The 72,089-nt window shown below is 42.4% G+C and overlaps 4 protein-coding genes across 6 annotated transcripts; 3 read left to right on the top strand and 1 right to left on the bottom strand.

The window, feature by feature from the left end:
- Positions 1-8,321: 8,321 nt before the first annotated feature.
- LOC129179568 (zinc finger protein 12-like) lies at positions 8,322-13,810 on the top strand. The gene is made up of 2 exons (XM_054772967.1): positions 8,322-9,611; positions 11,667-13,810. Exons 1-2 carry the CDS (start codon positions 9,440-9,442, stop codon positions 12,416-12,418), a joined length of 924 nt encoding a protein of 307 aa, XP_054628942.1. The 5' UTR covers positions 8,322-9,439; the 3' UTR covers positions 12,419-13,810.
- An 8,338-nt stretch (positions 13,811-22,148) lies between these two features.
- On the top strand, positions 22,149-36,601 carry LOC129179558 (oocyte zinc finger protein XlCOF8.4-like). The gene is made up of 4 exons (XM_054772944.1): positions 22,149-22,408; positions 23,884-24,300; positions 32,392-33,233; positions 33,326-36,601. Exons 1-4 carry the CDS (start codon positions 22,231-22,233, stop codon positions 33,365-33,367), a joined length of 1,479 nt encoding a protein of 492 aa, XP_054628919.1. The 5' UTR covers positions 22,149-22,230; the 3' UTR covers positions 33,368-36,601.
- Positions 36,602-38,100: 1,499 nt separating this feature from the next.
- On the top strand, positions 38,101-47,959 carry LOC129179555 (oocyte zinc finger protein XlCOF6.1-like). 2 transcript variants are annotated; one of them, XM_054772940.1, is made up of 2 exons: positions 38,101-38,292; positions 42,741-47,959. In XM_054772940.1, the coding sequence occupies exons 1-2, from the start codon at positions 38,286-38,288 to the stop codon at positions 44,072-44,074; spliced, it is 1,341 nt and encodes a 446-aa protein (XP_054628915.1). In that variant the 5' UTR covers positions 38,101-38,285; the 3' UTR covers positions 44,075-47,959. The 2 variants fall into 2 exon arrangements, with proteins under 2 accessions (XP_054628915.1, XP_054628913.1); XM_054772938.1 differs by having other exon boundaries at positions 38,101-39,572.
- A 6,108-nt stretch (positions 47,960-54,067) lies between these two features.
- Positions 54,068-64,590, bottom strand: LOC129179563 (gastrula zinc finger protein XlCGF57.1-like). 2 transcript variants are annotated; one of them, XM_054772960.1, is made up of 3 exons: positions 64,286-64,590; positions 56,761-57,222; positions 54,068-55,603 (listed from the first exon to the last, which is right to left on the bottom strand). In XM_054772960.1, exons 1-3 carry the CDS (start codon positions 64,461-64,463, stop codon positions 55,497-55,499), a joined length of 747 nt encoding a protein of 248 aa, XP_054628935.1. In that variant the 5' UTR covers positions 64,464-64,590; the 3' UTR covers positions 54,068-55,496. The 2 variants fall into 2 exon arrangements, with proteins under 2 accessions (XP_054628935.1, XP_054628933.1); XM_054772958.1 differs by having other exon boundaries at positions 54,068-57,222.
- Positions 64,591-72,089: the final 7,499 nt, after the last annotated feature.

Here is a 72,089-nt window from a genome sequence, read left to right as displayed (position 1 = left end):
AAAAAAAATTAAACTGGCTGTACAAAATAGGTCCCAATGTGACATCACGCTGCATCCAAAGACAACCATTGCTGAGTGTTTCTTAATTGACTGGCCTGTGCCTGTTGTGCTCTCTGACCAGAACACCCTGTCAGAAATGTCTCAGCTGCAAGCATATTCCCTGCTGGTGTCCCGGGATGAAAAGGTCAACTCAGCTGTTGATGCCCTCAATCTGGATTTCAGTGACAGCCCCATATCACCGCAGCTGAAGGAGCACATAGAGGCTAGAGTCATGAAAGAGGGACCCACTGCATTTGCGAGACATGATTTGGATGTTGGCAGTATTGCAGGGGTCACCCATCGCATAGAACCGGAAGATCATGTACCGTTCAAAGAACAACAAGGCGTGTCTCACCTGCAGACTTCGATGACTTGAAACGGCATCTTCAGGACCTCTCAGCAACCGGCATCATCGAGGAATCACAGAGCCCCTACGCCTCTCCAGTTGTTCTTGTCAGAAAGAAAAATGGACATCTGCGGATGGTGGTGGGTTTGGAGCCTTGTCTTTAGGATGCACTCATTTTTGTCTCAGGGTATTTACTGGTTTGAAATAGGTAGGAATTTTGTGTTGCCATAAGATCCTCTGGAGTTTTTCGGAGACCCCCGCTACATAAGGGACTACCACTCCTCTCCTTTTTGCTTCTGTGGGCTTTTGGGTTTCTTTCCCTACTCTCTTCTTTTGACATTTGTTAAAAGCACACCGCGGGTACCCACAGGTTGAGAGCGCTCTCTGGACATGTTGTGTCTCCTTTTTCCTTCCCTCAGCACTAGTTGGTATTTGTTCCGCTCTATGTTGGAGGGTCCTAATAACCCCTAGTTTATGTTGTAGTGGATGGTTTGATTCAAAAAGCAGGTATTGGTCAGTGTGTGTGGCCTTTCTAAAGACCTCTGTAAGTAGCTGTCTGTCCTCTCCTATAATTACCTTGCAGGCTAAGAAGGCTAGTTGGTTCTCTTTAGTGTCCTCACGAGTAAATTTGATATTGGTGTCCACCGCATTGATGTGATCTGTGAAAGACTGAATTTCTTGTTTTTTGATTATGACAAAGGTGTCATCCACGTATCTAAACCAGTGCCTTGGTTTTGTCCCTGAGAAGGATGTGAGAGCCTGTTTCTCCATCTCTTCCATGTACAGATTCGCCACTATGGGTGAGACTGGTGAGCCCATAGCACAACCATGGATTTGTCTGTAAAATTTCCCTCTAAACTGAAAATATGTAGTGTTAAGGCAAATTTCCAATAATTGGCAGATGTGGTCAGCACTAAGTTTTGTTCTCCGATGCAGAGTTGAGTCCTCGAGCAGTCTCTTCCTCACCACCGAGACGGCTGCTGAGGTGGGGACAGATGTGAAAAGTGAAGTCACATCATAAGACACCAAAGTTTCCTCTGGCTCCAACCTGAGGTATTTGATGCTCGCCACAAACCCTTTTGTGTTCTCTGTATGATGATCAGTGTTGCCTACCAATGGGGATAAGACTGTTTTTACATATTTCGCTACATTGTACGTGGTAGAGTCAATGCTACAGACAATGGGTCTGAGGGGAAACCCTTCCTTGTGAATTTTTGGAGGGCCATAGATACATGGTGTAGCCTCCCCAGGGTATAACCTATGATACATCTGTCTGTCAATTAGTTCTTCCTTCTCTAACTTTTGGAGACAGTGTATGATTTCTTTCTTATACCTACTGGATGGGTCCCTTTTAAGTTGCTCATATGTGTTGGCATCACTAATTAGACTTGTTATTTTTTCTTCATAGTCCAATGTGTTGAGAACCACTGTGCATCTGCCCTTATCAGCTGGTAAGATGGTGATGCTCTCATCTTTCTGCAGAGCCGCTAACGCGTTCCTCTCACCTAACGTGATATTGGACGGTGGTGGTTTAGCACTACTGAGAAGGGCCGATATTCTCAGACGAAGGTCCCCTGCCTCTGTTCTAGAAAGGTTATTGTTCCTGATGGCCGATTCAGCTGCTGTGATATAGTCTACTGTGGGTATCGTTTTAGGAGTCAGTGAGAAGTTGAGACCCTTGGTTAATACTGCCTTCTCTGTCTCCGACAGGCTTCTGTCTGACAGATTTTTGATCCAATTTTCTTTAGTATTGGTTTGGTTCCCCCCATCCTTAGTGTTTACGACAAGCTGTGGTCGATTTTCCAAAAGAAGTTTCTGGAATTTTCCCTTATGCCTTTCTTTGGTTTTGCTATGGTGCTTCATATAACCTGATTTAGTAAATTCACAAACCTCCTGATAGGTTTCGTGCGTAAGCTTGGTTTGGAATCTCTGATAGAAGGTTTCTACTTCAGACTGTTTATTTTTTATCTCCATGTTAAGTCTCCTAATTCTCAAATTCTGTATTTTTCTGATGTAGTTTAGTTGCATTTTCCTTGCCAAGTGTCCTTGCTCAAGGGACGCTTGCCTCATGCATTTGGGGATTAACCTACTCTGCCTGCATCTAAGATTGAATCTGAGGTGGTTCCTTAAATAAGAGTGGCCTTTTCTAAGCTACGTACCAGCAGAAGGATGTCTCTCCCAAAGTTGGTAGCAATGCGTCTGTGTAGGCTCTCAGTCGTACAGGAGTTGTCCATCGAGGAAAAGGCTTCTTGAGACGTCATCTGTACTTTTGTGAAGAAGGTGTCGGACGTTTCGCTCCTCATCCGAAGAGCTTCGTCAGCGAACTAATAAGTGCTGGTAGCCTAGGCCTTAAATACAGTAAGAGTGGGCGGAATTGGTGTGCCAACACCCTCCTCCTATTGGTTCCTTACACTAAGCCTGGGCGGAGTACTATTACAGAAAATAATGAACTTTATCACAATATGCTAATTTTTTTAGAAGGACCTGTATATAGATGTATTTTTTCTCTTTGTGTGTTATATTTAAATGTTTTGTCCATCCATGTTGTGTTATGATCACTGACTTCTAGTTTGTGAAGCGAAACGAGATGCATTTCAGTCCAGCAAATTATTAAACCTGGATTGATAGTAAACTGCTATCAGGACTCTGTTTTAATTACTCATTGGTTACATTTACATTACATGTCTTAGTTCACTTTCTGTCCCAAATATACCGAGAGGAGTTTTGAAATGACGTGACGGCACATCTTGTTCGTGTTCGTAGCGAGAGGGGGTGCACGCGCTCTTCTCGCATGTAGAAACCGTTCAATGGGGACTCAGATAGTCCATCATAAAGGGGAGAAAGGTGTCTGCCGAACACGACGCTGAAGTTAGCTTCCGATTTGGCTGTTAAGGAGAAATCTAAGGTGGAATTGACGTAATGAGCAGTGCCAGTGTTTGTCCTCATTCTCTGTTTTTTGTGACACTTCTTAAAAGGTAAGATATTACCTTTACCTGATACTCATTGTTGTACCTGTGAAGCTTTTGCTTGATTTGTGAAAATGCAATGAAGGCACATTTAGACATTTTAATTCCATATTAGACCTGGTCCACTTTGAAAACCACTTGGCCTAGACTCTGGACTGGATTAATCTGGACTGGATTAATTTCCAGACCCTAAAGATTCATAAAAACACAGTTTGTCATTTGTACAATAGGTATTCTATTTGTGAAAATGCAACATATATATACATATATACAGTCAAACCTGTCTTAGCGGCCACCTTTATAGAAGGGCCAGCTGCCTATAGCAGCCACTGAAAAATCCCCCGCAGCAAATTTACATGTTATAGACCCTGTGTATAGCAGTCACCTGTCCAACGCGGCCAGCGGCCACCCATTTTGTCTCCCTTGGTCAATATCTGACCGCATATAGCGGCCAAATTACCAACTCAAGCAGAAGCTTCATGCCCGAAAAAGTTTTGTTTTTCAATCAATGAAGCCGTCGTGTGTAGACTTTAATTACTGAGTCCTAGCTCAGTCACAATCATTCACAAGATCCACACAAACTGTCAGTTGTTCCACATAAAAAAGCCGTCTTCTTTTGAGCTTGCTATTTCCTGGTCAAACATGTAACTTTAAGAGCATTTGCACCAAAACATTACCGCAAAGTAGGCTGGGAACAGGACGTGCTCCCAGCGACGCTACAATAAAAAAAAACATACGCTAGCATGCATGCGGCAGCGGGAGCAAAACTGAGTTGGGTTGTACTTAATTGAAGTATTTTAGAATGTACTCACGTTATTTTTCATCAATCCTCATCCACAAATCCATCAAAGTCCTCATCTTCTGTATTCGACACAAAAAAGCCGTCTTTTTTTCAGCTTGTTGCAGACAGTGACACCGTTTATTTCCTGGTGTGCACTGGTCAATACTGTAATGCCGCTTGTTGTGGGGAAGGAGAGACTCACGTCGCCGATGCACTTTAATGGCTTTATTAACAGCAGAGAACACTGCAGGACTTTACATCCACGCCAACATAAACACACTTCCCAACTCTCTCCAAACTCACAGCTAGCACTGAGCCTAGCTCTCCTGCTCGGGACGCCCACCGTCACTTCCCGTCACTTCCTGATGAACTAAAGCTGTAATGACACTCTGCCGTATAAAAAGTAAAATATTAAAAACAAGCGTAAGACATTACTAGCACAGCTTTGTTCTGTGGGTGGTGGATATATTTTATCAGTTATTATTAAGCCTCTAGCTTCCTTTTAGTAAGTAAAAACCTTGGCTATGATTGCACTACATTGTCATGTAGACCTACAAAGTACACTTGGAAGAACAAGAGGTGAATAAATGTATTGCAACTGATGTGAAACTGATGAGGGGTAGGATTAAATAAGCTTTGCTTCTTCCTACTCCATTTTGGACATGCAAAATTGTGAATTGTACTATGTGATGTGCTACTGTTTGACTCATATGCATGTTCAGGATGAATTAAAACCATGAACCATGAACCATAATAATAACAAGCCTAGTAGTGCTGTACAACTTTTATCCACAGTCCGCAGTGCCCTCTACTGGTCAACATTATTATTATTATTATTTTCCCTTTTTTTTTTTTTTTTTCCTCTACTGGTCAACATTCAAACTGGACGCCAACCTGTCTATAGCGGCCACTTTTGCAGACTCCCTCTAGTGGCCGCTATAGACAAGTTTGACTGTATATACTTGTGTGTGTGTGTGTGTGTGTGTGTGTGTGTGTGTGTGTATATATGTATATATATATATATGTATGTATGTATATATATATATATGTATGTATGTATATATATATATATATATATATATATATGTATGTATATATATATATGTATGCATATATATATATATATGTATGTATGTATCTATATGTATGTATGTATGTATATATATGTTTGTATATATATATATATGTATATATATATATGTATGTATGTGTGTATATATATATATGTATATATGTATGTATGTATATATATATATATATATATACATATATACATATACAGTATATACATATATATACTTGTGTGTGTATATATATATATATATATATATATACACATATATATACAGTGGCTTGAAGTATTCATACCCCTTGAACTTTCCCACATTTTGTCACGTTCCGACCACAAACATAAATATATTTTATTGGCATTTTAGATGAAAGATCAACACAAAGCGACACACAATTGCGAAATAGAAGGAAAAGTGTACATGACTTTCAAATTTTAAAAAAAATAAAAAACTGAAAAATGTGGCTTTTTTCTGAGTGCAACCAGTTGCCTTCAGAGGTTGCCTGATCACCTCTATAGGGTGATCATTTTCATTTCTATCAAATGATGTGGCATCATTTTGTTACTAATACATCACCCACTTATTATCAGGAAACATATTCAACATCATTTTCCCCCAGTTTAGATCTGATGTGCTTTCCAAGTGTTCCTTTAATTTTTTGGAGCCGTGTATATAGCTATTATTTATAATGTGGCAGCAAAACTGCATGGTTAGTCCTTCTCACCGCCGCCTTCCTTACCCCGCCCCCTCCACATAAGTCCCCCCTTTTCATAGCTCTCTCAGGCCTGTAACATATAGTTCGGCTTTATTCTTGTAATATTTAGTTTTTTTTTTTTTTACATTTTTCTTGTAAATTCACAACTTTTTTTCTCAAATGTACAACTTTTTTGTCGTAAATTAACAACTTTATTCTCGTAATATTTTTCTCGTACATTTACGACTTTTTTCTCATAAATGTACGACTCCATCCATCCATTTTCTTTACCGCTTCTCCTCTTTAGGGTTGCGGGGTATGCTGGAGCCTATCCCAGCTGACTTCGGGCGACAGGCGGGGTACACCCTGGACTGGTGTCCAGCCAATGGCAGTATTATTATTGTAATATTACGAGTTTTATCTCATCAATTTACGCCTTTTTTCTTATACATTTATGACTTTTTTTTTGGAATATTACAAGTTTTTCGCATTCATTTACGACTTCTTTTCTTGTAAATTTACAACTTTTTTCTTGTAAATTTACGCCTTTATTCTCGTAAATTAATGACTTTTTCTCGCAACTCTACAACTTTTTCTCATAAATTTACAACTTTCTTTCTTGCAAATTGATAACATCATTCTCGTAAATGAATGACTATTTTTCTTGTAAATTTACAACTTTATTCTCATAAATTTACGGCTCTATTCTTGTAATATTACCAGTTTTATCTTGTAAATTGACTCCTTTTTTAAAATAAATGTATGACCTGATTTTCGTACATTTGAGAATAAAATCGTCAACTAACAACTTTTTTTCTTGTAAATTTCCGACTTCATTCTCGTAATATTCCAAGTTTTTCTCGTACATTTACAACTTCTTTTCTTGTAAATTTACAACTTTATTCTCGTAATATTATGATTTTTTGCCCACAAATGTACTTTTTCTTGTAAATTCACGACTTCATCTTGTAAAGGAATAACTTTTTCTCGTAAATTACCAACTTTTTTTCGTGTAAATTCACAACTTTTTTCCTCTTAAATTTACATTTTTTCTTGCAAGTTTATGACATTCTCGTAAATTAATAACTATTTTTCTTGTAAATTTACAAATTTTTTCTTGTAAATTCTTGTAAATTCATTCTTGTAAATTCATTATTTTATTCTCATTCTCATTCTCATTCTCATTCTCATTACTTTTTTCTCATAGATGTAAGACTTTTTTCTCATAAATAAACAACTTTTTTCTTGTAAATTCACGACCTTATTCTTGTCAATGAATTAGTTTTTCTCGTAAATTTAAGACTTTTTTCTCGTAAATGTACAACTTTTTTTCCTGCAAGTTTATGACTTTTTTCTCATAAATGTAAGACTTTTTTTCTCATAAATTAATGACTATTATTCTTGTAAATTTACAACTTTTTCCTGTAAATTCATGACTTTTTTTCATAAATTTAAAACTTTTTTCTTGTAAATTTACAACTTCATTCTTGTAAATTAATGACTATTGTTTTGTAAATTTACAACTTTATTATCGTAGTATTACGAGTTTTTTTCTTGCAAATTTACAACAGATTTACAAATTTAAGTTAACTTTTTTCTCTTAAGTTCATGACTTTTTTCTTTTGAATTCACAACTTTATTCTTGGAAATTCACAACTTTTTTCCTCATAAATTCACGACTTCATTCTCGTAATATTATAAGTTTTTGTTGTACATTTATGCCTTTTTTTCTTGGAAACGTACGACCTTATTCTCATAAATTTACGACTTTATTCTCGTAATATGACTTTCTTCTCATAAATTTACTACTTTTTTTCATAAATTGATGACTTTTTTTTCCCCTAAATTTACGCCTTTTTCTTGTACATTTCCGACTTCATTCTCAAAATCTCAGGGTTTTTTTCCGATGTCGCCCCAATACTCAGTCATACCAGTGAATGTCTGTTGATTCTAAAAACATGCATTCCAAGTTTGACACCACCACAGCCCACTTGTGTCCACTTATTCATATTTGATGGACTGTTTGATATTGGACATACAGTATATGAGCTAAAGCGTGTTTGTGTTCTTAAGACGTCCGGCAAATGAGTGGTCGTCGAGAAGAACGCCCCCCTCGGCCGCAGGGGTGGATCTCCACTTTGAAACAGGAAGATCCCCAGCCCACCCACATTAAAGAGGAAGAACCCTGGATCACTCAGGAAGCTGATCTCTGCACGTTGGCGCCGAGCGTCATCTCTGTGAAAACTGAAGACCATGAAGAGGAGGCGCACACTGACAACCTCTTCGCTCCACTCTCAGATAGCGACGTCACGCTCTCCTGAGGGTGAAGACGGGCATCATGCCCAAGAAGCTTTAATCGTCGATGGAGACTGTGAAGGTGATATGAGGACTCAGACTGACAGCAAACAATCTGAATGCTCTCAAAGGAAGACGGGTAAAGAGCGCTTGACTTGCTCGGTTTGTGCGAAAAGATTTTCTAAAACGGGCGGTCTGACTCGATAGATGCGGACGCACACCAGAGAAAAACCTTTCGGTTGTGCAGTTTGTGGCAATAAATTTGCTCTGAGGTCCACTTTGTTCGTACACGCGCGCACACACACGGGGGAAAACCCCTTTGGATACTCGTTTACGGCAAAAAAATGTACTCGGAATGTGTCGCTGAGCACGCACATGAAAACGCACACGGGAGAAAAGCCTTTCTGTTGTTCGGTCTGCCGCGATCGGTTTGCGAAGAGTTCCACTTTGAGTGCGCACATGAGAACGCACACGGGGGAAAAACCTTTTAGTTGCTCAGTATGTGGCGACACGTTTGTTCAGAGGACCAGTTTGAATGGACACTTTCGGACCCACACTGGTGGAAAAACCTTTTCCTTGCTCTGTTTGTGGCAAACGTTTCTCGTAAGAGTAATAGGAACGTGCACCTGAGAACACACACAGGCGAAAAGCCGTTTAGTTGCACAGTTCGCGGTAAAATGTATTCTCACAAGAAAAATTTGACAGCACACATGTTGACACAGGATGGGGAATAGTGTGTTTTTTAGTATAGCAAATTTATTGAACTAACAAAGGAAGGAAAAACAAAACAACAACCCCAACTCCACCCCAATCCAGCTCCGCAACACCTGAAGCGATGTAAATCCACACAAAAGAATCCAAAAGAGAAGACACACAAATATACCACAGAAAAAAACAAACCCAAGCAATAATAACAATAATAATAATAACAATAATGGTGATAACAATCATAATGATTATAAATAAAGTGTTAAATATAAAAAAGTGTTTATTTTTGTTTTGTTTTCTATATTACTGTAATAAAAACGAACTAAAGACGGGTTTAAATGCGACCCCTTTGAGCTGTTCTTTCTTCCTCAGCTCTCATCTTGAGCAGTCTGCGATTCCGCCGCCAGATGTCAGCATTGTGATGTTACGGATGCTTAGCCGCCATTAATCTCCATCGAAGAAGAAAAATGTGGCCGTTAGCAACGCTGCTGCGAAACGCGAAACGAAGTGGGAAGTTGTAAAAAAAAGACAGCATTGAACATGTTGAGAGAGTTGGTGAAGGAGCGACTAATGGCGGCAGCCGATGAAATATTGGCGCTGTTTGAGAGGACGATAGCGTCGTACGAGGAGGAACTTTCTCGAACGAGAGAGGAGAACGAGCGACATCGACGACAACTGGAAGCTGTCGGCAAAGTTGTGTTACACGCTGAAGGTATGTTTGCCAGTTGTGTTTAATCGTCGCAAATATACCGAAACAACATGAGCTAGTTTTATTTTTTTTAAATCACAGTACTGTAAATATGCAATCCAAGATGGCGGCCAGCGTACAATTGTAGTTGAGCTAGGAGGGTGAACAAGATGGCGGCCCGAGGGTCTGTGGCTTTCCTAGCTCCCGAAATTAGTCTCACATTTGCGGGAACACAAATATAGCAGTGGAGTTTGTCAGGTTATAGATAGTATTCTGTAGTCTAAGATCTGGTTTTAACGTATTGAAATTCTGAGGTATTTTATGGAATCACAGGAGTGCCAAAATTAAAAGGCAATGCGTGTGGAAAAACAATAAGAATCAATAATAAAAAAAAATACAAATGTGGAAATACAAAGAGAATCAATATTTAAAAAAAACTATACAAATGTAGTCTTATTTTTTGACTATTTTGTCTTTGTTTTTTCTGTATTGTCTTTGTTTTTTCCAATTTGCCGTTGTTTTTCCTGTTTTGTATTTGTCTTTTCCACTTGCGTTTTGTCATTGCATTTGGTAATACCATGCAAATGCAGAAGAATGATGACTACTCCACACCTGATTACACGATTCCTGCTTGCAACGCGAGAGCCCGGAAATAATGTCACGGACAGAAAGTAGACGCAAATACATGTTTATCAAAAGTAAACGGGGAAATTTAAATATGGTGGACGTGGACGAATTGAGAAGAGGTGTTCAACGAGAATTATGAGCAATTGCTCGGTTGGTGGAAAATGTCATGGAAAGTTTTGATAGAAAAAGTCTTTAAAGTCTGTATCTGCGTTGATGAATGCAGATATGGATGAAGCTGTGTGGCGCCATCTTTAAGAGGTAAATGCCTTATTTAAATTTCCCCCGTTTACTTTTGAATGACCCATTCATTCTTCCGCATTTGCAACGGCAAAGGAAAAAACAAAGACAAAATAGTAAAAATATGACTACATTAGTATTTTTTTTTATTATTGATTCTCTTTGTATTTCCACACGTATTCCCTTTTAATTTTGGCACTCCCGTGATCCCATAGTATCTCAGCTCTGTGATTCAGGTGAAAAAGCCCATTATTAGTATCAACTTTGGTCTTTGCTCTTTTTTCCCAATTTTTGCTCTGTCCCCACCCACCCCGATTTTTGGTGTTTTTTTATTTTCCAAATATTTCAACTTTCTTCTTAAATTATTGTTGTAATTGTTTCCCCTTGTAATATTATGACTTTATTCCCATAATATTAAAACTGTCCCCCAATCAAATTTTCCCAAATGTACGTTATTTTGTTTTGTTTGCTTCTCATATTATATATTATGGGACATGTAAGTTTGGAATAGAAAGTTTCATTGAAAAACTGCATCTTGTGTTGAGTTGTGTTGTCATTGACTGATTTTTAGATTTGTTTGATGATCTGAAACATTTAAGTGTGACAAACATGCAAGAAAATAAGAAATCAGGAAGGGGGCAAATACTTTCATACCACTGTAGTTGAAATATTAAATAAAAAATACATGAATTGTTTTTAAAGTCATAATATTATGAGAAACAAGCAAAACAATATAAAGTAGTAGATTTTGGGAATAAAGTGAAAATATTACAAGAAGAAAATTTACAGAAATTATTTAAGAAGGAAGTTGAAATATTTGGAAAATGAACACCTCATCCGCACCTCTTGTGTCACAAGATCTCGCGAGATTAAACTGAGATTTCTCGTTTGGGGGAAAAAAATTCTCGTGGGCGCTCGGCCTGGGACGATAATGAATGAATGAATGAATGAATGAATCACACCATCAATGAAAATGAACTGGATCATTTTTACGGCCTCAATATATTGCCATGTGCACGTGCAACGGATGCCAGCCAGCTCGGCCTCTGCCTTAAGAGATGCGCTGAATGTTGGGTCGAGTGTCTTTTTTTTTCCTCGTCTCCCGCCTCCAAACGGGCAGGAAGCGGATTCACTCTGTGCATCGGTTGGTGTTTCGGGACACCCCTAGTATTTATATATAATATACATACACATACATCTGTTTGCGTCCCGCAGATGTCCAGCAGCTGATTGATCGTCGAGAAGAGCATCCCGCTCGGCCGCAGGGTGGGAGCTCCACTTTGGAGCACGGGAATCCCCAGACCCCCCACATTAAAGAGGAAGAGGAGGAACTCTGGGTCACTCAGGAGGAGCCCACTCTCACCGAGTTACCGCCGACTGTGAAGACTGAAGACCATGAAGACAAACCACGATTGGACAGCCCCTTAGCTCCGCTGTCAGATAGTGAGGCAGAAGACATGCACGACACCCGAGAGCCGCTGAGCAGCGATACGGAATGCGAAGGCGATACTAGCGGCCGGCGCTCAAAAAAGGTGACGGGTAAAAAACGTTTTTCCTGCTCAGTCTGTGACAGAAGCTTTTCTTTCAAGAGGGATTTGAATCGACACATGAGAACGCACACGGGAGAGAAACCCTTCAGTTGCTCAGTTTGCGAGGAACGATTCGCCCGAAAGTCGTACATGGTGTCGCACGTGAGAACGCACACGGGGGAGAAACCCTTCAGTTGCTTGGTTTGCGGCGATAAGTTCGTGCAGAGTTCCACTTTGTCGAGGCACATGAGAACGCACACGGGGGAAAAACCTTTTAGTTGCTTGCTTTGCGGCAAAAGCTTTTCCTGCAAGAGCAATATGAACGTGCACATGAGAATACACACAGTGGAAAAACCATTTAGTTGTTCCGTTTGTGGTAAAATGTATTCTCATAAGAAAACTTTGACAGCGCACATGTTGACACACAGTGGAGAATAAAGGATTGCTAATCACAGACGTATAATGTCCCAAACGTGAGAAGTCACCCAGAAAGTAGTTCCATGTTGGCGTACTGCTAAAAACAGCAGCAACACAACTTTAACAGGACTTATCAACTTTCCTTAAATATCTTATATATTGTTTGGAATTACCTTCTGCATTGTTTTGAAAGCCAACGGTAGATTTGCAAAAGTCATTTACATTTCTGGAAGCGGCGCTCTATTGCGACTATCGCTGGTGTACGAGACAGAGGATGTTTACAGTGATTATAGCCAAGATTTGAGCGATGTGTCAATAGTTTTCAAGGAGAAAGAAACATTTGGAGATGAAATAGAGAACTTGCAGAACATGGACTTAAGCCTTGAGACGTGGAGATGAAGATTTGTCGCCTTCAAAACACAGAATGCAAAGCGTAAATGACGCTGGAGTTGCTTATCCTTCAATTATTGTTTTAAATCAGCTTCTTGGTGAGCATAAATGGGTCTTTGGTAGCCGGATTTATTTTAGATATTGTTGCTCTCTCAGTAAATGGATATTATACACATGTATAATGCTTTACAGCCTTGTCGCTATCACGGAATAGCGTTTAGAATACATTATGTAAACAAGACATGACTTCCTCTATTCTGTGCCAACTCCGATGTCATTCTTCTTGTGTACCGGTGGAAGAGCATCCTTTTTTAAAAATGCGTTTATAGCGTACTTTCAAGCTAAATGCTTCTTGTTGCTTTGTAGAAGTCATCAGTGAAATGATCACTCCAGGTGGGCGTCCATCTTGTTCTCTGCACTTGCTTTGGCCATTGTTGCCTTCAAGCTTCCTCTTTTCGAAAAGAAAATAAACTTACGGTATCGCTCGCATACCGCGAACATTCAGCAGCAACTCGACGTTTTGGCACGACGACTATTTGGATGAAAAGTATACTGAACCAAGTCGGCCGTCTACCTCCAGAAGCGTTTGTTTACTCTGTTTTGACGGAGAGGCGTCACCCCGCTGGCGTCACTTCTGAACAGCGAGAGCTAGCTCGTCACGGCAGACGCCATCAACTATGAATGTCATTTTTGCTAATTGGCCGTTGGCTTTCAAAAATGGAACAACGTGGAACAAAATTACAAACAATATATCATGTATTTAAGCAAAGTTAATGAATCATGCCAGGGACCCTTTAAATGAACTCTGAAGCAAATAAGAAGCAACGTTGACTTTGTAACAACCTCTGAGGACAGCCGCCATTAATCTCACCTTCCTTCTTTTGGACTAAAGACGTGTACATCAGCAATCATGAATGTGTCTTTGTGTTGTGGCAATTGTCTTTATGACTTCAATAAAACCGAAATGAGAACCACACACATAATTTGAAATAAGCTCAGCTCTTTTGTCGAGCAGTCTTCAGTACTGCTGTATATTATTTTTTTTATTGAGGTTTTCAGGAGAGAGATGAGAGGCTCTCCCGTCGGGAGATTTACCTCAAGCTCAGAGCTAAACTTGATGTATCTGGAACTGATGGCCATTTTTACAAACTTCCCTTGCCATCCATCCCCAAATGTTCTCTATGGGATTTAAATGAGGGGAACATGCAGGATGGTCCAAAAGAGTGATGTTATTCTCCCTGAAGAAGTCCTTGGTCAAGCGAGCATTGTGAACTGCAGCGTTGTCCTGTTGAAGAACCCAGCTGGTACCACACAGACGATGGCCCTCAGTCATGAGGGATGCCCGCCCCAACATCTGCATCCATTTGACGACCCCGCACCACCTGAAGCTCCGGTGTTCCACTGAATGAAAAAGCACCCCAGATAATGATGGACCCCCCTCCACTGTGCCGGGTAGAAAACATCTCAGGTGGGATCTCCTTGTCATGCCAGTAACGTTGGAAGCCATCTGGACCGTCAAGGTTACATTTTTTCTCATCAGAGAATAAAACTTTGTTCCACCTTTCAATGTCCCATGTTTGATGCTCCCTGGCAAAGTCTAAACGGGCACTTTTGTGGCATTGAAGGAGACGAGGTCTTTCTGATGGTTATTGCGCTGCAGTCGGCACCAGTAAGGACCTTCATGTGGGTGGAAGACCGCCCTGTGTCTTGATGGACAGCCAATCGGATCCTTCAGCTCAGCGCAGCGGTGATTTTTTTTTTTGGTCTACCGCTTGACTTTTTTGTTCCATAATGCTCAGGATCTTTTAAAAAAAAATTAAAATGACTGATTTCCCGCACCCAACCTCAGCAGCCATGGCACGCTGTGAGAGGCCTTGCTTATGCAGCTCCACAATCCCACCACGTTGAAGAAGAGAAAGCTTCTTAGCTTCACCATCAGGAGGGCCTGACAGGGGGAATGATGACACTACATCAACATTTGGAGCACATTTGGGCTTTTATAGCCTGTGGTCTTAAACTTTTGATCAGCTGATAAACAGCCTATTTCAGTTGAATTGTTATTTTCAATAAATGACTTAGTGTTTTTTGTCCCCCTCCCCCTTCTTGTTTTTGCATATTGTAGCTCTACTTAAAACCTCATTAAGATCCAAATGTGCAAAATGCAAATTCTATCAATTTTTCAACTGGTCTTAAGATTTTGATCAGGAGTGTATTTGAAGAAAAAACTGCATCTCAGCTTTGTCGTGTCGGTGAAAAGCGTATTTTTACTTTCACTTTGTCTCTTTGCACTTTTTTCCCTCCGTTTTTGCTGTTTATTTTCATTTTCCAAAAGTTCATTATCTTGCTAAATAATTTTCAAAAATGCTCTTCTTGTCATATTTTGACTGTATTCCCATCATATTATAACTTTATTTTAATATTATAACTTTCCCCCAACCTAATTTTCCAAAATATACCATTTTATTTTGTTTGTTTCTCATAATATTTTTTAAAATAAAAAAAATCATGTATTTTTTTCTTTTGTATTTCACAATACGCTACTAAAATGTCATTATTTTTTCTCATAATATTCCAAGTTTATTCTTAACTCTCATAATCTCAATTCTTCTCTTAATTGTGACTTTTTTCTCTTTAGAATATAACTTTTTTTCCTCTTAAAATTCTGACTTTATTCTCCTAAAATGCCAGCTGTTTTTTTTCTATTTCTGCTCTTGGTTTCATTAACTTTGTTTCTTTATTTATTATAAGTCTTTTAACTTTCGTCTTCTCGTAAACAGGATTTTATTCCCATAATATTATTTTGAAACTTTTTACGCAACCTAATTTTCTAAGTTACGACTTTATTAGTTGATTTGTTTGTTTTTCATATTGTGGCTTTTTAAAAAAGCATCGTTGTATATTTTAACTTTATGCTACTAAAATTATGTTTTTTTTCTCTTTTTTAGATTACTGATTTTCTTTTTTTTAATTTTTAGATTACAACTTTGTTCTTAATATTGTTACTTTATTCTAAAAAAATATATATATTTTAAATTGTTTTTTAAATTTCTAGTTTGCTTATTCAGTTATATTTTTAGAACATGCCATGGGCTGCAAATGGCCCCTTGGCCCCAGTCGTAAAATTAGGACTATTGTTATTACTTTAAAGACTTTATCCTAAAAAAAACCTTTTTAATTGTTGTTTTTTTCTTGTTAAATTGTATTTTGAGAATGTCGTTTGCTGCGCATGGACCCTGCGCCGCACTTTGGGCACCCCTGTATTAAACAGTAGTAATATTACCAGCTAGTTTCAGACAGACAAACTTCTGTCCTTGTAACAACATGGTGAGGTTGAGCTTTGGCAGAGGAACACGGACATCAAGAACAACGAGAGCACCCCCCCGGACCTTTCACACTCAATAAGTGCAGACAATAAAGCCGTGGAGGACTTCTTGGCTGGGGGGGTGATGATATGAGGTGGACTCACCGAAGTTTCACCGTTACGGAAATTTAACGTTAGCTTCCAGCTAACGCGCCGACTACATCGCTAACCTGGGACTCATTGAAGTGCCACCGTTATGGAAACTCAACGTTAGCTCCAGCTAACGTTGGCATCGCTAACCTGGGACTCGCTGAGGTTTCACCGTTACGGAAACTCGGCGTTGGCTTCCAGTTAACGCGCCGACGGCATCACTAACTTTGGACTCATTGAAGTTTCACGGTTACGGAAACTCAACGTTAGCTTCCAGCTAATACGCCGACGGCATCGCTAACCTGGGACTCACTGAAGTTTTACCGTTACGGAAACTCAGCGATTATTTTTCACTTATTTTTTGATTGTTTGAGAAAGAGAGAATGCCGAGTGGTAGAAACAACATGCGGGATAAAGACATGGTAACTACAGACAACTTGGAGGAGATTAAAAGATCACTAAACTTTATGTCACGTGAGCCTTCAAGACTAGCATCACAGCAGGAACGACTAATTGGACTAATGGAGGAAGTAAGATCATTGAAAGACATGCTAACGGAGAAAGATAAAAGGATTATTGTGTTAGAGCAAAGGGTGGACGAATTGGAACAAAAACTCGACACCGATTCTACGCACGAGCAACTGTAAACGGAGTGACAACAGAAGATGCACCAAGGGAGGAACTGCTAACACTGGAACAACAAGTAGTGGGATTTCTGCACAGAGAGAACATAAACATCCAAAGTGAAGATATTTCTGTTTGTCACGTGTTACCAAGAAAGACAGAGAAGGAAAAACCAGTTATCATCTTAAGTTTCATTAGTAGAAAGAAGATGAAGATGCGTGATCTGTTAATGCAAGCAAAGAAATTGAAAGCAACTAATGTATACTTAAATGAACACTTAACCAAAAAAACATGGAGATATTGCACGAGAAGCAAGGATGCTAAGAAAACACAAAAACATCATGGCAACATGGACTGGAAATGGTAAAGTATGGATAAGAGAACAAGAAGAGTCTCAGGCTAGGATGATAGGAGATATTAAAGAACTAGAAAAGTTTACAAGAGGAAAATAAATGGTGATGACTAAGAGTATTAGGTATAGACTTAGGAGAATGGGCTGTAGAGTGGATATAAGAAGTAGATATACTGTATACTGGAAAATGGATGCATACATAAATTTAGATGTTGATTTAGAGAGTAAAATATATGATGTAGATGAGGGTATGAACAAAAAAGAACTAATTCCAAAGAATGAATGTGAGTATTATACTGAGGAAAATGTCATGATAAAGTAATGATGAGTGGAACATCATCATGTCTATCATTCATTTCAACAGTACTAAAGTAGTAAGTATAAAATGTCATTTATCAAAGATGAAAGATGACTTAAAGCAAATTAGAGGGCATTTTAGTAGAATTGCAGTGTCAGAAACATGGATGAAGGATGGAGAAATGGATGAAGTTCAGATAGATGGTTATGAACTGTATTATGGAAACAGAAGGACAAAACAAGGTGGGGGTGTATCTTTGTATGTCAACTGTAGTTTGACTTGGAAGCTTGTTAGTCATATGACACCTGTTATTGACGATGTTATGGAGATGATCACAGGGGAAATCATTAGTGAAAAGACTAGAAATATTATAGTGAGTTGTGTTTATAGACCACCAGGTTCATGTGTTCACACATTCATAGATGCAATAATGGACCTGTTTGACAGGAGTCACAACAAGGTTGTGTTTTTATGTGGAGATGCAAACATTGATCTGGAACATTCACGCTCATCCAACACGTGTGATTTTATAAATCAATGTATCGTTTGAATCTGCTTCCAATGATATCTAAGCCCACAAGAAGAACATCTAAAGTGCAGCTATTATTGATAATATTTTCACAAACGCAGGTGATGGAAGAGTTGTGGGTGGGATCATGATAACTGATGGAAGTGATCATTTACCTGTTTTTACGATCAATACAATACAAAGGACATTACCACAGAAAAATATGTAAGAAACAGATCTAAGGAAGCTTTGGAGGCACTGAAACAAAGCTTAAAAAAACAGAAATGGGATGGAGTGTATGTACACGATGTAAATATAGCTTATGATTCTTTTATGACCATATTGATTGGTTTGTATGAAAAACATTGCGGACTCAGGAGGATTGTGAAGAAGACTGCTATTGATAAGCCATGGATGACTAAAGGACCACCAAATGCCTGCAAGAAAAAAAAATACTTATAAAAGTATTAAAATCAAGGTCGAAAGAAGCAGAAGAAGGTATAAGAAATACAAAAATCAGTTAGTACTGATAATTAGAAGGCACAAAAAGGAATAATATGGTAATTTACTATATGAAAATAGAAATAGTACGAAGACTACTTGGAGAATAATAAATAGTGTAATAAAAAATGATAAATGAGAATCGACTCTTCCAAATTATTTTGTGAAAAAAAATGACATTTTTGAAAAAATTAAAATAGTAAATGAGTGTAATGACTTTTTTGTTAATGTGGGCCCGAGTCTTGCAGCAAACATACCTGCAATAAAAAGCAATGTCAATAAAAACACAATCATGGATCATGTGGACAGTATTTTTCTTTGGAAGGTAGAAAAAGAAGAAATACTGAATATTGTAAAAAGTTGTGCAAGTAAAGGATCGACTGACTTTATGGATATGGATATGATATTGGTAAAGAATATCATGGAATTGGTTATTGAACCATTTACATATTTACATATTTGGAATCTATCCTTTTTGTCAGGAGTTTCTCCTGAGAAAATGACCAAGGTGATTCCAATGTATAAAAATGGAGATAAACATGCTTTCTCCAACTATAGACCAGTATCCTTGCTTCAACAATTTTCCAAAATATTAGAGAAATTCTTTGTAACTAGGTTAGACAAATTTATAGATAGAAGCAATATTTAAAGTAACAGTCAGGATGGATTTAGAACTAACCACTCCACATCTATGGCTCTTATGGAATTAACGGAAGAAATATCTACCGCAATAGAAAAGAAACAGTTTTTAGTGAGTATTTTTGTTGACCTCAAAAAGGCTTTTGATACCATTGATCATACCATACTTCTTAAAAAACTGAGCAAATATGGTATCAGAGGAGTTGCACTTGGATGGGTTTCAAGTTATTTAGAAAATAGAAAACAGTTTGTGCAGATAGATGAGGTAGAATCTAAATTGGATCATATTCGGTGTGGAGTACCTCAAGGGTCGGTCCTCGGACCAAAATTGTTTATTTTGTATGTGAATGATTTTGTTTGTGCATCAAAACTGCTCAAATTCATATTGTTTGCGGAGGATACTACTTTATTTTATTGTGGGGAACACCCTGGGAAGGTGTTGAATGTGGTTAAACAAGAATTAAAAAAAATAAAAGTGTGGTTTGATGTAAATAAATTATCGGTAAATATGGAAAAAAACAAACTTGATGATATTCAGTAACAGAGGGATGGACTCTGGTGCTTCAGTTAACATAGATGGTATTGAAATGAATAGAGCAAGAGAAATCAAGTTTTTGGGTGTAATTCTGGATGAGAAGTTGTGTTGGAAATCACATATACAGTACACAAAGGTAAAACTATCCAAAATAATAGCATTGTTACATCAAGTAAAGGATTGACTGGATAACAAAGCAATTTATATGTTGTACAACACCATGATTGTTCCACATCTGACCTATTGTATTGAAGTATGGGGAAATGCTTGCAAAACATACACTCAGTCAATTTTTATATTGCAAAAAAGAGCAATAAAAATAATCAGTAGAAAACAATACAGAGACCCAACAAATCCACTATTTCTCAATTTAAAACTATTGAAATTTTATGAATAAGTAGAATATAATATATTGCTAAAAAAAATTAGAGGAACACTTGTAAAACACATCAGATGTAAACTGGGGGAAAATGATGTTGAATATGTTTCCTGATAATAAGTGGGTGATGTATTAGTAACAAAATGATGCCACATCATTTGATAGAAATGAAAATGATCACCCTATAGAGGGGGGAAATCAAAGACACCCCAAAAATGAAAGTGAACAAATGATGCAGCAGACTGGTCCATTTAGCTAAAATGTCATTGTAGCAACTCAAAATGATTCTCAGTAGTTTGTGTGGCCCCCACGTGCTTGTACGCATGCCTGACAACGTGGGGGCATGCTCCTAATGAGACTACGGATGGTGTCCTGGGGGATCTCCTCCCAGATCTGGACCAGGGCATCCATGAGCTCCTGGACAGTCTGAGGAGCAACCTGGCGGCGCCGGATGGACCTAAACATAATGTCCCAGAGGTGTTCTATTGGCTTTAGGTCAGGTGAACGTGGGGGCCAGTCAATGGTATCAATTCCTTCATCCTCCAGGAACTACCGTAAGAGTCCTCCTGAGTGTTCGTAGAATTTGTTCTTAGATCTAAGAACTGTGGGCCTCATTCACGAAACGTTCTTACGCACAAATGTGTTCTTAAAGCCTTCTTACGAAGATTTTCGGCATTCACGAAACGTGTTCTTAACACACAGTTCTTAGATCTAAGAACAAATTCTACGAACGCTCAGGAGGACTCTTACGCACAAGCAAAGCTTGCACTTTCAATGCACAATCACCCTCATGATGGATTTTGCAACCTGATCCCAAAAAATGTAGTGCAAATAAAATATCCCAACAATTATTTATCATCAAAACAACTAAAATATACTTAATCGATAAATATATATTCAAATCCCAATTCATCAAAAAAAATGCTGGCTGGACGTGCGCTGCGCAGAGAGAGAATGTAAAGGGACCATTAGATTTATTTGCTGAAAGCCACCAATATTTGATGTCCCGCTTCAGGCTTCAGGCTTCCCTCTCTGTTCTTGCAGGTGTGCAGGATCATCAGAATAACATCGCAATGAAACGTGGTGTGTCTATTGCGCACGAGCACCCCCAGATAACGACATGCGCCCCCAGCCACGTCTTGAGCCAGAGCACGGGGCTGCTGTATTAATTAGGCAGCGTCTAATCAAATGTAACCACAGAAAAAATACATTGTCACACACAAACTATGTATTTTGACTTTATTTGTCCATCATGATTGTGGAAATATTTTCTAGAGTTTCCGAAATGGTTTGGTTTCTGATTGATGGCCCACCTCCCGTTTCCTCCAGATCCCTCCGGTGCAGTCCAATCTTTTTTTTAGTCTATTTTAAGTCAAAACACTTCTTTTTAACCTCTGCGGTGGCGCGTTTCTCCGTGGAAACGGCATTTATGTTTCCTGCAATGGTGCTCCATGCCGACTCTTTTTGGATGGCCTGATGACCGGTGGATACACGTGAAAATAAGGTGGTCTTGTGTTCGCTCACTCCTTGTAAAAGCACCTCTATTTCAGTAGAATTGAACTTTTTCTTTCGTTTGTTGTCCAGCTGCTCCTCAGTCTTGCCCTTGCGCGTTGCCATCTCCGCCTCCAGCTGCCTGTTGCGCACCGCACATTTTTTACCTTTTATAGGAAATCATAGGTGGTGACCTATGCAAATTAGGGCTCACATGCACGGGCATCGCAGTTGGCATTCATCAACCTAAGAACACCGGTGCCAACGATTATCCCTACTTAAGAACGTGTCGTGAATGTGGCGTTTCCAACCCGCGCCTTCTTAAGTACACGTCTTAAGAAGACTTTTAAAAAGATGTTCGTGAATGAGGCCCTGTGAGTTGAGAACACGTTTCGTGAATGCCAAAAATCTTCGTAAGAAGGCTTTAAGAACACATTTGTGCGTAAGAACGTTTCGTGAATGAGGCCCAATGAGTCAAGACACATAAGAACACACTATCTTCCTCAGCTCTCATCTTGAGCAGTGGTCAACACCGCCGTAAGATGGCAGCAGTGTGACGTCATTGACGCTGAGCTCCGTCGAAGAAGATAAAGGTGGGGAAGTTAGCGAGGCGGCTACAACAGCACGAACCAAAGGGGAAAGTAATCTCAAAGACAACATTAAAAATGTTGAGAGAATTGTTGAAGGAGCGACTATTGGCGGCGGCCGATGAAATATTGGCGCTGTTTGAAAGAACGGTAGCGTCGTACGAGGACGAACTTTCTCGAACAAGAGAAGAGAACGAGCGATTACGTCAACAACTTGAAGCTCTTAGCAAGACTCAAATTGTGCTACACGTTGAAGGTATGTTTACATGTCGCCTTGAATCATTGAAAACGCCTAGTTGTTACGAAAGTAAAGCAACTACATGCACGAGTTTAGTTTTTTAACCACATTAAATACTGTGTACTGGAAAGTAAACAATGCAATCCAATATGGCGGACAACACACTCGCGTACACTTTTTAGTTGAGTCAGTCAGCGTTGCCACCCTTTTCACGATCATTTCACCCTCTCTAGGATGCCGTTCTGTACGTGGCTGTTAGCGTACTGGGCATCCTGGCGGGCCGGGTAGGGCTGTCAATCGATTAAAATATTTATTCGCGATTAATCTCATTGTGTCCATAGTCAACTTATATCTACACACAAAAAAAATAACCAAATAATTGGTAAATAAATACATCAATTTTTCTGTAAGGAATATCAGTTTGAGAAATGTGGGCCAATATTTTATTCAAAAAAATAACATACATTTACAAATCCCACGTTTTGCCTGTTTAAAGTGAGCTGCGACTTGTCCCAATTTGTTCAAAGGTCCTTCAACGCACCATCTAACTTTGTCCCATGCTGCTCAGATAGACGACTATACTGTATTTTTAGCCTTTTTTCACCTCACATTTGCTCCCAAATGCTGATACTATGTGGGAATGCGTAAAGGTAAGATTTGATGACTTAATTGAGTCCAAATGTGCACATTTTTTCTCTGAAACAAAGTCCAGGCTGGTACTGGTGGATGTTGGCTCTATATTCATTTTGTGCTTTTAATTTGAAGTTGTTCCTGTCATAGTTTTACACAGTTATACATAATAACACATAGTAATACATAATAAGATAATACATAACCAATTAGATGGTTGTAATCTTGTAATGTTTTGCTGATGTGGTGAAAATCTTTCCCAGTGAGTAGCTCACACTGCTAATGCTATTTACATCCATTTTCATCTTCAGTCATGGTCACATTGACACAAGCTCCGAAATAGCTGTCCTCAGCTATGCCTGCCGGTAACGAGGAGCTCGTAACCCAAATATTAGCTCGCAGTTCAAAGCAAAAAAATCAGCCAAGGGACGGCTCGCATCTCAACAAAACACTCGTATGTTAAGGTCCCACTGTATAAATGGCAACAAATAAAATGGCAGCAGTGGTCCAGTCTTCTCACTTCTCTGTGGCAGGCAACAGGACTCCGTGACAACTCAATTCACAGTGATAGTAGACTCTAATAATTTTAGTCTCGTGGAGAGTGCCATCTTCAAACCAGTGGTCCTTCCTATCCAGAAATTGGACATCATTGTCCTCAGTGCAGATGAGCAGCTGACTCATCAACATTGCTTCCCGTGATTTTGTCCTCGGGATGATGATGATGAGGGTGTTAGTGGTCTTGTGACCACCCCCAGGGGACACGCCCACCAGGGACATCGATCAGGAAATTCCACACCCAAAGTTTCGTACTGAAGAAGCCTTTTGGCGTCTTAAAGTGTGTTCGTGTTTTTTGTGTCCTGCAGGCGTCCAGCAGCTGATTGGTCGTCAAGAGGAACGTCCCCATCAACCCCAGGGGGGGAGTCCCACTTTGAAACAGGAGGATCCCCAGCTCCCCCACGTTAAAGAGGAAGAGGAGCAACTCTGGGTCACTCAGGAGTGTCTTCTTGGGCTGGGGGAGGTTGTGAAGGCTGAAGACCATGAAGACAAACCACTTGAGTCCTCACAACTTCATCACAGTCCAAGTGAGGAGAACAAAGGGGCGGAGCCTCCAAGCAGCAGCTCACCACAGCACACGACAACAGAAGCTGAAGGAGACCACTGTGGAGGATCACAAGCAGGCAACCTCTTAGCTCCGAGTGACCACACAACGTCCAACTCTCCTGAGGATGAAGACAGGGACCACACCCAAAAAGCTTTGAGCAGTGATGCAGACTGTGAAGGTGATATGAGGACTCACACTGACAACAAACACTCCCAATTCTCCAAAAAGACGACCGGTAAAAAATGCTTTAACTGCTCGGTTTGTGCAAAATGGTTTTCTTCTAAGAGAGATTTGACTCAACACTTGAGAAGACACACAGGAAAAAGAACTTTCTCCTGCTCTATTTGTGCTTATAAATGTCCAAAGAGTTCCAATTTGAACAGACACATGAGGACGCATACAGGAGAAAAACCTTTCAGCTGCTCAGTTTGTGGCAACACATTTGCTCAGAGGGCCAGTTTGGATAAACACACGAGGACGCACACAGGGGAAAAGCCATTTAGTTGCTCACTTTGTGGCTCACGCTTTTCCTGCAGGGGTAACATGAGTGCGCACATGAGGACGCACACAGGAGAAAAACCTTTTCCTTGTTCAGTGTGCGATGATCGATTCTCTCGAAAGTCACACGTTGTGTCACACATGCGAGCGCACACGGGAGAAAAACCTTTCAGTTGTTCAGTGTGTGACGAACGATTCTCTCGAAAGTCACTCATGGTGTCACATGTGAGAACACACACATGGGAAAAGCGTTATAGTTGCTCCGTTTGTCACGAGCGATTCTCCCGGTGGTCCAGCATGGTGTCGCACAGGAGAACGCACACGGACGAAAAACCTTTTACCTGCTCAATTTGTGGTCATAAATTTGCGAAGGCATCCACTTTGAAAACACACACAAGAACGCACACGGGAGAAAAACCTTTTAGCTGCTCAATTTGTGGCGAACGTTACACTCGAAAATCGAGCATGGTATCGCACATGAAAGCGCACACGGGTGAAAACCGTTACAGTTGCTCCATTTGTAGCAAGCGATTCTCTCGGTGGTCCAGCATGGCGTCGCACAGGAGAACGCATGCAGACGACAAACCTTTTGGATGTTCAATTTGCGGTCATAAATTTGCAAAGAGATGCACTTTGAAGACACACGTGCGGACGCACACGGGAGAAAAACCTTTTAGTTCCTCGATTTGCGGCGAACGATACTCGCAAAAGTCATGTGTGGCTTTGCACATGCGAACACACACCGGTGAAAAACCTTTCAGTTGCTCCAATTGTGGTTACGATTCTGCGGACAGTTCCACTTTGAACAGACACGTGAGAGTGCATACAAGAGGAAGACGTTCCTCTTGCTCTGTTTGTAGTAATAACAGTAATATGAGTGTCTGTAAAGAGTGCCACCTGGCGCAGCTATGCGCAAGCACGACGGCAAATCCCACTCCCTGATGCCGTAAGAGTCACGCTGGACATTAAGTTGATGTCGGGCTTTTTGCTTTAGTCGTTTCAGGCCCGGGAGTGCACGGAGCGGGCGGACCAGACGAGTAGCACATAGTGGTGTGAAGAAGTGTTCACATCCTGATGTCTTATTTTTTTGCAGTTTTTAAATGAAACTTTTTATTATGAAGGGGGAAAAAAATCCAAAGCTCCACGACCCCGTGTGAAAAAGTGATTGCCCCCCTCGTACATAAACTATGATTTATGACACCTGAGTTCAATTTCTCCAGCCACACCCAGGCCTGATTACTGCCACACATGTTCTCAATCAAGAAATCACGTAAACAGGATCTGCCTGACAAAGTGAAGTAGACCAAAAGATCCTCAAAACATCATGCCGAAATCTAAAGAAATTCTGGAGCAAGCGAGAAAGAAAGTAATTGAGATCTGTCAGTTTGGAAAAGGTTATAAAGCCATTTCTAAAGATTTGGAACTCCAGCAAACCACAGTGAGAGCCGTTATCCACAAATGGGCAAAACATGGAACAGCGGTGACACTTCCCAGGAGTGGGCGGCCGACCAAAACCACCGCTGAACAAAAAGAACATAAAGTCTCCTCTCAATTTTGCCAGGAAACATCTTGATGATCCCCAAGGCCTTTGGAGAAACACTCTGTGGTCTGACGAGACACAAGTTCAACGTTTTCCTGTCCGATTTGTGCTAAAAGATTGTGAAATGATTGAAGTGTAATGTCACCTGCCAGTGAAAAGCCACCTAGAAATACCTGATTCCCCACACAACTTGAAATCAACTCGGGAGCAAATGAGAAATGTTCACTTTCTGACAACCTCACGAAAAGGCGTTTGTGTCATGGCAGTTTTTTTATATTACTGCAAAAGAACATCCACACATTGTTTGAAATAAAGACGATTACAAACAGGACGTCTTTGCAGCGTGTCCTGAGTCAATATGGCCACAAGGTGGCAGCAGAGTGACGTCATGGACGCCGAGCAGCCGCAAAAAGGCCCCATCGAAGAAAATAAAAGCGGAAGTTGGCAACGCCGCTACAAAAAAAAAAAAAAAACACTGTACAAAGGAGAACGCCCCCTAAAAGACAGCATTTAAAGATTCCAGAATGTTGAAAGAGTTGGTGAAGGAGCGACTCATGGCGGCAGCTGATGAAATATTCGCGCTGTTTGAAAGAGAGGTAGCGTCTTACGAGGAGGAACTTTCTCGAACGAGAGCGGAGAACGAGCGACATCGACGACAACTGGAAGCTGTTAGCAAGACTCCATTTGTGGCACACGTGGAAGGTATGTTTACATGTTGTACTTCATAATTGAACACTTTCTGTCGCAAATGTACGGAGTTTTTTTGTATCACACTACTGTAAGTGTACAATCAAAGATGGCGGCCGACGTGTTTACCGTACGTACACGAGTTTAGCTACTATTGTGAACAAGGTGGCTCCTAAACGAAGCAAAGAAGCTACAAAGAGCCAAAGTATGGATGTGCTAATCATGAAGAAAACGTTCAAAACTCGCGATTTTTCCCCCCATTACTGACTTGCTCACGTGACTTCACATCCGGTTGTTGTCACGGGCAAATAATCTTGATCACTCTTCAAGATTCAAGACTTTTATTGTCATATGCACAGTAAAACTTGTGGTTCTGCTATGCAATGAAATTCTTGTTCTGTTTATTCTCCCAAAAAAGAAAGAAAACACAAGAAAATTAATAAGAACAGAAGAAACATTAATACCAATAAATTAAGCAACAACACAACAACAACACCCCTTTTTTTACCCCTGTCCTGTCCAGCCTTTAAAGCAGATAGAATTGTAGATCTAAATGCTGTCAAGTGCTCAACAGATGCCAGGGAGAAGTGTGATATACAATTCCCCTGTTATACAGAATTTCTTTGACTTTGATGCATGTTATTAAGCAAATTTGGAGCGACCGAACCGGAGCAGGAGGGGACAGAAGAAGAGAAAAGAAGGGGGGGGGGGGGGGGGGGGTGCGGGGATGAGAGGGGGACAAAAAAAAAGACAGGACAAGAGACAAGGACAACAGCAGCAACAACAACAATTGTGACAACAAGAACAGAACAACAGAAACATACAGAACTACATCAGCAAATAAATGTTTGTGACAACTATAAAGACAAACAAGGACATAAGGACAAAGGACAAAACAATATCAACAACCACAATGACAAAGCTGTCAATGACAATCACACATAATAGTAGTAATGAAATGATGAACTATGATAGTGATCACAATGACAATACTGCATTGAAACAGTCACACATAATAGTAGTAATGAAATGATGAACTATGATGGTGATCACAATGATAATACTGCATTGAAACAGTCACACATAATAGTAGTAATGAAATGATGACCTATGATAGTGATCACAATGATAATACTGCATTGAAACAATCACACATAATAGTAGTAATGAAATGATGAACTATGATAGTGATCACAATGATAATTACTGTAATGCACATCATTGTAAAAAAAACTATAATCATACTGCTGAAATCACCGTCGCTGTAATAAAACCAACAACATAATAACACCCTGGTTAACTCAGTGAGTAATGTGGGGAAGTACGTATGTACTGTGAGTGTGCATATGTACAGGTATCTCTGTATGTGGGGAAGACTTCATATATATAAAGGTGCAAGAATGTGTGGGCGTGTAATTGTCACTGAGAATGGGGTCGCAGTCCAACTCCCAGAGAGCCCCGCCCCAAATAGCCAGGCCGAGCCCCTGCCGCCAGAAGGCCACCAGGCCCACAGGGGCAGGCAGCACAAAGATCAGTGCCCCAAGAGCCAGCCCAGAGAGCCACCCCCCCCGGGAAGACCAGCAAGGGGCCGAAGAGAGGTAATCCCAGCCAAACATAGGGCGCCGGCGGGCCGGAGGACAGCCAACCCCTGAGACCAGCGAGAGATCACACCCCACAAAGGCAGATGAGTACCGGGGGCCACAAACCGGCAGGCCCAGAGACGCCCCCACAACCGGAAAGAAGCCCGCCCACGTCAGAAGCGCCAATCCCCCCCACCGCCACCCCCACCCCCAGGGAGCGGAGCCCGGCCCGCCCTGGGCCAACCCCCACCCGACCCCCGACACAGGGCCCCCCCGCCCAGGGATGCAGGAGGCACACCCTCCATCCACCCGGCGGAGGCACGGGCGGCAGAGATGTATCACCTGCCCCAAGAGCGCAGAGGCGCCCGCGGCACGTGTCAGTCCAGGGGAAGCACCGCAAGCCGCCCCCCGGCGCAAGCCCCGGCGTCAACAGGCCCCAGAGGGCCACCCCAGGGAAAGGCAGGCGAACCAGACAAAGGCATCCCACAAGCCAGGCCACCGCGACGGCCAGGCCCCCGGCCACAGCCCCGACCCTGGCGGGCAGGCGCCGCAGAACAGGCACGAGGCACTCCAATCCAGCCCGCCCCACCCGTGTATGTGATAAGGTGTGATTGTGTCTATTATGCAATTAAAAAATAATAAATAAATAAAATAAAATAAAAGAGGACAGCTATGAAGAGCTGGTCTCTGTGTCCCTGAGGGGTGTATCTGTGTGCATGTATATGATAGGGTTGTATATGGATGATAGCTAATGATGCAATTAAAATCGGGGGACAGCTGCCGCTCGGAGGGCCCCTCACCTGACCAGTCCCCCCAAACCCTAAGTGTCTACTCTGCGATTAAAGGCACAGCAGGGGCAAAGGAGCCGCAAGGCAGCTCCCCTCCCCAACCACGCCCGACCGTAGGCCACCCCCCAAAGTCCTATATGTATATGAGGTGGTGCAGTGGAACAGGAAGGACGGGCGCCCCATACCCTAACGCCGCCCAAACCGAGCAGGGGGGGACCAAGGACACATGACTGACCGGCCACCCACCACAGGCCAGGCTCGGGCGAGCCGCAGGCCGCAGGACACACCACAGGCCGTACCCGGCCCGCCAGGATGCCCAGTCTGGCCCACCCAACCCCCCAGAGGCGATACTCCCAGCGCGCCCCAACACCGGAGCCCCACCGGAGGTAGCGTCCACAGCGCCACCCCCAAACCGCCAAACACCACGAACCAGCCACACGCCCCAAGGCAGATCTGACCGCCACCAGGACAGCGGGAACCGCGCCCACGCCACCCCCGCATACCACCACGGCCGGCAAGAGAGCAACACTACGACGACCACAAGAGCACCGGACCCCACATAGAGTGGAGCACGGCCAGGGAGGGAGGGAGGGAGAGAACCGCTGGCCAGGAAGCAGAGACCAGCCAGACACCAGCAGGTAGCAGGGACCGCCCGCCAGCCCCCCGCCAGCCCCACCCCCAAGCCCCCGGCCAAAGCCAACCCCGACCGCCCCACCCCAGAGCAAGCACCCCCCCGTCGATCCCAGCCAGCGCCACGCAGAAGAACACCACGCCGCCCGCCCCCTCACGCACCCACACGCCCGGAATTCGGGTATTTGTATCAGGTCAGGTATTTGTTCCTTAGATTCAGCAGACATTCTCTCCATAGCTATATGATCTAACAAAAGATTTTTGTAAAGAGCTATGTTCACTTTCTTCCTTGATTTCCAATTGATGAGAATGGTTTTCTTGGCGTTGCTTAATGCGGTGATGAGAAGCTGTGTTTGATTTGTTTCTACATCAATTGTGGAGAGATCGCCCAGCAGGCATAGTAAAGGGGAGGTAGGAATGGAGAACCCAAGTGCCAAAGATAGGTCCTCACACACTCCGTGCCAAAAATTGTTAATGGGAGCACAGGTCCACATGGAGTGTAAGTAGTCATCTATTCTATGGTCTGAGCAGTGTGTACAGATGTTAGTCAGTTAAGCCCATTCTAAACATTCTATGTCCTGTGTAGTGTACTCTATGAAGGATTTTAAACTGAATCAGCTGTAGGTTGGGATTATTGATTAACCGGGAAGCATTGAGACATATTTGCTTCCAGAATTCAGGGTCACAGCTTGTAGATAAATCTGAGTTCCATTTGGAGTTTGGTACTCCGATTGTGTTGTCATTTTTTGAAAGTAGAATATATAATTTAGATTATGTTTTAGGGGCAGATATTCTTAAAAATTGGTCAATAGTGTTATTGCTTTCCCATGATATAGTCCTGAAACTTGCTTTAATTATGGATTTAATTTGTATGTATTCAAGAAATTTGTTACGATTTATTCCATACTGTGTAACAAGGTCGTTAAATGAGATAAAGTTGTTTCCTATAATTATATTTTTCATACAACTTATTCCTTTTTCGTGCCATGTTGGGAAATTTAATGGTTTCTTTTTAAGCAAGATGTCAGGATTATTCCAGACGGGAGTGTATTGGCAAGGAGTGAGCGAGAATTTAGTTATTTTTAAAAATTCCCACCAAGCTGTCAGAGTGGTGCTTATATTTATACTTTTAAAACAATTATTTTTCTGGAGGATTTGGCTAATGAAGGGCAGGTTACAAATTGGGATTTCGTGGCTAAGTGATTGTTCGATGTCTAGCCATAAATAATCCAATGGGTTAGGTTTGATCCATTTTAAGATATACTGTAACCTGTTTGCAAGGAAGTAGTTGGAGAAGTTTGGGAGTTCTAAGCCCCCATATTCTTTAGATTTTTGTAATGTTTTGAGACTTATTCGTGCTGGCTTATTTTTCCAAAGAAATTTATTTATATATGAATCTAATGACTTGAACCAAATTATAGATGGTTTGGTGGGGATCATGGAAAATAGATAATTAACCTTTGGTAAAATCATCATTTTCACGGTGGATACTCTGCCTGTAAGTGAGATGGGCAAGGTTCTCCAACGTGCAAGATCATCCTCTATTGACTTCAGTAGTGGAGTATAATTCAAGCAGATCAGGTCTGACAGGTTGGAGGAAATGTTAATACCCAAATACTTAATGTTCCCTGAACACAGTGGTATAGAGGGGGTGCTCTGGAAACCAAAGTTGATGGGCAGTACTGTGGATTTAGACCAGTTAATGGAGTAATCTGAGAAGGTGCTGTAATTGTTAATGAGTGAGATAGATTGGTGAAGTGAAGAATGTGAATTATCTAGGAAGAATAATACATCATCAGCATAAAGGCTTATCTTATGATGAACATTTGTGGTGTGGATCCCTTTAATATTTATATGTTGTCGAATTGCAGCTGCAAGAGGTTCGATAAAGACAGCAAATAGTGAGGGAGAGAGTGGACACCCTTGCCTAGTACCTCTTTGTAAAGTAAATTCTGGAGAGATGTGATTGTTGGTCCGAACAGAGGCCTTCGGGGTGTTGTATAGTATTTATATAGTATCTATCACGGTTTTTCAAAAATATATTAATAAATCATGCTGTTTGGTGGTTGAATACAGCCCATTATTAGTTTAAAAAAAAAAAAAAAAAAAAGCATATTCAAGCGCTGTTTGTATTTTCTGTCTAAATGAAGCATTTTCACACATGGAAAATGGCTAAATGAGCTGAAATATAAAAATAAGGCATTCAGAAGACGCATTCAAAGACACTAGCAGGATAAGTAGTCACTGGGTGTCAGTAATGTTACTGTAATGCCGGGTGAGACACACGACAGGCTTTTATGGCAGCTTTGAATGATCTCGCAACAGGCACCCGAAGCCCTAATAAAACCACGGGCTCAACACTGAACCCGCAACGTCACTTCCTGTCCCATGCAGATTACCAGGACTTGGTTGAGTGAGAATCTACACAGATTTATCCAGATATCCATTTTCTATTCTCAGAATAGAACAGAAAGTGTAGAAGATGTTCTATATAATATTTGGTGTGTCTGAGTTTGAAGTATTTGTGGTTTGCTTGTGTGCTGCAGACGTCCAGCAACGGCTTGGTCGTCAAAAAGAACGTCCCCATCAGCCGCAAGGGGGGAGCTCCTCTTCGAAGCGGGAGTATCCCCAGCCCCTCCACATTAAAGAGGAAGACGATCCCCAGCCCCCCCGTGTCAAAGAGGAAGCGGAGGAACTGTGGGTCACTCAGGAGTGTCTTCCAGGGCCGGAGGAGGCCGATCTCACCAAGTTGCCACTGACTGTCGTGTCTGTGAAGACTGAAGACCATGAAGACAAACCACCCGAGTCCTCACCAATTCATCACAGTCCGAGCGAGGAGCCTCCGAGCAGCAGCAGCCCACCGCCACAGCACACGACAACAGAAGCCGATGGAGTTAACCGCTTTGCTCCGCTACCGGATTGTGAGGCTGAAGACACCCGAGAAGCTTCGAGCAGCGATACAGACTTTGAAGGCGATACAAGGACTCGCACTGCCAACAAACACTCTGAATGCTCTCAAAAGAAGGCGGGTAAAAAACGTTTGACTTGCTCCGTTTGTGCAAAAAGCTTTTGTGATAAGTGTGACTTGAGGCGACACATGAGGACACACACGGGAGAAAAACCTTTCGCTTGCTCGGTTTGCGGCAAAAGATTCTCTGACAAGTCAAACATGGTCAAACACACGAGGACGCACACAGGAGAGAAACCGTTCACTTGCTCAGTGTGCGGCGATAAATTTGTGCAGAGTTCCACTTTGAACACCCACATGAGGACGCACACGGGAGAAAAACCTTTCTGTTGCTCGTTTTGCGGTAAAAGCTTCTCGTGCAAGAGTAACATGAACGTTCACATGAGAACACACAGAGTGGAGAAGCCTTTTAGTTGCTCGGTTTGTGGTCAGACGAATTCTCATGAGACAACTTTGACAGCGCACATGTCGACACACAGCGGAGATTAAATCACCATTCTTTATTTAACCAGATGTACCTCACTGAGATCAAAAATCTCTTTCACGACGAGTGAGCCGGCCAAGACGGCAGCATATCATAAAGTTTCTGACGAGACATTCCCAACATACGACCGTCAGTGCATTTTTTTGGAGAGAGCAGTATGTACAGTACGTGGGGAGGCAAGGTAGGAGCCCAAGAATATATTCAGGGCGTGGGCCAATAAAATGTTACCGCTTTTTCATCATGCACATGTTTTCGAAATGAGGACTTGTTCAAAAATTATATCCCCACATTCAAAAATTGAAAAATTGTATCCCCACAAAAAGGTATCCCCATGTGGGGATACCTGAAGGAGAGAGTGTACTGCAACAACCCACAGACCATTGAGGCCCTGAAGACCAACATCCGTCAGGAATTTTGGAGAATCCCTCTTGAGGTGTGTGGCAATGTCTTCACAAACTTCAATGTGCGTGTTGCAGCTGTAATCCACAGAAGAAGAGCGTGGATTGTCATCAGTGATGTCATCAATTATTGAACTGAGTAGAAAACAAGAGACAGAGTGGGAAACCTTTGGTATCAAATGTTAATTTAATGTTTCTGTAAATACCATTTTTGAATAAGTGGTCACATTTCATTGGTCCACCCTGTATAAATGAAAGTCAACCAATGAGTCCTCCTGTGGACGTACAGGGATAGGAACTTTGCTGCAGCGTCCAATGCATGATGGTCAACGCCACTTCCGCAGCCCGTCATCAAGCGTGAAGCAGAGTGGTAAACAGTGTCGAGCTTCTTTTTTTTTTTTTTTAAAGATGCATTCATTAAAAGGCAAAGGTGAGAAAGCAGCAGTTTAAGTAGGATTTATTTCTGAAAAAGTTGTAGCTTCAGTTTGCGTACAAGATGCTTGATATGTTGCTTTGAAGGACAAATTTCCATCGCTAACAAAGCCTAAGTACTTGTACGATGAGTACGTCACACCCTTTTTTATTCTAGGGAGCTGGACATTCTTCAAGGTGGCTGCATTTCACGTTTTCCAGTTCCAACTTTTAGCTTTGAGTTCAGCAGGGTTGGATTTACCACAAGACAAACACGGGCAATTGCAAAATCTCGGGGCCCCCAAGCCTCCTCTAAAAAGTTATTCTTTTTTTTACACTGCAAAAACAGCCATACTTGAAAGAAGCCCAAATGATCCTAAAATGAGACAGTAACTTTTATTATTTCAAGCAAGACATTCTGCCAGTTTGCTTGGCTAGACTTCTTACAACTAGAATATTTTTCTTGTGACTTTTAAGAACATAATGAGTCCTAGCAAGTTGTTCTTCATCACATAGCTAGACTGAAGTCAAATGTTCTCATCACAAACTAAGAAGTAAGCCAAATGCTCTTGTGAGATTCTTAAATTGAGATAAAATGTGCTTTTATGAGGCAAGATTTAAGCTAAATGTTTTGACATGTTCTCGATGAAGGAGTATTCTTCTATTTTCTTCCAATTTCTAGAGTCCAGTTAACCAAGGTTGCCTGATTGTGGCGCTAACACACTAACCACTCGGCCGCCATGCAGCTAACATCTTTGCTTGTCGGCATGTTAGTTATGTTGCTTACTTCTTTTCAACAAGCAAATGATATGGATGGAACTTTTATTTTTAAAAGAGTGTGATTGTATCTAAGATTCACTTTATTTAGGAAAACCTGCTGTCATAAACACTATCAGAATTCTTTTTAGGCATGATTTGCATGTCAGTTGACTCGTTTTTACGTTTATAAACTAGATAAAAAGAGAGTCATATTTTCTTGAATCAAGTGTTAAGAATTTGACACATTTACACAGACTTTGTAACTAGATTTAATGTCATAAATCTTGGTACGCTCTATGAAATTTGCTGCGCAGCCTTCACATTGGTCCCAAATCAGCAAATCTTTACATCTATTTTCCGTGTGTCAGTCTATTCTTAAATTTTGAAAGTTTAGAAACCAGTTTTATTCTTAATTTAAAACAAATTCTTAATCTGTTGCTGAAGAATAATCAAACCCTGCAAAAAATGTTAAAAAATGTCTATAGAAAGATTTTGATCAGAATAACTTGTTCTATAGCATTTAAATTAAGTTTTAGCTTGTTATAAGAAAAAAAACTAATTTGTGGCAAAAAAATATCTTCATAAGAATTAGCTAGCTACACATTCTTAATATAAGATTATTTTTCAATAATCTTATATAATGCAATTATAAGTGAAAATTGCTAGGCAAGATATTTTTTCTTTTTAGGGAAAAAATAAGAAATGGTTGCATAAAATGGGAATTTTTTACTTTTTGAAATTGAGTTTTTGCAGTGTAAACTTTGATTTAAGGTACGTATTACTGTTTCAGTCTTCACTCACGTACTTAAAACGATTGATTCAGGAATACGGGAGCAAAACCAACTTGTTGGCGGCGCAGTTTGGGGGGGAAAAAAGGAAGCAGAGTTAGCCCAGTGAAGAGGACAAGGCGAGAGGAAAACAAAACTACCTTTTTCACGGTCACAACAAACGTTGACACGTGACGGCGGTGCTGTCTTTGTCGGCCGCGGAGAATGCGGTAGTTCTAGAGATGAAGGTGAGACTGACGCTTTTCACCACAAAGATGTGCGTATTAAAGCGCTAAACAACATTAAATGTTGCTTAATGTTCTTATCAATTCCAGTAAAACTCCCCAGCTAGCAGTGCAAGGATGTGGAGGGCCCCAGTGACATCAAAATGTGGCCTATTCGATGTTACTGCGCATGTGCAGATTGATTCAGGAAGGCGGTAGAAAACAAGCTTGTTGCCGCACTTTGGGGAAAAGAATGAAGTGGAGTCACCGCAGTGGAGCTGAGTGTCTTGCTTGCAATTTTTGAAAATTGAAAATGAAAAAAGGCGCTCGACACATTTTGCCAAAGATTGTTCACACAAGAGGAAAATAGCAACAGACCTAGAACAGAACCTTGGGGTACTCCTTTAGTTACGAAAAGGAAAGAGGAAGACGGACTGTAAGCACTGAGTTTAGATCATTAGAAAAGCAGTGTTGAAGGCTTGAGACGATCATGTTTTCCTGTCCAGTTCGTGTTAAGAGATTGTCAAACCATCGAAGTGCAATGTCACACGTGCAAAGTCACCTGGAGAGTGATGATCTGCCGTGCGCGTGGTACCAGATTCCCTCATGACTTAAGAGCAGACAGACAACTTCAAATAACCTCTGAGGTAAATAAGAAATGTTGACTTTCTAACAACCTCAGAAAGGTTGAGGACAACATGGATGGAACGCTTCTTGTGGACTGCAGAAGTGTTCATCAGTGATTTTGTGGAATTTTTTTGTATGACTGTAATAAAACTGAATTAAGAACTGTGCACATTATTTTAAATCACGACGGATCCTCTTTGCAGCTCTTCTAAGGAATCACAGGAGTCCCAAAGTTAAAGGGGAATACGTGTGGAAATACAAAGAGAATCAATAATACAAAAATATACAAACGTAGTCATATTCTTTTACCATTTTGTCATTGTTTTTTTCTGTATTGTCTTTGTTTTTTCCAATTTGCCCTTGTCTTTCCTGTTTTGTATTTGTCTTTTCCACTTGTGTTTTGTCATTGCTTTTAGTCATGACAAAGACAAAAGAATGATTTCTGTATTGTCTTTGTTTTTTCCATTTTGGCGTCGCTTTTCCTGTTCTGTCTTTGTCTTTTCCATTTGTGTTTTTTAATTTAGTAATGTGAAATGCAATACCATGCAAATGAGAAACAGTGACCCGCCCACAGCAAAGGGTCATTCTGCCAGGATGATGACTGCTCCATACGTGATTACACGATGTCTGCTTGCAGTGGTTATGTAGTTAAGGAAACTCGGGAGCCCGGAAATAATGTCACGGACAGAAAGTAGACGCAAATACATGTTTATCATAAGTAAACGGGGAAATTTAAATAAGATGAGGCATTTACCTCCTCAAGATTGCGCCACACAGCTTCATCCATATCTGCATTCATCAACGCAGATACAGCCTTAAAAGACTTTAAAGACTTTTTAATAAAAACTTTCCATGACATTTTCCACCAACCGAGCAATTGCTCATAATTCTCGTTGAACACCTCTTCTCAATTCGTCCACGTCCATCCATCCATCTTCTATACCGCTTCTCCTCATTAGGGTCGTGGGGGCATGTTGGAGCCTATCCCAGCTGACTTCGGGCGACAGGCGGGGTACACCCTGGACTGGTCGCCAGCCAATGGCAGGGCACATATAGACACGCTCACAGTCATACCTATGGACAATTTAAAGTCACCAATTAACCTCACCTGCAACCCACGCGCACACGGGGAGAACATGCAAACTCCACACAGAAATGCCCAAGGGAGAACCCAGGTCTTCCCGATCGCCAGGCTGTTACTGTGTTGGCCAACGTGCTAACCACTAGACCACCGTGCGGCCCTTGTCCACGTCCACCATATTTAAATTTGCTGTGGGCGGGTCATTGTTTCATATTTGCATGGTATTGTATTTGCCATTCCTAAATGACGAAACGCAAATGGAAAAGGCAAAGACAAAAGAGGAAAAGCGACACCAAAATAGGAAAAACAAAGACAATACAGAAAAAAATGACAAAATGGTAAAAGAATATGACTACCTTTGCATATCTTTGTTTTATTGATTCTGTTTGTATTTCTACACGTATTCCCTTTTAGTTTTGGCACTCCTGTGAGTCCATACTCTTCTTCCTCGGCTCTCATTTTGCACAGTCTTCAATATCGCCGCAAGATGGCAGTAGTCTTTGATACGTGGCCGCCGTAAAATCTCCAGGGAAGAAGAAGAAGGCGGAAGTTAGCAACGCTGCTGCAAAAAACAGGAGACACACGGCGAACATAACAGAGTTAAAACATTGAAAATGTTGAAAGAGCGGCTGATGAAATATTGGCGCTATTCGAAAGAACGATAGCGTCGTACGAGGAGGAACTTTCTCGGACGAGAGAGGAGAACAAGCGACATCAACAAATGGAAGGTATGCGCGAAACTCATACTGTGCGACATGTTGAATCTATGTTTACACGTTTTACTTTCCGGTGTACGTTTACGGAGACGAAATCACGAATTAAAATGTTAAAATCGCGTTACTGTACTTAGATTGCAATATTCGCGACTTGTGTGGGGGGGGGGCGCGCTTTAAGGCGTGGTGCCTGGGAAGTGACATGTGCGACGTCACGAGCAAGACTCGGAACAGTGTTTTAGCTCTGTGCTAGCTGGGGAGTTGTGTGTGTGTGTGTGTGTGTGTGTGAGTGTGTGAGTGTTTGGGGGGGACTGGTGTGGGTTGTGGCCACGTTCCTTGCATTGTGTTTTCGACTGTTAAATAAAGCGATTGAAGTGACGCGACGCGAATCTCTCATTCACCACAACGTTCTAACATAGCCCAAGATGGCGGCAACGGCCACGTCAACACTTTTGGTTGAACGAGGACGGCGAACAAGATGGCGGACTGAGCGGCTGTGGCGGCTTTTTGGAAGTCTCAAATTTTATTTATGCATTATAATTAGGGCTGACATAATTAACGCGTTAACAGCGGGAAGTGGTTTATTTTATTAATTATGGTAGCGTTTTTGTGTAATTAACGGCAAGCCACACCACTCTGTTCTGTCTCGAAATCACTGATTTCGTTTCCGATTCGATACAGAGTAAAATTCAGACTGCTTTAGGCAAATTCACCTAATGAGTCGGGTAAATTTTACAAAGTAGTGTATTGCATATCAGTACGAAAATACTGGACAATTAATTGATTGAATGAATGCATTTAAATCAATTAATAAAATGGCATCTTAAATAATAAAAGGGAAAATAAGTCAAATAACACCATTACAATAAATCTACAACTTTTTGCTAATCATTTTGTGGTTAAAAATCATTTCTCCCAAGAGTGATATCAGAGCCGGGGAAGAATGTGTATTCACGTAAAAAAAAGGTTTCAACGCCGTCGCCAGGTGGCAGCAGTGCAACGTCATGGATGCTTAGCAGCCGTAAATCTTCGAAGAAGAAAAAGGCAGGCGCTAGCAAAGGGAGCTGCAAAAAACACGAGACAAAGGTGGGAAATAATGGGGATTAGAACATTTAAAATGCTGAAAGAGCTGATCAGGGAGCGACTGATGGAGGCGGCCGATGAAATATTGGTGCGGTTTGAAAGAACGGTGGCGTCGTACGAAGAGGAACTTTCTCGCACGAGAGTGGAGAACGAGCGACTACGTCAACAGCTGGAAGCTGTTAGCAAGACTCAGACTGTGCAACACGTCGAAGGTATGTTTATTTGTTGTACGGTTTAACACACGCCATCTGTCGACGTGAAAGCGTTTCATGTTGAAATCACAGTATCTTAAACGGGCAATCCAAGATGGCGGCCAACGTACAGTGTTAGGAATACAGTACAGTACTGTAGTTTAGTTCAGGGGTGTCCAAAGTGCCGCCCGAGGGCCATTTACGACCCGAAGCTGTTTTTTTGTTATTCACATTGTAAAATATAGCTGAACAACACGAAATATTAGGAGAATAAAGTCATAATATTAAGAGGGAAAAATAGCATTAGGTTGGAAAATGAAAGGGAAAAAATCGCAATATAAGAAACAAAAGAAATAATAAAGTTGCAGTTTTTGGCAAATTTGGTTGGTAGAAAAGTTACATCAACAACAGCTGCGTGGTGTGTGCATATGGGGTGTAACAATTCAATCCCACTTTTTTTGCTATATTTACCTCACTTTTCTCACATTTAACTCATTTTCTTAACATTTTTCTTAACAGGTAGCAATTAAGTTATGTTTTTTTCAAGATAAAAATGTAACTAAATGATAAATCTAAAACTAAATGCTCCATCTACATTTTTAATTTAAATTAAATGCTCAATCTTAAATATCTCTTCTTAGCCTTTGGGCTTTTCCCTTCAGGGGTCGCCACAGCCAATCAATAGCCTCCATCTAAGCCTGTCTTCTGCATCCTCTTCTCTCACACCAACTACCTTCATGTCCTCTTTCACTACATCCATAAACCTCCTCTTTGGTCTTCCTGGAGGCCTCCTGCCTGGCACTTCCAAACTCAGCATCCTTCTACCTATATATTCCCTATCTCTCCTCTGGACATGTCCAAACCATCTCAGTCTGGCCTCTCTGACTTCATCTCCAAAACCTCTAACATGTGCTGTCCCTCTGATGTACTCATTCCTGATCCTATCCTTCCTGGTCACTCCCAGAGAGAACCTCAGCATCTTCATCTCTGCTACCTCCAGCTCTGTCTCCTGTCTTTTCCTCATGGACACTGTCTCTAGACCAAACACCACCACAGTTTTGTACACCTTTCCTTTCATTTTAGCTGAAACTCTTCTATCACACATCACACCTGACACTTTTCTCCACCTGTACCATCCTGCCTGTACACACTTCTTCACCTCTTTTCCACACTCTCCATTGCTCTGGACTGTTGACCCTAAGTAGTTCAAATCCTCCACCTTCTTGATCTCTTCTCCCTGTAAGCTCACTCTTCCACTTGGGTCCCTCTCATTCACACACATGTACTCTGTCTTACTGTGGCTAACCTTCATTCCTCTCCTTTCCAGAGCAAACCTCCACCTCTCTAGCTTCTCCTCCACCTGTTCCCTGCTCTCACTGCAGATCACAATGTCATCTGCAAACATCATAGTCCATGGAGATTCCTGTCTAACCTCGTCTGTCAGTCTGTCCATCACCATAGCGAACAAGAAGGGGCTCAGAGCTGATCCCTGATGCAGTCCCACCTCCACCTTGAACTCCTGTCACACCTACAGCACACCTCACCACTGTCTTCCAGTCCTCATACATGTCCTGCACCGCTCTAACATACTTCTCTGCCACTCCAGACTTCCTCATACAATAGCACACTTCCTCTCTGGGCACCCTGTCATAAGCTTTCTCCACATCTACAAAAACACAATGCAGCTCCGTCTGGCCTTCTCTGTACTTCTCTATCGACATCCTCAAAGCAAATACTGCCTCTGTAGTACTCTTTTTTTGGCATGAAACCATACTGCTGCTCACAAATGCTCACTTCTGCCCTTAGTCTAGCTTCAACTACTCTTTCCCATAACTTCATTGTATGGCTCATCAGCTTTATTCCTCTGTAGTTGCCACAGCTCTGCACATCTCCCTTGTTCTTAAAAATGGGCACCAGCACACTTCTCCTCCATTCCTCAGGCATCTTTTCATGATCTAAGATCCTGTTGAACAACCCAGTCAGGAACTCTACTCCCCCACTTTAGTGAGTTCACTGCCTCTCAAATGGGTGCGCTCGTACCTTCTGGGGCACATGAGTAAAAAATAATGCTCAATCTTAAATATAAATGTTAAAAATGCATCTAAATATCACATCAAAATTGAAATATTTTAAATGTAAATGTTGCAATTTTTGGAAAATTAGGTTGGTAAAAAGCATCGTAATCGTCAGTAGCCTTCTACTTTGGCCACCAGGTGTCAGTAATTGAGACAAGCACCAGACGTGATCGCCAGAACAGGCGTTTATTGCAGGTGTGAATGAGCTCACAACACGCACTGTAATAATAACATCGTAATCATAATAATAACGCGGGCTACTGTCGGGGCCATAACCCACGACAAGGTGAAATTCAACTCTGAACCTCCGACGTCACTTCCTGTCCTCCCGCTAGGGAACACATTTACTGTGACACACACGAGCAGGAGTTTTGTTTACGTCTTAAATGGCTTATTTAGTCTTTTTATGTCTACTGTATTGGGTAATACGAGTGTAAAGCCGTTTAAAGCCGCCATTACAATACATTGATGAGACAATGGCCATCGCAGGAAGTACGCTGTCCAGACGAAAAACAACAACAAGCCGCTATTACTATATTGGGTGGTAGGAGTGTAAAGGTGACCATAGGGGTGCTATTTCATGTCTAGAGGGCTCTAATAAAGTTAAAACCCCATATTTAGAAGATAGTAGCCAGGTTTTCTATGCCATAATTACAAAAGTATTCCATGCAGTAATATTAAATCCCACTTTGCAGTCGGGTCTGGAATCAGTGAACCACGATAAACGAAGGACGACTGCAAATCAGAGAGTGTGCTTCTTAAAATTGGAAAATTCATCAATGCATAGCCCAGGGATTTAGTGCATTGGACACTCAATTGTTCTACCATCCGTCTAGTTTGTGTAGTGCTTGTCGTCATTAGAGTCATCATGTTTGAGTTGGGACCCATCCCGGCTGACTTCAGGTGAGAGGCAGGGAACACCCTGGACTGGTCGGTGGCCAATTGTATGCCCGAAATCGTGTATGAAGGAAATAAAGTCCCACCAAGTTTGCACATTTGGGTGTATTATAACGGGCGGAACAGAGAAACAGGCGTTCACAGTGTTTCCGAGCAAGTGTGTGTGCGCGTGCGTGTGTGAGAATGCACCGAGATAAAGTTTGTTTGTGTCCGTCAGACGACCGGCAGCCGATTGGCCATGAGGAAGATTGCCCCCCTCCTCGGCCGCAGGGGGGGGACTACGCTTTGAAGCAGGGGGATCCCCAGCTTCCCCCCCACGTTAAAGAGGAAGAGAATCCCCAGCCCCTCCACATAAAAGAGGAAGAGGAGGAACTCTGGATCAAGTTGCCACTGACTGTTGTCTCTGTGAAGACCGAAGACCATGATGACGACCCACCTGAGTCCTCACAGCAGACCAGAGGGGCGGTGCCTCCAAGCAGCAGCAGCTCACCGCGACACATGATCACAGAAGCTGATGGAGACCACTGGGATGAACCACAAGCACACAGCCTCTTAGCTCCGCTATCAGATAGTGACGACATAACGTCACACTCTGCTGAGGATGAAGACAGGGACAACAACCAAGAAGCTTCAAGCAGCGATACAGACTGTGAAGGTGATATCAGGACTTACGGTGACAACAAACACTCTGAACGTAATACAGGAACAAAGGATTTGGTCTGCTCGGTTTGTGATAAAAGCTTTTCAAAAAGGCGCAATTTGACTCGACACGCGAGGACGCACACAGAAAAAAAACCTTTCTGTTGCTCAATTTGCGGCGACGCATTTGCTCAGCGGGCCTATCTGAATAGTCACATGAGGACACACACGGGAGAAAAACCTTTTAGCTGCTCAGTTTGTGGCGATAAGTTTGTGCAGCGGTACTCTTTGAATAGACACATGAGAACGCACACAGGAGAGAAACCTTTTTGTTGCTCAATCTGTGGCGATAAGTTTGTGCAGAGCTCCTCTTTGAACAGACACATGAGGACACACACCGGAGAAAAAAATTTCATTTGCTCAGTTTGTGGTGATACATTTGTGCAGCGGTACACTTTGAATAGACACATGAGAACGCACACGGGAGAGAAACCTTTTTGTTGTTCAATCTGTGGCGATAAATTTTTGCGGGGCTCCTCTCTGAATAGACACATGAGGACGCACACGGGAGAAAAACCTTTCAGTTGCTCAGTTTGCGCAGACAAATTTGCTCATCGGGTCAGTTTGAACGCACACATGAGGACGCACACGGGAGAAAAACCCTTTAGTTGTTCATTTTGTGGCAAAAGCTTTTCTTGCAAGGGTAATATGAACGTGCACATGACAATGCACACAGGGGAAAAACCCTTTTGTTGCTCATTTTGTGGTAAAAGCTTTACTTGTAAGATTCACATGCATGTGCACATGAGAACGCACACACTGGAAAAGCCTTTTAGTTGTTCAGTTTGTGGTAAAAGGTATTCTCATAAGAAAGATGTGACAGCACACATGTTGACACACAACAGAGAATAAACGTTCTTCTGTCCACTCTGTGCTAAAGGATTGTCAAATCATTCGGGTGTCATGTGCTGTGTGAGAAGTCACCTAGAAGGTGATGATGTGTTGTGTGTATGATACCAGATTCCCTCGCGTGTGCTGCTAAGAAGAGAAGCTACACGACTTTTGACAACTCTGCAGCAAATAAATGTTGACTTTCTAATAACCTCAGACAGCCTGACTGATTGAGGGCAACGTGCATGATGGAGTTTTCTTCACCTGACTTTTTGTGGACAACAAAAATGTACATCATTGACCATAAAAATGAGTTTGTTGTGAACATTTCATATGTTCATTAAATAAAACAGAAGTAAGAACTACACACATTCCTTTGCGATAAAGACGACGTTAAACGCAACCTCTTTGTATCTCTTTCCGTCTGCCTCGGCGCACATCTTGTGCAGTCTTCACTACAGCCGCGAGGTGGCAGCAGCGTGGCGTCATGGATGCTAAGCAGCCGTAAAGTCTCCATGGAAGAGAAAAAGGCGGAAGTTGGTGTGGGTGCTGCAAAAACCACTGAACTCTATACAGCAGTACCTCACATAACATAAACCTCCTTTTACATAAATTCCACTGAACATAAGGAATTTATGTCAAGTTTTGGCTTCGTATTACAGAAGAAAGTCCATATAACAAAGCGTCAAGTCAGTGCAAGTCTTTTTTCTTCAGTCAGTGCAAGTCTTTTTTCTTCAATCAACTCTATTAATGCCTCAAGTCGTGCAAGATCAGACTAACACTTGGTGACGCCTTCGGACGCATCACGCTCTCATTGGCTGATTTTCGGGGCACCGCCTCCGCTCTCATCTCTTTGGCTGATTATCGGCTGAGTTATGCAGCACGTACGTGAGTTTGTGAGAGACAGGCTTGTCCCTTCAAACTCCTTCCTCTTCGTAGTCCCCCTGAAACTAACTTAAACAAGTTAAGTTACAAATTAAAATTTTGCACACAGCATTATCGTGGAGTGCGTGTGCGTTTGTCTGTGAGACCAGCTGACTCTTAGACTCTTTAAGGCTCGTCCTCCTCCTCCTTCCTGCCTCCACTTGCGCTCCTGATCAAGACATCTCGTGAACGGTAAGATTGTTTTTGTTTTTCAGTTTTATTCATTTACAGTAATCTTATTTATCTCTTTATTAATCTTATTTTATATTGGAATGTTACTCTACTATGTTTATGCTAACGTTTTCTTATATTTTTCCACCATATTTGGTGGACTTTGAATATTTTGAAGGGCCAAAGGGGTGAGTTTGGGAAGATCTTGGAACAGATTAGGCTATTTACATGTATTTTACGCTTCGTATAACATAAAAACCCTATAACATAAAGGTTCTCGGAACAGATTATTTACGTTGTAGGGGCGTCCCTGCTGACCGCATGAAGCCATTGGTCGGCCATCTTGCTTCACCCAAAAAAGCACACACACGCATACACATACATGTAAATTCATTCACTACATTTATTATGGTTCGGTATAAAAATTAACACGAATGAACAAAAATTCCATTGAAACAGAGTAAATTTACTAGACCCAAATCTCAAAATTTCCCTCCAGTTTAAGGTTTTTCTACCTCTATGGTGTAAAATTACAATGCATAACAAGTCAATTTCAGTGTTCACAAGTTATTTGTTATGATAAGGATCTACGTAGTATCAAAGTTAAATGCTAGCATACCTTTAGAAGGTGATCAGGAAAGTCAAATATTGTTGGAACTGCCGGTCCTGTCCAAGTTCTCCTCGGTGAAATGACTTGAACAGAGTTGCGATCTGGCTGCAGGAATCCACCTGTCTCTCCGCATATTTACTACCCATTGCTTTAGAAGTTGAGCATTGCAGTGTGGAAATCTAAAGGAGAATAAGGGCTCATTTACAACTACAGTCAAACCTGTCTTAGCGGCCACCTTTATAGAAGGGCCACCTGCCTATAGCAGCCACTGAAAAATCCCCCACAGCAAATTTACATGTTATAGACCCTGTGTATAGCAGTCACCTGTCCAACGCAGCCAGCAGCCACCCATTTTGTCTCCCTTGGTCAATATCTGACCTGCATATAGCAGCCAAATTACCAACTCAAGTAGAAGTTTCATGCACGAAAAAGTTTTGTTTTTAAATCCATGAAGCCGTCGTGTGTAGACTTTAATTACTGAGTCCTAGCTCAGTCACAATCATTCACAAGATCCACACAAACTGTCAGTTGTTCCACATAAAAAAGCCGTCTTCTTTTGAGCTTGCTATTTCCTGGTCAAACATGTAACTTTAAGAGCATTTGCACCAAAACATTACCGCAAAGTAGGCTGGGAACAGGACGTGCTCCCAGCGACGCTACAATAAAAAAAAAAACATATGCTAGCATGCATGCGGGAGCAAAACTGAGTTTGGTTGTACTTAACTGAAGTATTTTATCAGTTATCAGTTATTATTAAGCCTGTAGCTTCCTTTTAGTAAGTAAAAACCTTGGCTATGATTGCACTACATTGTCATGTAGACCTACAAAGTACACTTGAAAGAACAAGAGGTGAATAAATGTATTGCAACTGATGTGAAACTGATGAGGGGTAGGATTAAATAAGCTTTGCTTCTTCCTACTCCTTTTTGGACATGTAAAATTGTGAATTGTACTATGTGATGTGCTACTGTTTGACTCATGCATGTTCAGGATTAAAACCATGAACCATGATAATAACAAGCCTACTAGTGCGGTACAACTTTTATCAGCAGTCCGCTGTGCCCTCTACTGGTCAACATTATTATTATTTTTTTCCCCTTTTTTCCTCTACTGGTCAACGTTCAAACTGGGCGCCAACCTGTCTATAGAGGCCACCTGTCTATAGCGGCCACTTTTGCAGACTCCCTCTAGTGGCCACTATAGACAAGTTTGACTGTACTTAGATGAAAAGATGCTTACAGATTTAAAGTATCTATTTTTATTATTTATAAGCATTTACCTACCTGTGAAATGTAAGTCCCTTCTCGTGATTTTCACGAGTATCACGATTTGTGCAATTAATAGCAGCACAAGACGGCATCTCCAACTCCTCTTAGTTGTTCGGCTTTCTTGTTTTGGGTGAAACAACATGGCGACTTCTATACTTCCGGTGGCTTCAAGCCTCCAACGCGCAGCAAGCGATCGGGGCCATTCCAGTTATAGAGTTCAGTGGCAAAAACACGAGACAAATTGGGGGAAATAATCGAGTTTAAACCATTTAAATGTTGAAAGAGTTGATCAGGGAGCGACTGATGGCGGCAGTTTGAAAGAACGACGGCGTCGTGCTACAAGAACATTTCTCGAACAAGGGAGGAGGAGGAGCGCCATCGATAACAACTGAAAACGGTTTGCAAGACTGAAATTGTGCTCCCCATCGAAGGTATGGTTACATGCTCTACTTTTAACACACTTTCTCTCGCAAATATACGGAAAAGTATCGTCAATACAAAATCCACAATGGCGGCCACTGTACAGGTACATTTACGAGTTAAAAATTAGAATCGCGTTCCGTGTTTTCATGTGAAATAGTGATGTGCCGGTCGTGAATCGGCTGAAACAGCCGGCTAGCTTCGTTGGGAGCCGATTTGTTTTTTCCTCGTCTTTTTTCTGTTAAAAGGCTAATGTGATTGGTCAAAATTTTTGGCGGCGTCTCTGTGTCCAAACTGAGCAGGGGGAGGGGCGTCGTTAAACACACACTGTGGTGCTCTTAGAGCCGATTCATTTGTGAAAAATTTGAGATTTGACCTATTTTGACTTAATTTGTCTGTTGAGATCGGTCTTTGTTTTGGTATTTTATTTATAACATTGTAATATATTTTTGTGGCTGCTCATTCAGGTTTAAATAAGTCAATTTACATAATTCACATTTAAGACAACAAAAAAAGGAGCCAATTGGTAGCCAAGAGAGCCGGCTCTTTTTAGTGAGCCGAGCCAAAAGAACTAGCTCTCTAAAAAGAGCCGGAATTTCCCTCACTACTTATGCATAGCTTTTTGGGAGTCCCTTTTCACAAAATGTTCTGACATTAGTGATGGAAGTTCCGGCTCTCTAAAAAGAGTCAGTTCTTTTGGCTCGGCTCACTTAAAAGAGCCGCCCTTTTCTGCTCCCAAGAGGCTCCTAAGTTTTTTTTGTCTTAATTTGTTACCAAATGAATTACTAATGTAAAATATACACGATGTCAAATGTTTAATATTTCAATGGATTTATTTTAATCCTCAATCGACAGCTACAAAAATAGATGATAAAAACATGTTATAAAATATAAAAACACGGACAAGGTCAAATTTCATGCAAAATTTCTAACTAACAAATTTCTATTTACGATCAAACAACACAACATCAACAACAAAAATCCAACAAAACAACAACTGCTCCTTCAGCAGCAGACTGTTACACCCACGGTGTAAGAAGGAGAGGTTCCGCAGGTCCTTCATACCGACCGCTGTCAGGCTCTACAACACCTGCACCACCTGAACCATGTTGTAGTCACGATGTATTCTTTACTTGCGTATCTTGCTTGCTGCTGTAACAAGTCAATTTCCCTGCTGTGGGATAAATAAAGTACAATACTACATACTAATACTACTGCTGCTACTAAAACAAAAATTAAAACGTGGAAAACTGAAAGAAAAAGCAAAACAGTTGTGTCTTTACTGATGATTGGCATCAAAAACCTCAGCTTTGAGGGGCTGACCCTGTTTCTCCTTTCTGTTATGAAGTCAAGTTAGTAAAACGTAACCCAAATTTTTGAACTACAAATGAGCTTGGTTCTTGGTTTGTTCATTTAAAATAGACAATCACCTCATCAAAATAAAATCATATTAATATTTGACCCTGGCTAGTGCCTCTCAAAGTCTCAAGACCGCGGCATAATTCCATCCTCTACCTTTTATCTTGCAGTTAGGACCTGTGTTTTCAACATAGCTGTTGGTGACACCGAGCTAAGAACTACATTTTAGTGTTCATATGTTTTCATACAAACTTACATAAACCATGATTTAGTCATCTGAACAACTTTTAACAACATATACATATATATATACTGTATATATATACTGTATATACACACACACACACACATATACAGTATATATATATATATATATATATATATATATATATATATATATATATATATATATATATATATATATATATATACAGACCCTTTCCAAAAAATTAGAATGTCATGGAAAAGTTGTTTAATTTCCATAATTCCATTCAAAAAGTTAAACTTTCATAGATTATAGATTCAGAGCCCACAATTTAAACGATTTCAAGTATATATTTGTTCATTTTTACATAATTTGGGCTTCCAGCTCATTAAACCCACGAAAACAGGAATTCAATAAATTCAACACCTCTGGGACATTATGTTTAGGTCCATCCGGGGCCGCCAGGTTGCTCCTCAGACTGTCCAGGAGCTCATTGATGCCCTGGTCCAGATCTGGGAGGAGATCCCCCAGGACACCATCCGTAGTCTCATTAGGAGCATGCCCCCACGTTGTCAGGCATGCGTACAAGCACGTGGGGGCCACACAAACTACTGACAATCATTTTGAGTTGCTACAATGACATTTTAGCTAAATGGACCAGTGTGCTGCATCATTTTTTCACTTTCATTTTTGGGGTGTCTTTGATTTCCCCCCTCTATAGGGTGATCATTTTCATTTCTATCAAATGATGTGGCATCATTTTGTTACTAATACATCACCCACTTATTATCAGGAAACATATTCAACATCATTTTTCCCCCAGTTTAGATCTGATGTGTTTTCCAAGTGTTCCTCTCATTTTTTTGAGCAGTGTATATATACAGTATATTTATAAGGAATGTCCGATATTGGCTTTTTGGCTGATATCCAATATTGCCCAACCTTCAATTTCTGATTCCGATATCAAGCGATACCGATATGTGTAACATCTCATATCTCCTTTGGTGGAGATATGGAGATACACATATCATGTTGTGAAACTAATGGATACAGCATCAGCAGTGAGCTTCTCGACGTGGCTTTAAACAACATCTCTCGTAAGCAAACTACCGCGTCTGCCTGACGCTTTTTCCGTGTTTTTTTTACATTCGCACTCCATCATAAACATATGATTAATGAACTGTGTGCAGGAATACACACAACGTCGGCAAGTTGTGCTCTCAAAACGATGTCACAATGGCCAAATCATGCAGTCTGAGGCAAATACTATCAAAAGTATTTGTTAAGTCTTACCTGTGAACAGCGGCGGAGCAAGACATTTTTTATTGGGGTGGCCAAAGTGAGACCATGACTCACATAAGGGTGGCAATAATTTGATACCTGAATTCAAGATTCAAGATTCAAGAGAGTTTTATTGTCATATGCACAGTAAAACAGCAGTTATACCATGCAATGAAAATCTTATTCTGTTCATTCTCCCAAGAAAAGAAAGAAAACACAAGAAAGAATAAGAACATAAGAAACATAAACATAAATACCAATAAATTAAGCAGCAACAAAAAGAAGAGACATTCATACAAATAAAATAAATAAGTAATAAATAAATAAAGTGCTATGAGTGTGTGTTGCGTGCGGCGTGTGTGCTTCGTTGAGAAGCCTGATGGCCTGTGGGTAAAAGCTGTTTGCCAGCCTGCCTGAATTGTCGACATGGCCAGTGGGGTGGCCGGAGAGTGACCACTGGCCACCCTGTAGCTCCGCCACTGCCTGTGAAATGTTATTCCATAGATTTTGGTTTGCAGCACATGAATGAGGCATCCTCTCCTCTCAGACTCTTGCCACATCCAATATGGCGGTGACGTTGACGTAAGGCTCCTCGCTCGATGCAGCGTCTACGTATATATCCCTATGAGCCACCCTGCTCACCATTCGCGGTGTTTTGACAACCCACCACATCCTGCCACCCCGAACACGGTTAAGCAGAGCATCGGCTCGAGTATTTGCTGCGTGGCTTGTGGCGCTTAAAAGGTCATATCGGCTTCCATTATAGGGGAAAAAAAATGATACAGATATTGAACGATGTTACAGTTTTATGCCAATTTCGGGCCAATGATATTGGTGGGTTGATATTATTGGACATCCCTAATATATATTTATTTACACCCATCAATCCATCCATCCAGCCATCCATTTTCCTCCGCTAACGGGGTCTGGGTCGCGCTGGCAGCAGTCTCAGTAGGGAAGCCCAGACTTCCAGGTCCCCGGCCACCTCCTCCAGCTCCACCGGGAGGACACCAAGGCGTTCCCAGGCCAGCTGTGTGCCCCGGGGCCTCCTCCCCGCTGGGCATGCCCGGAACACCTCACCAGGGAGGCATCCGGACTAGATGCCTCAGTCACCTCAATTGGCTCCTCTCCATGTGAAGGAGCAGCGGCTCTACTCTGAAACCCTCCTGGATGAGTCCAGCCACCCTGTGGAGGAAAGTCATTTTAGCCACTCAATCTCGTTCTTTCGGCCACAACCCAAAGCTTATGACCATAGGTGAGCTCTCTCTTCACCACGACGGACCGGTAGGGCGACCGCATTACTGCAGACGCTGCGCCGATCCGCCTGTCGACCTCACGCTCCAACCTTCCATCACTCGTGAACAAGACCCTGAGATACTTGAACTCCTCCACCTGGGGCAGGACCTCATTCCTAAACCGGAGGGAGCAATCCACCCTCTTCCGATTAAAAACCACGCCCTTGAATTTGGCGGTGCTGAGTCTCATCCCAGAAGCTTCACACTCAGATGCAAACCGTCCCAGTAAACGCTGAAGGTCACAGCCCCATGAGGCCTGCAAAGACGACATCCTAAGGCCCTCGAACTGGACTCCCTCAACACCTTGGCTGCACCTAGAAATTCTGTCCATGAAAACAGAAACTTACTGCTGGCAATGCCAACCAGCCTCCTGCTCCGGCTGTACAAGGATTGAATGACACGTAGTAGCGTGCCACCAATCCTGTACTCCCGGGGGAACCCCCTACAGGACACCGCTAGTGACACGGTCGAATGCCTTTTCCAAGTCCACAAAGCACATGTACACCGGTTGGACAAACTCCCAAGTACCCTCCAGTACCCTTGCAAGGGTGTAGAGCTGGTCCAGTGTTCCGCGACCAGGACGGAAACCCCATTGCACCTCCTGTAGTCGAGGTTTGACTGGTCGTACCCTTCTCTGCAGCACCCTGGAATAGACTTTCCCAGGGAGGCTGAGGAGTTTGATGCCCCTATAGTTGGAACACACCCTCTGGTCACCCTTCTTGAAGAGGGGGCCCACCACCCCAGTCTGCCAATCCAGAGGTACTGTTCCCGACTTCCACGCAATGTTGAAGAGACGTGTCAGCCAAGACAGTCCCTCAACATCCAGACCCTTGAGGAATTCAGGGTGAAACTCTTGAGCTTTGCCACTGGGGAGCATTTTGACCACCCCAGATACCTGTCCGTGTTTGTGTCCTCTGACTCTGCTTCCTCTATGGAAGGTATATCAATGGGATTGAGAAGGAATGAATAAGTTAATAAATAAGTCATAAAAAGAGAAAAACTGCAGATGCAGCAGCGGCGGTCTGCCCTCCATGCAGCCCACCACCACAGCTTAAAAAAACCCTAGTGTAAATCTGTTCAGCTTCTCAGAGTAGCTCCATTTCCTGCTAGAAAACTCATTTTGTATTTCTGTCTTGTTTTGGCACCGTAGGCGTTTCCTTACTTCCCGTTTTGTCACGTCACGTACAAGAGTACAGTACAGTGCTCAGACGCTCTTATGAGGCCACCGTCTTTATTGTTTAGACATGCGAGTACACGTGACACTGCCAACACTTATGCGCAGGCTACAGGAGCTCTGCGGCGACAAAAGAGACAAAATTTCCAAAGTAGTGTGTCACACATCTGCACTAAGTGCTGCAAATCCCCGATCTAACGAGTAAGAATCCCAAAAACCTGCCTGTTCTGGCTGTCGTTACCTCCCACCAGCAGGAAGCGCTGTTGTGTTCTGTGTTGCATTGCATGCTTAACAGCGAATAGAAGAAGTCGAGACCAGACGCTCAGCCATGTTGAATAGCAAATGTTTTTATTGTGCTTGAATCTGCATCCATCCGTCAAAATGGTAGCATCATATATGATAGGATGTTTTTTCTGTTACTTTTGGAAAATAAATATAAATAAATGAATGATACTGATGTACTGTAGCTTCATGTTTACACTGGATACACTTCAGCAAAACTGCATACTTTTTCCAGACTCAGTAAAGAGATGTGTATCATCAGAGCTGCAACGTATCGATTATCCAAATCATTGACAACTGAACATCCACATTGCGGTTTGAATTTTCAGGCTTCCCTTGATCACATTTTTTCAAAAATACATTAATTATTCAATCATGCTGTTTTGTGATTGAATAAGGTCCATTAGTAAAAAATTTTAAAAAAGAACTAAAATTCAAATATAAGACTTTAAGAAGACACGCATTCAAAGTGTGATATGTAGTATTCTACACTGGTCACTAGGTAATAATAATAATAATAACATAATAACCATCATAACGATAACACGTAACACAGCTAAAACTCAACTCTGAACCCCCGACGTCACTTCCTGTCCACACGTCCTGAACACATTTATTGCAACACACACAAGCACAAGTTTTATTTAGGTCTTAAATGGCTTCTTTTCTCTGATTCTATCTACTATGTTGGGTAATTGGAGCGTAAAGGTGATTATAGGGGTGTTACGAGGCCTCTAATAATGTTAAAAGCTGTATTTAGAAGGTCGTGAACTGGTTTGCTATACACTAACTATGAAAATATTCAATTTATAAATAAGCAATCCCATTTCACGGAAATTCACAAATCAATTATTCCAGATAAACGTGGGATTACTCTCTTGTGGCATTCGATTTAATGTTTAAAAAAAATAAATTACAACAAATCCATGATTAATGTATTTTGTACTTTATTAATCAGGGAAGCAGGGAAATTCACTTGTTACAGCAGCAAGCAAGATACGCAAGTAAAGAATACATAGTGACTACAACATGGTTCAGGTGGTGCAGGTTTTGTAGAGCCTGACAGCGGTCGGTATGAAGGACCTGCGGAACCTCTCCTTCTTACACCGTGGGTGTAACAGTCTGCTGCTGAAGGAGCTGCTAAGGGAACCCACAGTGTCATGTAGCGGGTGAGAGGTGTTGTCCATGATGGATGTCAGCTTAGCCAACATCCTTCTCTCCCCCACTTCCTCCACGGAGTCCAGAGGACCGTCCAGGACAGAGCTCGCTCTCCTGATCAGCCTATTGATCCTGCTCCTGTCCCTGTCCGTGCTGCCCCCTCTCCAGCAGCCCACAGCATAGAAGATGGCTGAGGCCACCACAGAGTCATAGAAGGTCCGTAAAAGAGTCCTGCACACACCAAAGGACCTCAGTCTCCTCAGCAGGTGGAGGCGACTCTGGTCCTTCTTGTAGAGGGCGTGGGTGTTGACGGACCAGTCCAGTTTGTTGGTAAGGTGAACACCCAGGAATTTGTAGCTGTCTACCAACTCTATGTCCGCTCCCTGGATGTTCACCGGTGTGAAGTGAGATGTTTTCCTCTGGAAGTTAATGATCATCTCCTTTGTCTTGCTGGTGTTGAGTTGCAGCTGGTTAAGCTCACTCCAGCTGACAAAGTCCCTGATGACCGTCCTGTATTCCAGATCATTCCCCTCTGAAACACAACCAACAATGGCTGTGTCGTCGGAGAACTTCTGGATGTGACACTGTGTGGAGTTGTGTGTGAAGTCCAATTAATCTATTATGCAATTACTCGACAACTATTATGGTATTTGATTGATCTTTTTTTTATTTAAAAATGTAAATATCCCCCGATTTCAGTCTCTCAAATGTGAATATTTTCAAACGTCCTGTCATCCATACCATCCATGAGTGCACCTCCACCAGCAAGAATACCATAATAATACCACCACCAGGTAGGCTACTTTATCACATCAAAAACCCAACACACAGCAGCTCATTGTTCTCTGGGTGACTTCCCCTGTGTGACAATAACATGACACGTCCACGACTTGACAATCGTTTTGCGCAAACTGGACAGGAAAATGCTTACGTGCGTCAGCATGTGCGACACCATGTATGACTTAGGAGAGAATCCCTTACCGTACACTGAGCAACTAAAAGGTTTTTCTCCTGTGTGCGCCCGCACGTTCCACCAAAGTGTCGTGACGCGTGAATGTTTTAGCACAGCGTGAACAGAAATATGGTTTCTCTCCTGTGTGTTTTCTCATGTGTTTGACCATATTTGACTTTAGAGAGAATCTTTCACCACAAACCGAACAACTAAAGGGTTTTTCTCCAGTATGCGTTCTCACGTGTGGTATCGTGCTGGACTTTTTGGAGAATCTTTTGCCACAAATTGAGCAACAAAAATCGATTATTTCGCCAGGTCTGTCTCGTAATTCTGCAGCACACTTGCTAACTTCCGCCTTTTTCTTCTTCGATGGAAATTGATGGGTGCTTCGCATCCATGACGTCATACTGCTGCCATCTTGCGGCGGTATTGAAGGCTGCAAAGATGTGCGCTGAGGCAGACAGAAAGGTGCAAAGAGGTTACGCTTAGGCCGTCTTTATCGCAAAGAGTGTGTGCAGCTTTTATGTCAGTTTTATTACATTAATATGTTAAATTATCACAACACAAACACATTTTCATGGTCACTGGTGTACATTTCTGTTGTCTAAAAGAAAAGTTAGGTGAAGACAACGGCATCATCCAAGTTGCCCTCAATCAGTCAGGCTGTCTGAGGTTGTTGGAAAGTCAACATTTCTCATTTCCTTCAGAGTTGTTGTTGTCAAAGTTGTGTTGCTGCTCTTCTTAGCAGCACACGCGAGGGAATCCGGTATCATACACACAGCACATCATCACCTTCTAGGTTACTTCTCACACAGGACATGACACCTGTATGATTTGACAATCTTTTACCACAAAGTGGACAGAAAAACGTTTATTCTCCATTGTGTGTCAACATGTGTGCTGTCAAATTTTTCTTATAAGAATACACTTTACCACAAACTGTACAACTAAAAGGTTTTTCCACCGTATGCGTTCTCATATGCACGTTCATATTAATCTTACAAGTAAAGCCTTTGCCACAAAATGAGCAACAAAAAGGTTTTTCCCCTGTGTGCGTTCTCGTGTGCACGTTCATATTACTCTTACAAGAAAAACTTTTGCCACAAAATGAGCAACTAAAAGGTTTTTCTCCCGTGTGCGTCCTCATGTGTGCGTTCAAACTGACCCGATGAGCAAATGTGTCGCCGCAAACCGAGCAACTGAAAGGTTTTTCTCCGGTGTGTGTCCTCATGTGTCTGTTCAAAGAGGAGCCTTGCACAAACTTATCTCCACAAATTGTGCAACAAAAAGGTTTCTCTCCTGTGTGCGTTCTCATGTGTCTATTCAAAGTGTACCGCTGCACAAATTTATCGCCACAAACTGAGCAGCTGAAAGGTTTTTCTCCCGTGTGTGTCCTCATGTGACTATTCAGATAGGCCCGCTGAGCAAATGCGTCGCCGCAAATTGAGCAGCAAAAAGGTTTTTTTTCTGTGTGCGTCCTCAAGTGTCGAGTCAAATAGCGCCTTTTTGAAAAGCTTTTATCACAAACCGAGCAGACCAAATCTTTTTTTCCTGTCTTAATTTGAGAACGTTCAGAGTGTTTGTTGTCAGTGTGAGTCCTCATATCACCTTCACAGTCTGTATCGCTGCTCGAGGCTTCTTGGTTGTCGTCCCTGTCTTCATCCTCAGGAGAGTGTGACGTTGTGTGGTCACTATCTGAAGGAGCTAAGAGGTTGTCTGCTTGTGATCCTCCACAGTGGTCTCCATCAGCTTCTGTTGTCATGTGTTGTGGTGAGCTGCTGCTTGGAGGCTCCGCCCCTTTGTTCTGCTCACTCGGACTGTGATGAAGCTGTGAGGACTCAGGTGGTTTGTCTTCATGGTCTTCAGTCTTCACAAAGACAACATTCACTGGAAACGTGGTGATGTCAGGCTCCTCTGGCCCAAGAAGAAACTCTCCCTCCCGAGTGGTCCAGACTTCCTCCTCTTCCTCTTTAACGTGGGGGGGCTGGGGATCCTCCTGCTTCAAAGTGTAGCACCCCCCCTGTGTCCGAGGGGGGCATTCTTCCTCATGACCTATCGGCTGCTGGTCGTCTGCAGGACACAAACGCAGTTTAGCTCAGCGCATTCACACACACACACACACACACACAACCTCATGCTTGCATACACACTTGACGCTCACTCCGTCGCTCATTTTCCCCGCCGTCCCATTCACACGCCTGTTTCGCCCTCTGTTATAACACACCCAAGGGTGAATTCACACTTGGAGGGACTTTATTTCCTTCATAAACAATTCTGGCCATGTGATTGGCCGCCGACCAGTCCAGCGTGTACCCCGCCTCTCACCCGAAGTCAGCTGGGATAGGCTCCGACTCACCCAAGTCACACATGATGATTCTAATGATGACCAGCGGTACACAAAAACGATGGATAGTAGAACAATTGAGTGTACAACGCACTAAATCCTTTAGGCTATTGATGAACTTTCCAATTTTAAAAAACACACCGATGAATTAACATCGTACCGGTCTCTATTTGGGCCTCTTTTAGAAGACTGGTATCTGATGGAAACCTATTTTTATACTTATATTTCATTTTTTTTTATTTTTAATACCTCTGAGCCAGACAAAAGCATTACTGGTACAAAAAAAGCTGTGAAGCATTTCTCTGTGATTTACAGTCGTCCCTCGTTTATCGCGGTTCATTGGTTCCAGATGCGACCGCGAAGTAGGATTCAATATTAATATATGGAATATTTTTGTATTTATTGCAGAGAAAACCTGTTTACGATCTTCTAAACCTGGGTTTCAACATTATTAGAGCCCTCTAGACATGAAATAGCACCCCTATAGTCACCTTTACACTACAATCACCCAACATGGCAGATATAAACAGTGAAAAAAAAAGACATACAGTATTATACATGAACAAGATAATCGACTCACACGTTCAAGCAGTTCCTTGTTTTCTTCTGAACAGCGTACTTCCTGTGGTGGGTATAACGGCTTTGCACTCATATTACCCAAAAGAGTAGACATAATAAAACTAAATAAGCAATTTAAGACATAAATAAAACTCTTGATCGTGCGTGTCACAGTAAATGTGTTCCCCAGTGGACCTTCGTGGGCAGGAGGACAGGAAGTGACGTTGGAGGTTCAGAGTTGAGTTTCAGCTTGTCGTGGGTTATGCCCCCGAGAGTAGCCCATGTTATTATTCTCATTATTATTAGGGCTGGGCGATATGGACCAAAACTCATATCCCGATATATTTATGTTAAATATCGATATACGATAGAAGGGCCGATATTTTTTCAACAAAGTGAGTTTAGACAAAGTCAAAGCCAAATATGCGTGTGAAGTTGTTTTATTCAAATGTAAAAAAAAAAAAAAAAAAATCTTATAGAAAAATAGCCACTGAAATAAAATACCACATTCTCTTTTTGAAAAAAAATGTAGAAAAAGTAAAATATAACCTTCAATCTTAATCAGGCTGCACTCACGGGAGTCCCTCTGCAGCTATGTTAGCGCCGCTAGCTCTTCCATCTTGTTGGGGAGAGATCTCACCAACAAGACGGTCACGGTCCCCATAATGACAGACGGTAAACACGATTTATCTTTTCCGCTGTCTGCGCTTCAGCCCGCTATGCAGCCTCTCAATGGAGTCGTGAATGAACGCTTCTCCCGCAACAAGCAAGGGGCGCAAGCTACAAACATGACAAGGTGAACATCCATAGCTGTACACTTGCTTAAAGGGGTCGGCAAGGCACAAAAAACAATAAGAAAGTACGAATAAAGCACTATTAAACAGTAAAAACCCCACGGAAAATTCGGCGCTTCTCTAACTAGATGCCACTTGGGCGGCACCGTCTTGAAACATGAGGCCTCCACTTCAAATCCTGTCTATAGCGATATGAACGATATGCTTGTGTTTGATGTCGTGCTTAAGAGAAATATCGATATATCGCTCAGCCCTAATTATGATGCCACTGTGCCTGTTGTGAGATCATTTAAAGCTGCAATAAACGCCTGTTCTGGCGATCACGTCTGGTGCTTGTCTCACTAGTGGCCAATGTGGAATGCTAGAGTCACAATTAGAACGCCTCTTTTGCTGTCTATTTGTATTTTAGTTCTTTTATTTAGTCCATTTAACCGTTTTAATGCTTGAAAATGCTTCATTTGGGCCAAGAACAAGTATAATTTGCTTAAATTGGCTTAAAAAAAATTTTTTTTTTTACTAATAATAGCCTGTATCCAACCACAAGACAGTGATAATTTATTCATTACTTACTTTTTGAAAAACGTGATAGTGTGAGGACGCGATGTTTGAACCACGATGAAGCGATGGACGACAGCATGTCCAAATAGATGCAGTCAGGGGAATACCAGAATATTGACCTGAACCCAAAGATTGACAGTGAGTCTCCCTACGTTTACATGCAGTCAATATTCGGGTTAAGGTCAATATTGCGGTTTCTGAAACATTCAGAATAACCCATTTACGTGTGTGACGTGAAAAACCCCCCCACACAGATAACATCTCGATGCAAGGAAAACGTCGTTGCCGCTGCTTCTTCTTATATCCAAAAACAACAACAGCAACACCGGCACGGCGGATAATGAACGCCTTTGTTTGCGTTTTGGTGCTGGCACTGAGCCATCACCAGTACTTGACACTATTCTGTCTCACTTTCTTCATTGATGGAAGGCAAGAACGTGAAGAAATAGGAAATGGAGCCGCAGCTGTGCCATCCATACCCATGCTACGTCTACCAGAGCCCCCCCGGACACTTTTGAAGATGCGTTCGTACAAACCCTGCTTCGCGTGACTGCTTGCTTGATTTCGCTTTTGCGTTACTTTCTACCGTCAATAAAAGACAGAATGTTCCTGTCTTTCACCACACTAACCAGGTGGCTTGTTTCCCCTCGCTCCAAAAGTGTGGGCTTTTGTGTGTCGCCATGTTTACAAGTACTTCCTGCCAAACACACAAGATTCCTTTCAAATAGAACATGCGCAGAACACAAATGAATGTTCCTTGTGATCGTGATATCACGATAGGCGTATGCATGGGTTAATAAACCGGAATATGCTCATATTCCCGTTTTTCAAAAGTGTTATTGGTGTTGACATGGCCGTGCGCAACCGGGTTATTGCATAATATTCCGGTTATTTGACTGCATGTAAACGTACTCAGTGTCAGTTTGTCCGGGCACACCGTATTAAAAGCTGAACTGAAGTCCACAAACAGCATCCTCGCATCGGTAGATCGGTGGATACTAGGTGTTAGGAAGCTGCAGGTGGGTCAGGGCTGTGTGAAGTGCCATAGAGACTGCATCCTCTGTTGATCTGGTCCCCCTACAGGCGATCCAGACCGAGGACGAGAGCCGCATACTGAAACATCAAAAGATGCGGAGGTCACGTTTTCCTTTTTTTTTTTTTTTTTTTTTTTTTTTTTTCCCCCCTGTCCTGTCCAGCCTTTAAAGCAGATAGAATTGTATACCTAAATGCCGTCAAGTGCTCAACAGATTTACTCTGCCAGAGAGAAGTGTGATATACACTTCCCCTGTCATACAAAATTTATTCGACCTTGATGCTTGTTATAAAGCAAATTTGGAGCGCCCGGACCGGAGCAGGAGGGGACAGAGAAGAAGAGAAAAGGAAACGGGGGGGGGGGGGGGGGGGGGGGGGGCGAGAGGGGACAAAAACAAAAAAAAGAGAGACAAGAGACAAGGACAACAGCAGCAACAACAACAATTGTGACAGAACAACAGAAACATACCGAACGACATCAGCAAATAAATGTCCGTGACAACTATAAAGACGAACAAGGATAAAGGACAAATCAATATCAACAACCACAATGACAAAGCTGTCAATGACAATCAGACATAATAGCAGTCATGAAATGATGACCTATGACAGTGATCACAATGACAATACTGCATTGAAACAGTCGCACACAATAGCAGTCATGAAATGATGAATTATGATAGTGATCACCATGATAATACCGCATTGAAACAGTCACACATAACTGTAGTAATGAAATGATTATCCATGATAGTGAATAGAATCAAAGTTACTGTAATGCACATCATTGTAAAAAAAAAAAAAAATACATATACACACATATATACATACATACACATACATAAATACATATATACATATATATATATATATATATATATATATACACATATATACCGCACATACACACATATATATATATAGTCATACTGCTGAAATCACCGTCGCTGTAATAAAACCAACAACATAATAACACCCTGGATAACTCAGTGAGTAATGTGGGGAAGTACGTATGTACTGTGAGTGTGCATATGTACAGGTATCTCTGTATGTAAGGAAGACTTCATATATATATAAAGGTGCAGGAATGTGTGGGCGTGTGATTGTCACTGAGAGTGCATGAAAGGAAAGGGGCCGCCTTCCACCTCCCAGAGAGCCCCGCCCCAAATAGCAAGGCCGGGCCCCGGCCGCCAGAAGGCCACCAGGCCCATAGGGGCAGGCAGCACAAAGAACAGTGCCCCAAGAGCCAGCCCAGAGAGCCCCCCCCCCCCCGGGAAGACCAGTAAGGGGCCGAAGAGAGGTAATCCCAGCCAAGGACAGGGCGCCAGCGGGCCGGAGGACTGCCAACCCCCGAGACCAGCGAGAGATCACACCCCACAAAGGCAGACGGGTACCGGGGGCCACAAACCGGCAGGCCCAGAGACGCCTCCACAGCCGGAAAGAAGCCCGCCCGCGCCGGAAGCGCCAACTCTCCCCCACCGCCACCCCCACCCCCAGGGAGCGGAGCCCGGCCCGCCCCGGGCCAACCCCCGCCCGACCCCCGACACAGGGCCGCCCCGCCAAGGGATGCAGGAGGCACACCCTCCACCCACCCGGCGGAGGCACGGGCGGCAGAGATGTATCGCCCAGCACCTGACCCCACGGAGCAAACCCCTGTATGCCCCCCCCCAAATAAATAACTAAAATAAATAAATAAATAAAAATACACACACGCACGCACATACACACTCCTACGCACCCACACACACGCACATAAACGCTCCTACGCACAAACACACCCCTATGCGCACGCTCATACACACTCTTACTTACTCAAGCGCGCACACACACACACACACACACACACACACACACACACACACACACAGTGGTCGACTGCCCGACACCCGGAAGCCCCACCCTATCCCCCGTTGGTAACCCAAGGAGCAGCGGAGCCGGGGACCCCGGGGTCCCAGACATACGATTCAGAACCCAGGGGCGGAGAGCGCAGACTGCCGGGGAGCAGGAAGACACCCGGCCACACCCCCCCAGCGGTAGGACGCCGCCAGCGAGGCAGACAGGGGAGTCAGCGAGGAGGAGAGCGGGAAACCGAGCAGGCAGGCGGGAAAACGGGCGAGCAGCCAGGCGAACCACCACACAGCGCCAACCGAGACCCGCGGGCCAGCAAACCCCGAAGAGAGAGCGGGAGCACCACACCCCAAGCCGCAGGGAGGCCAAGCACCAGCGCCGAGAAGGCGAGACCAGCAGCCGACCAGCCGACGGCCCCCACATACCACCAGAAGCCAGACCAGCCACATGCCACCAGAGCCGACAGCGCACCACCCGCGCACCGGAGCCCCACCCCCGACAAGCCCACAGACAGACCGGGGGAGGCGAGGACACAGACAGTGGCCCGGCAGCGCACAAAGCGCAACGGCGACAGACGCCCAAGCGCCCGGCAGAGCACGACCCCCCCCAGCGAGCCCGGCCCCAGGGCACCCGCCCCCCCACCCCCACCCCGCCACCCAGGCCCACAGTACCCGCAAGCATGACCAAGCCCCAACCCACCAGCTGGCCCGGCGCCCCAGCAGCCGCCACAGCGCAGCAACCACCGGCCGCCGCGACAGCACACGGGCCACCCGAAGCACCAGCACCGCCCCCCGGAGACCGCCGAACCCGCCCCAAGAGCGCAGAGGCGCCCGCGGCACGTGTCAGTCCAGGGGGGGCACCGCAAGCCGCCCCCCCCGGCGCAAGCCCCGGCATCAACAGGCCCCAGAGGGCCACCCCAGGGAAGGGCAGGCGAACCAGACAAGGGCACCCCACAGGCCAGGCCGCCCCGGGCGAGCCACCGCGACGGCCAGGCCCCCGGCCACACCGCCGACCCTGGCGGGCAGACGCCGAGGTGCACGAGGCACCCCAATCCAGCCCGCCCCACCCGTGTATGTGATAAGGTTTTCCTTTTTTAAATTTTTTTTTTTTTTAAATCAACCCATTTAGATGTGCAGAGGTGATTTTATATTTAAAGAAAAAATAAACATCTCAGCTTTGCGGCTTCAGTGACAGCCTATTATGAGTATGAACTTTTTCTCCTTACATTACACCTGTTTTGATGATTTTTTTTTACAAATATTTCAGTTTCCCCATACTTTTATGACTTTATTCTCATAATAGTTAGACTTTATGATCATATTATCTAATTTCCCCAAAACGGCAACATTTACATTTAGAATATTTTAATTTAATATTTAGGTTTACTTTTAACATTTATATTTAGGTTTAAGGCTTATTTGTATTTAGATTTAGCATTTAGTTTCATTTTTTTAAACACCATTTAATTTCTACCTCAAATATAAAGAAAATGTGTTAAATGTGAGAAAAGTGAGGTAAATATTTAAAATATACAGCTAATAAAAAATGGGATTGAATTTTTTTACACCCCATATGCACGTACCTTCCAACTGTTGTTGATGTAACTTTTTACCAACCTAATTTTCCAAAATTTGCAACTTTATTCTTTGTTTTGTTAATTTCTTCAATGCAAATTTTTCTTCATGCTATCTTTTCCTCTTAATATTTTGACTTTCTCCTAAGAATTTGAATGTGAATAATAAAACATCTGCGGGTGGTAAATGGCCCCCGGGCCGCACTTTGGACACCAATTAAGTAAACTGCAGGACTGGAGCTGTGCAGTTCTATCTATTTATCTATCGAGCTGTCTGTCTATACTGTACGTTGGCCGCCATCTTGGATTGGCGTACTGGTACTGTGATTTAAATGTAAACATGAAACTCACTCGCGTCGTCACCCAGGTTCCGCTTGTTTGCGAGATATTATGTGTTAACTCTTTAAGTACAACATGTAAACATACCTTCGACGTGTAGCACAATGCGAGTCTTGCTAACAGCTTCCAGTTGTTGACGTAGTCGCTCGTTCTCTTCTCTCGTTCGGGAAAGTTCTTCCTCGTACGACGCCACCGTTCTTTCAAACAGCGCCAATATTTCATCGGCTGCCGCCATTAGTCGCTCCCTGATCGGTTCTTCCAACATTTTTGATGTTTTAATCCTGATTATTCCCCGCCTTTGTCTCGTGTTTTTGCAGCCGCCTTGCTAACGTCCGCCTTTTTCTTCCTCGATGGAGGTTTACGGCTGCTAAGCATCCATGACGTCGCACCTCTGTCACCTGCCGGCGGTGTTGAAAACCGCTCAGAATGACGAAAAGTAGCACTGCAAAGAGGTCGCATTTGAAATCGTCTTTATTTCAAAGTATGTGCGCAGTTCTTATGTCCGTTTTATTACATTAATATGGATATATAGTAATATGTTTATTAACATGGGTATATTAATATGGAAATACACATTACAATGGATATCGAGGAAAAGGCTTCTTGAGACGTCATCTGTACTTCTGTGAAGAAGGTGTCGGACGTTTCGCTCCTCATCCGAAGAGCTTCGTCAGCGAACTAACAAGCTGATAAGGGCAGATGCACTGTGGTTCTCAACACATTGGACTATGAAGAAAAAATAACAAGTCTAATTAGTGATGCCAACACATATGAGCAACTTAAAAGGGACCCATCCAGTAGGTATAAGAAAGAAATCATACACTGTCTCCAAAAGTTAGAGAAGGAAGAACTAATTGACAGACAGATGTATCATAGGTTATACCCTGGGGAGGCTACACCATGTATCTATGGCCTTCCAAAAATCCACAAGGAAGGGTTTCCCCTCAGACCCATTGTCTGTAGCATTGACTCTACCACGTACAATGTAGCGAAATATGTAAAAACAGTCTTATCCCCATTGGTAGGCAACACTGATCATCATATAGAGAACACAAAAGGGTTTGTGGCGAGTATCAAAGACCTCAGGTTGGAGCCAGAGGAAACTTTGGTGTCTTATGATGTGACTTCACTTTTCACATCTGTCCCCACCTCAGCAGCAGTCTCGGTGGTGAGGAAGAGACTGCTCGAGGACTCAACTCTGCATCGGAGAACAAAACTTAGTGCTGACCACATCTGCCAATTATTGGAAATTTGCCTTAACACCACATATTTTCAGTTTAGAGGGAAATTTTACAGACAAATTCATGGTTGTGCTATGGGCTCACCAGTCTCACCCATAGTGGCGAATCTGTACATGGAAGAGATGGAGAAACAGGCTCTCACATCCTTCTCAGGGACAAAACCAAGGCACTGGTTTAGATACGTGGATGTCATAATCAAAAAACAAGAAATTCAGTCTTTCACAGATCACATCAATGCGGTGGACACCGATATCAAATTTACTCGTGAGGACGCTAAAGAGAACCAACTAGCCTTCTTAGACTGCAAGGTAATTATAGGAGAGGACAGACAGCTACTTCCAGAGGTCTTTAGAAAGGCCACACACACTGACCAATACCTGCTTTTTGAATCAAACCATCCACTACAACATAAACTAGGGGTTATTAGGACCCTCCAACATAGAGCGGAACAAATACCAACTAGTGCTGAGGGAAGGAAAAAGGAGACACAACATGTCCAGAGAGCGCTCTCAACCTGTGGGTACCCGCGGTGGGCTTTTAACAAATGTCAAAAGAAGAGAGTAGGGAAAGAAACCCAAAAGCCCACAGAAGCAAAAAGGAGAGGAGTGGTAGTCCCTTATGTAGCGGGGGTCTCCGAAAAACTCCAGAGGATCTTATGGCAACACAAAATTCCTACCTATTTCAAACCAGTAAATACCCTGAGACAAAAGTGAGTGCATCCTAAAGACAAGGCTCCAAACCAAAAACAGAGCAATGTGGTCTATTCCATCCACTGTAAAGATGAGGAATGCAAAGAGCACTACATTGGGGAAACTAAGCAAATGCTCCAAAAAAGGCTTTATCAACATCGCAGGGACAATTCTAGTGGTCCTCAATCAGCAGTACATCTACACCTTAAAGCTACCAATCACTCTTTTGAGGACAGCGAGGTAAAGATTTTGGCCAAAGAAAACAGATGGTTTGAAAGAGGAGTAAAGGAAGCTATTTTTGTCAAACAACAGAACCCATCATTGAATCGGAATGGTGGTTTGAGGTTTAATTTGGACCCTGTGTTCAGCAGGTTACTGAGACCGAAACCCACAGTTCTTAGTCTTGCAAATGAGGTAGAGCCAGGGCCGAGCCAGAACAATAGATGCTAACGAGCCAGTATCAGAGTCGTTCATACCCAACTACAGGGAGCTACACTTCCCTTTGATCGGAGGTGCTAATGGCAGGAGAGGATTAGACCACCCCTCCTCCCAGTTTTAGTGTAAGGAACCAATAGGAGGAGGGTGTTGGCACACCAATTCCGCCCACTCTTACTGTATTTAAGGCCTAGGCTACCAGCACTCATTAGGTCGCTGACGAAGCTCTTCGGATGAGGAGCGAAACGTTCGACACCTTCTTCACAGAAACAGATGACGTCTCAAGAAGCCTTTCCCTCGATGGACAACTCCTGTACGACTGAGAGCCTACACAGACGCATTACAATGGATACTCGACTCGGGACATGTTCTTTACTGATAAATATTTTCCTTTGTAAGGAAAACGGGACTTATCAATAGATCATACAGTAGGTCAGATTCTCTTCCACACTCCTTTTCAGAAGGTGGAAGTAATGCACACGGAAAAGCTGCTTGCCAACCGCCAATAAGCAATAGAAGAAGGAGAAGAAAAGCAAGAAGTAGATGGTTGTACTTCGTTCGTGACGTTTTTCATCAAGATAGTGGTTATGCCAAATTGTTGTGTCGCCACTGGCTGTGGGCAGTGTCTGAGTGGCACCGTCAGCGTGTTTTCTTTTCCAAAAGACGAAAGTTTAAGACAACAATGGATGATGCAAGTACAGCGAACGAGGACAAAATGGACGCCCACCCCGAGGTCTGTCCTTTGTAGCGATCATTTCGCCAAGGAGTGCTTCGAAGGAAAGCCTTCTTTACAAGAATCGTTTGGCTTGAAAATGCAGCACAAACGCGTTTTGAAAAAGGGCGCCATTCTGACTATTTTTAAAAGGAAAGAGCCAACCGAAGCAGAACTGAAATCAAAGCAACAAAGAACGACCACTGTTTCCAAGTTGGCGTGCAAGAGAGTAAGTCATGGCTTGTTTCCATAATGTATTCTAAAGACACAAGGGAACGTTTCAGCTCATTCATACTGCGACTCTTTACAGACATCCGGAAGATATAACGCAATCTATAAACCAATCACATCGAATTGAAGACGGATCACAATGCAACGCATCAAAATGTTGGTGTTGTGTTTTTGTGGGGACGGCATGAAATGTGTAAACTTATTATGATCCGTAAACAAGAAGTGCCACGAATATGTGACTATAGTAAAATTCAAACCTTTTTATGTTGACTTCCCCATGAGGAAACAGTATACAGAAGTTGTCATTTCATCCTAGGCTGTGGCAGAAGTGTTGAGGAAACAACCTGAAGCAAGTGTGCTATCTGGAGAAGACGAGATGGACCCTGACAATATGGAAACAGCGCCTATGGTGACTTTATCAGCTATACATTATTATTATATAGTTATTATCGAGGAAAAGGCATCCGAAGAGGATGAGGAGCGAAACATCTGACACCTTTTTCACAGAAGTACAGATGACGTCTCAAGAAGCCTTTTCCTCGATAAACAACTCCTGTACAACTGAGAGCCTACACAGATGTATATAGTTATTATGTTATTATTATTATATATTTTGCACTGTTGAGTTAACGAACCATTATCTCAGTCTGATTTTTTTCAGAATACTCATGCATGCCGACAAGACCGAGTACCAGAATTGTTTGTGTTCAAGTCCACATAAGAGAACTACCACCAAGGAGAAGCAAAGGTATTATTTCACATAAATATGCATAAAAATATCATTTGAATTATTTTTTTTATTTAACAACCACAATGCAAGCCATGTAGTACAAAAGTATATTTGGCAATGAGTACATTGTGTAAGAGATTGTAGAAAAGATTCTGTACACAAACTTCACCTGCCTGGGGTACCTGAGCTGATTCATCAACTTCTCTTACATATGTTATATATTGCTTGTAATTATGTTCTACATTGTTCCATTTTTGAAAGCAAACGGTGATTTAGCAAAAAATGGCATTTGCAGTTGATGGCGCCAGTCCATGACGAGCTAGCTCTCGCAGTTCAGTCTCATTTCTGGAAGCAATGTCATCGGGGCAACACGACTCAGCTAACGCAGAGTAAACAAACGCTTCTCGAGGTAGATGGTGGACTCGGTTCGGTGTATTTTTCATCAAAATAGTTGTCGTGCCGAAATCTTGTGTTGCTGCTGGGTGTTCACAGTATCCGAGTAATACGCTAAGATTTCCTTTTCCAAAAGAGGAAGGTTTAAGACAAAAAAAATGGACAAAGCAAGTGCAGAGAGCGAGAGACAGATGGACGCCCCCCTCGAGTTCTGTTCTTTGCAGCGATCGTTTCACTGATGACTGAATAGAAGGATCACCTTTACAAGAAGCATTTGGCTTGAAAGTACGCTATAAACACATTTTCAAAAAGGATGCTTTTCCGCCGGTACACAAAACAAGGAAGAACAACCACTGCTTCAAAGTTGCCACAGAACAGAGTAAGTCGTGTCCTGTTTACATAATGTCTTCTAAGTACTATTCCATGATAGCGACAAGTTTGTAATCATGGCAAGAGTCCAGGAAAATACAGTATCAGTACACGTTATTTTTTCATGCCAGGGGAAAATAATCTCAGCGTCACTTTGATGCTTCTCAGCATACATTATCTTGTTATGTATGTATGTATGTATGTATGTACTTTATTTATCCCACAGCGGGGAAATTTACTTGTTACAGCAGCAAGCAAGCAAGATACGCAAGTAAAGAGTACAGTGTAAAGAATACATCGTGACTACAACATGGTTCAGGTGGTGCAAGTGTTGTAGAGCCTGACAGCGGTTGGTATGAAGTGTGTAAAGTGTGTAAAGTGCAAATGCTCAGAGCGTTCGTGAATGAGTGACAAAATGTGGCTGTCGAAATATTTGTGGTGTTAGTAAGAACAATAGAGAGTACGAGGAGGAACTTTCTCGAACAAAAGAGGAGAACGAGCGACAACGTCAACTGCAAGACGATGTTCTCAAGAAGCCTCGAGTTGTTCTGCACAGAGCAGGTTTGTGTCATTCTCATGCTCACATGTTTACCGACATTATGTTTGACCTTAAACATGAAAAATGAAGACACACCGGAGAAAAACCTAGATGCTCAGTTTGTAGTCAAGGATTCATCTCTAAGTCATGTATGGAAATACACATGAGAACACACACTGGAGAAAAACCTTTTAAGTGTTGAGTTTGTGAGTGTAGGTTTGCTCAGAAGTCCACTTTAATGCAACACATGAGAACGCACACTGGAGAAAAACCTTTTAGTTGCTCAATTTGTATGCAAGGATTCTCCCGGAAGTCATACATGGCAGTACACATGAGAACCCACACTTGAGAAAAACCTTTTAGATGCTCAGTTTGTAGACGAGGATTCTCCTATAAGTCAAATATGGCAACACACATGAGAACCCACACTGGAGAAAAACCTTTTAGATGCTCAGTTTGAAGTCATGGAGTCTCCCATAAGTCAACTATGACAGCACACATGACGGCAAACCCTTCAGCTGTCCAGTTTAAGGTAAATGATTGAGTGGAAAGTCACATGAGAATGCACTGTGGACAAAAAGCATGTCAAGAAGTCAACCTCAGATATGAATAAGATGAATGATTCCTCATTATAGAATTATGATTGTAATAAATAATAATTCATTTTTTTTAAAATATCAAGATACTTTGTGGACACCCTGTAATTTAAAGGGTACCTATTAGGCTTTTCCTCTTTTCTGACCTATAAATGTTGTTACAATGTTGTTTTCTCGTGTTAAACGATGGCAACGCGTCAGATAATGAGGTTTGCGCATTTGGAAGCGAGTCCTGATAGCACTTTTGAATGGCTCTGCACACTGTGTTTCACTGAGTTTTTTTTAACACCTAGTCCCACTGTCAATGCAACCCGGGCTTCCTTATATGGGCATGCCCAAGCACAAGCTGTAGGCCTACCCTCCCCCTGCTCTGCTTGGCTCTGTTCACTGTGTTAGCAATTGCTCCCAGGAAATGTTTGTTCGGGTGTGAGGGAAAGCTAATTTTCTTTAGAAGCAAGCATCAGGCGGAAGTGGTTGGAGTTGCTGATTTCCGTCCAGCAAGAGAAAAATATGCTCATCTTTCAACTGCACTTCACACGGGGCTGTTTTGTGAACAAGGGCCAATACACAGCCGGACTGCTGCTGAAGTCCGACGCTTTTCCAACGTTCCTTGGTTGAAGAGTCAGAAGAGCAAGCTGTAAGTAACAATTTCAGTGTCCTGTGTTTATTTTTTGTGAGTAATCGGACAAAAGGTGTTAGGCAGTTGTGTGGAAGTCCTCGGGAGCGCTTGGGAATGTGACCAATTACAGCGGAGTGGGCTCGTTGGAAGGCTTACTTGGAGGAGGGCTGGGGGTGGAGTAAATGACACAGACCATTAGGGCGGGAAGCAGGAAACCCAAGGAAGCACTGCAGGAAGAGGTGCAGAGTCTGGAAGCTTTCTGTGCAGGTTATCGTGTGTCCTACGAAGAACACACAACCTCATCAAGATTCAAGATTCAAGAGAGTTTTATTGTCATGTGTATGGTAAAACAGCAGTTATACTATGCAATGAAAATCTTATTCTGTTCATTCTCCCACGAAAAGAAAGAAAACACAAGAAAGAATAAGAACATAAGAAACATAAACACATAAACATATATACCAATAAATTAAGCAACAACAACAGAAGAGACATTAATACAAGTAAATAATACAAATAAATAAATAAATAAATAAAGTGCTATGAGTGTGTGTGTGTGTTGCGTGCGGCGTGTGTGAGTGCTTCGTTGAGAAGCCTGATGGCCTGTGGGTAAAAGCTGTTTGCCAGCCTTGTGGTCCTGGACTTCAAACTCCTGTAGCGTCTGCCTGACGGTAAGAGTGTGAATAATGAGTGTTGTGGATGTGTGCTGTCCTTGATGAGGTTGTGTGTTCTTCGTAGGACTCTTGTTTTATAAATGTCTTGCAGTGAGGGGAGGGCTGCCCCAACAATGTTCTGTGAGGTCTTGATCACCCGCTGGAGTGCCTTCCTATCACATGTTGTACAGTTACCGTACCAAACAGTGATGGAGGCGGTAAGGACACTTTCGATAGTGTATCTGTAGAAGCAACTCAGGATTGTGGTGGACATGCCAAATTTCCTCAGTCTTCTCAGGACTGAGGACAGCACACATCCACAACACTCATTATTCACACTCCTACCGTCAGGCAGACGCTACAGGAGTTTGAAGTCCAGGACCACAAGGCTGGCAAACAGCTTTTACCCACAGGCCATCAGGCTTCTCAACGAAGCACTCACACACGCCGCACGCAACACACGCACACACTCATAGCACTTTATTTATTTATTTATTTATTTGTTTTATTTATTTGTATTAATGTCTCTTCTGTTTTTGTCGCTTAATTTATTGGTATTTATGTTTCTTATGTTCTTATTCTTTCTTGTGTTTTCTTTCTTTTCTTGGGAGAATGAACAGAATAAGATTTTCATTGCATAGTATAACTGCTGTTTTACCATGCACATGACAATAAAACTCTCTTG

Source organism: Dunckerocampus dactyliophorus, chromosome 4 (assembly GCF_027744805.1).
Source record: "Dunckerocampus dactyliophorus isolate RoL2022-P2 chromosome 4, RoL_Ddac_1.1, whole genome shotgun sequence".
In the NCBI taxonomy this organism is placed as follows: domain Eukaryota; kingdom Metazoa; phylum Chordata; class Actinopteri; order Syngnathiformes; family Syngnathidae; genus Dunckerocampus; species Dunckerocampus dactyliophorus.
This window is presented reverse-complemented; position numbering and strand designations above follow the sequence as displayed.

Bases quoted from the DNA above. Each gene is read 5' to 3' on its own strand.
- LOC129179568 (XM_054772967.1), top strand. From the start codon at position 9,440: ATGTTGAGAGAGTTGGTGAAGGAGCGACTAATGGCGGCAGCCGATGAA. The intron at 9,612-11,666 runs GTATGTTTGCCA...TGCGTCCCGCAG, and splicing joins AGTTGTGTTACACGCTGAAG to ATGTCCAGCAGCTGATTGAT.
- LOC129179558 (XM_054772944.1), top strand. From the start codon at position 22,231: ATGTTGAGAGAATTGTTGAAGGAGCGACTATTGGCGGCGGCCGATGAA. The intron at 24,301-32,391 runs GTGATATGAGGA...TGTGTGCTGCAG, and splicing joins CAGTGATGCAGACTGTGAAG to ACGTCCAGCAACGGCTTGGT. The intron at 33,234-33,325 runs GTTTGTGGTCAG...TTATTTAACCAG, and splicing joins AGAAGCCTTTTAGTTGCTCG to ATGTACCTCACTGAGATCAA.
- LOC129179555 (XM_054772938.1), top strand. From the start codon at position 39,221: ATGTGTATTCACGTAAAAAAAAGGTTTCAACGCCGTCGCCAGGTGGCA. The intron at 39,573-42,740 runs GTATGTTTATTT...TGTGTCCGTCAG, and splicing joins GACTGTGCAACACGTCGAAG to ACGACCGGCAGCCGATTGGC.
- LOC129179563 (XM_054772958.1), bottom strand. From the start codon at position 64,463: ATGTTGGAAGAACCGATCAGGGAGCGACTAATGGCGGCAGCCGATGAA. The intron at 57,223-64,285 runs GTATGTTTACAT...TGTGTCCTGCAG, and splicing joins CATTGTGCTACACGTCGAAG to ACGACCAGCAGCCGATAGGT.